Genomic DNA, 72,089 nt, shown 5'->3' with positions numbered 1-72,089 from the left:
TGCTGGTTTTTTGTTTGCTTTGTTGTTGTTGTTGTTTTTTTTTTTGTTTTCCTTTGTCTGTTTGTTCGTTTGTTTGTTTTGTTACAAATATCAAGCTTGACGCTTCGAAGGCGTCAGTATGATCCCAATGCTGATTCTTTTCTTCTTTTTTTTTGTTTTGAAACAGATGAGACTGTGACCCATGATTCCTTAGGTCTTTACAGGAATTCCGCTTTTGGTACCTGGGATAGATATCCTCATGATCGTGATGAAAAGATAGGCGGAGGCTGGTGGTATAGAGATATTGATTATCCTATTTTGTCAAATCTCAACGGGATTTACTTTGATAATAAAACTTCGCGCGCATTCTACTGGGCTCATTTGGGTGCTGCACCAGACGAAAGCTTTCCCAAATCAGCAGAAATGAAAATAAGATCAGTCGACTTCTTTTCTTCTTTTTCACGGTATATTGACTGAAAACCCTTGTCTCTCTTTCGTTTCTGAATGATATTGTAGACCATTCATAGGTCAAAAGATACCTTTCATTGGTCTAACTCAACTATTCTTCATCCATTAATAAAGAAAGTATGTTTTCAATGCAATGCTTGTGATTAGTTTTTTCACCTTAACTTAAGAAAGTACACACACCACAAGGTTGAGTAATGGAAAATGTCCATACTGGTATAAAGTAGAAAAAATATTTACCTCAGTGTTGATGAAAGTAGTGAATGTGTAATTGCACATCCACCACTAATCCCTAACTATTGATGCTTTGACTTCAACACAAGGTGCTCTTACAAGCGTCATACATTGCCGTATGTACTAGAGCAAGCGCTGTCCAATCTCCTCCCTAAAGGTGCCAGGCCTTAAGTCAAGGCCACACCTATGATTTTCTATTTGAAAACACATACCTTTTGGGACACGTCCACCTATTTTTAATGCTAAAACAACCAAAACTTCTGATAGAAATGGAGATTTTGGTTCAAAAGTGAAGCCTAAAGAAAAGGTTCTGTTTTTTGGGATTACATCAGACGGAGGCTTCTGAAGAAAAAGATTGCTTTTATCACCACTTTCGAGCGGATTTGTATAGAAAATAGACATCAAAAGCAATAAAAAACCAAACATCTAAACGCTTGTGTGCATGACGAGCTTTCTTACCCTTACCTATAGACGAAAATAAACACTCATTCAGACGTTACACTCGTTAAGTCGGGGCCTTGAGAACAGTGATATTGTTAGACATCTCTAGAATAAGCACTTCATCAAAGAATAATGCACTTTTTAGGGAATTTAAAAACATGAGTGTGGGAAAAACTTTTTCGAGAAGATCCAAGCAAATTCATTTCTAGCGTATCAACCTTTTTAAGTTCCAACTGGCCATAGTTCTCTTCTCTCGGGTAATTTTTGGACACGGATTTCAAAAATTTCAACCTCAATGGCTCTTAAGTATAGAGGAAACCCTAAGCCCCTGCAAAATACCTCCCCAAAATTAAAGGTCCAACCGAAAGAAATGCCAATGGAGAAGGCTGGGTTTGATCGAGTAATTACGGACACCAGCACATGACACTTTTACACCATAAAATGATACGTAAACCAATCAGCCACAGTGACTGAATTTTGTCTTTCACCCAAATTATCCCTTTATCTTATTATGACTGTGATTGCCTGATTAGAGATCGCGTGTTTGAATGTATTCCACCAGGGAAATATCATCATACAGTTTTTCCCTCACAACAAGACATGAAGTACAGTATTTGCGTTATCCGCGGGGGAGGGGTTGGTACATGGGCCAATTTTTGCTGGGTATGTGCCGCTGGCCTCCCACAACCCCTAGCCTATACTCCAAATTTAGTTTTCTTGCATTCATAATTAAACCAAGATATATTTTAGTCCATTTTTTTTCAATATTTTACTCGGTGATTTTTAATTATTTCATTGTTCGTTGCAGCATCTTGACCGATATAGCTCCTTTTAAATACTTTTAGTGTAAAACTGGAAGTAGTGAACGGCATCACTAGTTATTTATTTTACGCATAATATCGAAAACGAGAAAAAAGAAACAATAACAAATATATCCAAAACTAAGATAGATATTCGGAAACGGAAAAGTTATCATAAATCTCTTCATAATTTTAAGATTAAAAATAAAGAGAATTTGCGTACTCAGTTTTCCCTAGTCAGCGCAACCCTTTTAGAGCTGTCTTTATTCTCATTATTATTGTCAATTTTATTACTAATTTTCAGCACATTGTTCCTAGAATTTAGGAAGCTACTGATTTAACAAAACGAACGATGAAAAAGTCTTAAATTCCTTACTCAAAGCTACGATGATGTTTTCCTCAGTAATGAAAATTTACTTGGACTTGAGCGAAACCCTAAAATCATTTCATAGTTTGGCAAAATGAAAATTTGAAAAAAAAAAAAAACGGTTCATGTGAAACAGATATGTAACGAGGCTGGTATGGGATAAAGAAGGTTATAATGAATCGCAATATTTGGTATTCTGCTATTACTCGGGCTTTCAAATCTCAACAGTATTTTCACACGTTGTGGAAATGAAACCTGGACCGATATTTACTGGTGAGAATTGGTTCTTACCAGTGTCAAAGGTAGCGCTTCCAAAACTGATATGAAAATTCGACCACTGGACTCTCTTAGAACTTTCCGTAAGATAAGTACCACCACATAATTAAGTAAATAGGAATTTTTCGCGTGTTCTGATCAGTTCAATGTAAAATTCACCCAGAAGAGTCGAATCGTCCATATTTCCTGCTTTTACTGCATTTGTGATTGGCTGATTAGTGATCAAGTGGCCATGCTAGAATTTGCATAGAATCCGCTGGTAAAACATCATCGTAAACTGTTTCCCTCGCGACCAAACATCAACCGTTTGCTCTCGGAAGTAGCAAAACTATTTCTGAATCCAGTTTTCTCATATCTCACTCAGTGATTTATGCGCGTGGTATGAATTCTACAGAGGTGAAGTCTGCACCGGCCTAATTTGTGCTGTTTTAAACGATAGGGACGTGAAGAAAACTACAAGGTAATGGCAACGAGGAAGTCAAAATAAAGGATATCGTGGACAGAATAATAGTTCTTAATATTATTATTACCATAATAATAGTAATAATAATAGTCAGCGCATACGTTAATCCTTTGTATAGACTTTGTGCATTCTGACAAAAAAAACCCCAAATTCAAATGATTTAAGTTTTCTCTTGGAACTCGATGCCGTCTAGAAATAATGCTCCATTTACGTAGCCTTGGGTACCTGAGACAGCCTTTCTCCCGAGTTACCCCTGGGCCAGCCACCTTTTCACTTATTTCTTTACAAAATTCAGCCGACCGTTTGCAGGAAATTGTAAACTCGTCTCGGGTAGGCGAGACAACTTGAGGGGGCGAGTCGTCTCACCTCGGCAGGTAAGGTAGCCCGGGCAGGTGGGGCAGCTTTTTCTCATATAAACATCTTGTCTGGCCGACCCGAGACGAGGCAACTGGGATAGAAAATGCGTGCGCACGCCATTACCAGGATGTTTACAACAATTTTTTCCTATCGTCCGCCATTTTGTCAAATGTCAAATTCCATATAAACGTTCTGTAAAGTTGTCTTGGGCGGAGAGTGTTTTCTCGGGTACCCTAGACCATATAACTGGGCATAAGTTATGCTAAAGCAGAGTTGAAGCGCAGTAAGAGATGGTATAAACGTAAAGCCATTCGCGAAATTCTAACTTACAATAAACATTCATTTTTTTAATCGAAGTGTTCCTCGGCGTTGTTGTCCTGACTACCTAAGGTCCCTATTAAGAATTACCTTTATTACAAGAAAACACTTCTGTGCTTTTTCAATCTCTTTTAATTCCAAAGTTCAGACTTCTAGAATATGCAGATTAGAAAAAGGACTACATCAGACTCAGCCATGTAAGTAATTGGTATTAAGAATGTTTGATTTTTTTCCAAACTTTATAGCATTTGTTTAAAAATTATATTAGTAGAACGTCAAATGAAAATATAACAAACGAATCTTTTTATTGCACCAAAATTATTTCTGAAGGATTTATTTATACAATGTAGCGTTGTAAGCTGTTAGTTGAAGTTTATTTATGTTTTTCTATTTTTCTTTTTTTCTGCCTTTCTACCTATCTAATGATTTTTAAAGTTTTTGTTATCTAATGCTATTAATAAAACCATTTTGGATCATAGTACTAAAAAAAAAATTTATCTTTTAAGGAAATAAATTACGATAAAGGGGTAAGGTTCTAAAGAAGCTGTGGTGTTGCGTCTTTAGGAGAGTATAACAGAGTAATTTCGTTTTAAGAGCCATTTTCCGACAAAATCGAAAATCGCAAGACACTCGTAAAAAAATTGAATTTTTTTTCTTTTGCCAAAACATCCCTTTTAGTGACCTAAATCAAGAAAAAAAAGTTTTGGGTTCAAGCGATTCATTGTACGGGAGAAATAACAAATAGTTTGAAAAATCGTTTTATTGCTGTCTTTTCGCGCTTAAAAACAACAGAATCCGACTACAACTTCGAGAAAACGGTGAACGCATAAGAAACAATCCCTAACTTCAGCCGTTCTTAATCTTTAAAATCCTAAAAGAAAATTTGAAGAAAGAAGTTTTTAACATTTACAATCGACAAGTTTAAAAAGGTCGTATTTGTGTCTCTTGAAATGTTAGAAAATGAAAGCGAACTTTAACCGTTGTAAAAGCCCTCTGGTATATGCCGCTTCCTAGTAAAACCCATATAGAATAAAGCCTTAGCTATTGAAGTAAATTACAGGAACGTTTTAGCTCTGGAAATTAAATACAGCCCTGACACTGGCGTAAGCAATTTGAGAATTTAAGTTAATAAACTTTATGCAAATTAGACGGCCCGCTGAATGAATTCATACTAAATGCAAAGTTTAGTGTAAAAAGACTACTTACTGTTGCTTGTAATATGTTTTTACAGTGAAAATGTTATTTCTAGCTTTCGGCTGTGTTGGTAAGAGCCGTAAATAACTTTTTATATGACGACTGAAAAACGTTTGTTTAGCTACTTTGCTACCAGCGAAATCATTGAGATCGCAACTTCGAACTGAAGCTGTCATCGCTTGACGAAACTCCGTTACCACAATTTTAAAATAGTTTTCTTCACGGGGAAAAAGCAGAATTGAAATGCATTCGAGACCGTTGACTTCGATTTTGAATTCGTTTAGTTAAGATTTCAAGCCATCACAAGGTCTTATGACCTCTACTGACCCGGGAATCGGTTACATGCCAAGGTCACGTTAGCAAACTGTCACGAAATACTCAATAGCTTCTGTTTTCGGCCTTTGTTTTGGTAAAAAAAAATATATAAACTTTTCACAGAACCGACCTTTTTGCTTTATTTGATTTATATATTTGTATTGGTCTGGACACATGCATATGCTGACCGGCTGTGAAAGACATTCATCACAGTTTTTGATTCAGAGTGGTATAATATTTCCCAAAATATTTCAAACACAAATGTTTCCTTAATAAGTTCGTTATTCCCGAATTTCCCACCATGCAATAATCCCTACAGCAAAAAAAGAAAAAAAAAAGCATAAAAGTCAACTTTATAGCTTGCTTTAGTTTTGTTTTGGATTTTTTTTTAAGATTTTTCCTCCGAAACCAGGAAACCCTAGCCAGGTAACTAGAAATTCTCAGTTTCATTTAGAGCTTGTCCACAACACAACTTCAAACTTGCGTTTGCTTATCGCATCCTTAAAACCTTCCAGACCTCTTCAATATTGTTGAAAAGCCTATTGAGGCTAATAATAATCTTTGAGTTAACTATGACCAATTCACGCCGCGAGCGCGAGAAAAAGAGAACCACTCCGCAGGGCTGAATACGCGATGTGGAGTGTTATAAAATTCCACATTCTCGCGCGTAACGCTTTCTCTAGAGACCTCTAGAAGTGTTGTTTAGCGAAGATAAACAAAGTTATCTTTGGTTAACTCAAAGAACTTGCAGAAATACCTCCAGCCTGCATAAAAGGCGCTTTATGAGCCAAGCGAGGCGAAAGTGGCATTTTGCACGAAGCGCGAGAAGCGACGAGGGGAGGAGAAAAATAAAGCTTTATTTTTCTCCATCCCTCGTCTCGCGCTTCGCACTCGTTTCGTGCTTCGAGCAAATGCCGCGTTCGCCTCGCTTGGCTCATAAAGCGGCTGTTATGCAGGCTAAAATATCTCTCCACATTTATAAGATAAGGTGTCATTGATTTCTCAGAGCGGGAAGAGACATTTATAACGTGCAAATAGTCACGAGCTGAAAGGTAACTGACTGATTTGTAACAAGGATTCACCCTGGCAAACAAGAAATGATCCTCACTTTCCGAAAAGGAACGCTCTTTTAAACATAAACAAACTTCAAAAATAGGTAAAGGAAGCAAAACAATGAACAAAATATATTTTTTCTTGACTTAGTTATTCCGGCGAGAACAAATGGTGAATGATTCACTCCTGGAAGCAAGCCTCTGAGGAGAAGTGAGAACACCGTTTAGGCAAAACTCTACAATTTGTGTACTTTACTAGCCTGTTCACAGACGCTCTTCATTTTTAGATATCGTCGAGTGCACGTATAAAAAAAAAAGCGCGTTCCGCCCTCTCTCACGAGCAATCGCTTATCTTGTGCGCGCACCAAATTCCCAAAACAGAAAAACGTCTGTGAGCAGGGTAGTACTTTCTGTTTCTACTTATTTTTCCCACGGAGCTGGCAAGTGCAATTAATGAAGGCTTTTTTCAGCAGGTCAACGTAGAGCGCTTTGCGGCGAACAGGCTTGGGAGGTACTTCTAATTCTAGTTGCCGACAAATGTTTTGAAGCATTCCAAGTTTAAGTCGCTCCAGAGATCCTCCCTTGGCCATGGCACAGATATCGCACTGATCGTAAGTGATGGGGTGCTGTAGCGTGATGGATAGGATTGTTTCTCTTGCCATGGCAAAGTTTTCCTCTTCTACTACAGCTTGGATTTCAGCATCGTCGGATGTTTGCCGTCGGACCTTCGCTGCAAGACGTGAGAAATATGAAGTGCATTGCTGCGGGGTAAGAAACTCGGATACTATGAACAAACGAACACCATCAGGTCATTGTGCACGTCTCATTTCACGTGATACGATATCACCGTCCAGTTTTCTGCCGCTGGTTTGACCAATTGTAAACTTCGCATTTAGATAATCCCTCTGGTTTTGGTTAAAGCGATATGCTTTTTTGCTCGGCTTTAGCGCCCATCCTTCTTTTACCTCTACTTCGCCGGATGTAGCCTCTCTTGTATCCCTAAAAGACGCAAACGAAATAACTTGACTGGTCGTGCCCTCCTCGAACCTGGACTTGAAGTCTAGTCTGGAGACTAAAGTCTCTAAAGACTTGGTGCATTTCTCTAAAGATAGGTGTTTTTCGAGAGAAGACAGCCTTTGAAAGACCTTAACACACCCATCCTGAGGGCAGGTAAACACGGATGACGATTCATTTGTATTGTCAGTGGGATCATGAACCTGCTCCACTTCCGTCTCTTGCTTCTTCCTTGACTGAGTCGGTTTTGGGCTAAGGGGTTTAAAGTCTCCAGAAGAGAACTCAGATGAAAGCCAACTAATGCCATGCTCTGAAGTAGATAACACATAAAGAAACAAGATTTACATAAACAGCACTGTTCACCTACTTCAATACTTCACTCTGCACAGCCTGTGAAGAGTGCCCCTTTGGTCCACTTTGCTGCGCGAACAGATGAAACGTTTGCTTTTTACATCTTATGACCGGACATGTTCTTCAGAACCGCCATATTCTGCAATGTTCGTTTTAAAAATTTTATAGAACAAATCAAGGACTATACATTTATAAAGGGTCTAAGGGGCTTAAGTCTTTTACAGAGCAAAACCCCACGGGGTGGCAGACACCCACCCCAAATGGATGCCTTTCATGCGTCTGAAGGCTATAACAAACGATAAAAGTACACCTTTTTACTCAAACTATAAAAAATATATATATTTGCGCGATGAAATAATTCTAAAAAAGGAAGAATTGTGAATTTTCATTAGACTAACCTTCTGATGTTGTTTCCAATGGGATCTCTTTTCCCTTTCCCATACCATAAGCGCGCCAAGCTACGAGAATTTCGTCTTTAAACTCGAAATTGTTTAATTTGTTGATACCAATAATCTTTCTGTTGTCATCTACTACTGCTTCCTCTTCAACACTTTGCATGACAGCAACTCGAACTCCTTCTATCCCCCCATGCGAAAGAAGAGCACTCTTCAGTTGTTCGGCATTGGTCACGTCGTTTCCTTCGTTTATGAAAGTCCTGACGTGATTCTTGCAGGTTGCAGCGAGCCTGTCTGCGGCACCTTTTCCACCCTGTGGGTCAGAAAAGTCAATGCGCTTGATTTCGATGCCGGTGGAGGAGGATATCACTGGGCATGAGAATACGGTGGACGACGAATGATAACATCCTGCGTTATCTTGGCGAAAGAACCCCTTGTTAATCTCACTGTGCTCCAGCTTGATGGTATTCAGGACATCCTGCATGATTTTAACCACTGCAGCACTGTCTTGATCGACGACTGGACTATGTGCAGAAAGCCCTGCCACTGGAGTACCCCACTCACACGACGGTAGACGACAGAAACGTGCCAGGAGATATCTGGCTTACCAAACCAGTCGGTTTGGGACTCTCTGTATTTTTGTGGCAGGAACTTCATGGCCCAGTCGTTAATTATCAAGACAGTGTTGTCGTCAAGTTTCTCCAGTGCATCTATTCTCGCTTGGTCTTGGTTAGCTGATCTAAGGATGTGGCATTTCCAAGACATTATGGCCAGCTGGGCTGTCTGGAATATAAATAGCGCTTCGTCTTTCGCGTCCTGAGTCGGAAAGGTCGTCTCGCCAAGGACCCGTTCAATCTTTGCCAGAGTTTCCTGAAGACTTTGACAACGGTCACAAAGATCAGTGTGTTGGTGACTGTATTGTTGCTGGTAATCTGCATCACTCTTGTCGCTAAGAGCAAACAACACACAATGGTCTGCTACGTTAGAGGGGCTTGTGACATGAACCTGTTGATAAAACAAAACTGAGATTACTGTTTGTCTGTGCTTATACTTCAATATAATAGTTAATCAAATGATTTTTTAATCTAACATATATTATTAACGTAAGGGGGCTAATAACTTTTAACCTTAACCTTAGGGAAAAAAATAACCTCGTGCGTGCATTGTTAATCTCGAGAATTTATGTAAGCTAGTTACACGTGCACCATTTAGTGAAGAAAAAGAGTACAAAATATATATTTGTTTTACGGAATGATTTTGTTGACGAGGTAAAATAAGTACATACTTTTAGTTTTATTCAAGCTGTCTTTCTGGAGTCAGAATTCACATTACCTTATAGTCCCCCTTCAAATACTGCTTGCTTGTCATAAGAGCTTGCACAACTGTAGTCTCCCACTCCTTGCCGGAACCTAATCCCCCTATTTGGCATACGAGGGCCCCGAGATCATCAAATGCGCGAGCACCTTCAGCTGCAAAACAATCTAAGCCCTGCAGTGATTTTCTTACAGAGGCACTGCACTCAAAGAGTACCCGTCTCATAGTAGTTTCGCTGAATAGTTTGAAGTTGATCTCCAAACAGTACTGAGTGTACTGTTGTACTACTCGCTCGGGTATCATCATACGGATTACGTTAGGTACTTGAATAACCTCACCAGACGAAAGCTTGAGATGTTTTTGCCCAAATGGAAGGTCCTGAACAAGATGCGGGCTCGTGATGAAACCAAGAAAGTGGTCAAGCTGCCTCAAGTCTACTCGTATTCGTGTGGTAGGCTGTTGTGGAACTTGAGCGCCTCGGCCAAACTGTGATCGATGAAGATTAGCCATGGAGTATCGATATCTTGTCAACCCCGGGATATAACGGGAAATGTCGTTGAAAGTTCCAACCCCTGCCATAATCGAAAGCACTTGTCTACGGGTATCCCAGCTGGTTGCATTCTGGTACGCTTCTGCTAGGGCCTCTAAATACAAATGCTCTGAATGTGACAACTCGCTTACACCTAGGGCCTTGTTCATATCCGTAGAAGAGGTTAAACGTCACCAGAGTTCACCAGCATTATCAGGGGTGACGCTCTTTAGCACAGTTGCTACTATTTCTGTGGCTCTCCTTGTTTGACGTTGTCTTGTTCGCTCAGAGGAATCACTCCAAGAAAGCCATGGCTTTCCAAGCGGTTCAAGTTTGCATGCTGCCAGAAACTCACTCAGCTTTTCGCGCGGCTCATGTAAGATCACAGGTGTGGGCTCGTCACTATGAGTGGAAGCTGTGCTTATTGTGTCTGGTGACAGAAAGGTGTCATCAGCGATTGTTGGACGTCCAAGGCTTTCTGCGAACTCTTCAACAGATTGACCGGTATCACTTTGTCCTGGAGATGAGTTTGAGCTGTTCTGCAACATACAAAAAAGACGTTTAGACATCAATGTTACTTCAATATTTCTGTTTATTTTGTCTCTAGGCATTATTTTTTTTATTATAGTTCGAAACTTAAGTTATACATCATTTTAAAAAAAGAAAATATGAATTTACATGCACACCGCTATCATTATCAATACTCCCGCTCCAGCCAGACCGAAAGGAATTTAAAGAACCGAACAGTGACCTATTCGTCTTAAAATAATTTTCAGAGTCATTTTCAAAGTTTACAGTTATTCACAGTTACCCAGCCCTTTCGGAATTTTGGCATTTGTTATGTTGGAATAACTGTCTGTATCCAAGGTTACCGTTTACTTACTTACATTTGCTTCTGAAGTCTCTAGTTCTACGCATGGAGTAACTTCAATCATTGGTGCGGGTGTCACTTTCTGTTGTTGGTTTGTCTCCGCGAAATATGGAGATATGATTTTGTCTGTGTATCAGTGACAGGTGTGTGTGCGTGGGTGGCGGAGCGGGTGGGGGTGGTGAATAAAGATCTTTTTTGCTATCGTAATCGTTAATATTAGGTTTGCAAAATATTAACGCCGCGGATAAAAGCCTGCAATTTTTAAAGAGATGAACTCGTTTGCTTATTGTTCTTGCAAGCAGGATACAAAAGAGCGGTACGCAAGTACTGGGGACAATAATTTTGTCAAAAGGAAGGGGACATTTCGGTTCGACCGACCGAAATAACCTGACTGGTCAAAGTGGACCAGCTTCAAAGGCGTTCCCAAATATTCTGGTAGGAGTGACCCGAAATGGTCCATTCCATTTGATTTCTAACCGAAACTTGCGGAATTTTGGGCTGAATGGAAAGCACCCGAAGATTTTCTTAGAATAACATGACCATCGTGAGGTCTGTGATAAAGAGATGATGGAAATGTACACCACTATTAGCCGCTACGTAAGACGGTAAGACAGAACACAAGATTTACCTGCTCTTGCTAACAGCAGTTTCCATTCAGTGTCAAGTGCTGTATCTGCTTTTAATCCATACCAGCTCGCAGTGCCTCGAAATGTCCCTTGTACAATTTCTTAAAGCGAGAACTTCAACTTGGCCTGGATAATCGCTGCTTAAACCACAGGGTGTGTCGTCGTGTAATAAACCAGAAAAACTACATGAGTGAAACGTTGCCGAAGCCATGAAAAAAAACAAAGCTCTCCCAACAAACGAGACAAACTCCACTAACGCTGTTTCGGTATTCGTAATACTAGACGGGAATAATTCAATTAAAAATAATATCGTAGAGGCACGTGCAATAGTAAGTGGCGAAACAGTTCGTGACAATATATAAATTTTATTCCAGGTGCATTTGACCTGGAAATGTTTTATTAATATAAAGAGTCGAATATTTCTACACTGATGATCTATAAACAGACGTACGGTTGTACATTTTTTCATTGGGACAGCTGTAATTGCTTCTTTGTCTGTTTACATTGTGTACGAAGCATAGCACGTACCGTCATATGCGACAAGCTAGCGTGACCAATCTCTGCACTTGTGCTAAATTACACGTCATATGATCTTGTTATCCCGTCTAGTATCTGATTTGTTCGCTCAATAAGAATAATACTCACCTTGTTAACTGTGTGGTTTGAGCAGTGGTTAATTTTCATCATTGTATGTTATTTACGGACCAAAACATAATCGGGTTTCATTATTATTAAAGCGTCTGATAATGCGTAATAAGCGCTGCGTGGGAAGTGTTTAGATAGCTCAAGCGCTGAAGTTGCTGGACACATTTTGGTCAAAATCAGGTATGGATGAGTTGCCACTTCACAGGACAAACAGATTGAGAGATGGATTTAACTTCTATCGCAACAAGCAATGGTAAGTTGTTCGTTCAACAAAACTTTGCGCTAAAAATACGAATTCATTCAGCGGGCCGTCTAATTTGCATAAATTTTATTTACTCAGATACTCAAATTGCTTACTTTAGTGTGAGGACTATATTGGATTTCCAGAGCTAAACCTTTCCAGTAATTTAGTTCAATAGCCAAGGTTTTATTCTATATGGGTTTTACTAGGAAGCGGCATATACCAGTGGCCTTTTACAACAGTTAAAGTTCGCCTTCATTTATTAACATTTCCAGGGATACAAATTTGACCTTTTTGAACTTGTCGATTGTAAATGTTAAAAACTTCTTTCTTCAAATTTCTTTCAGGAAATTAAAGAGTAAGTACGAAATAATACTCGGCTGAAGTTTCGATGTTAGGGATTGTTTCTTATGCGTTCACCGTTTTCTGGAAGTTGCGGTCGGATTTTGTTCTTTTGAGGACGAAAAACCAGCAAAAAATCGAATTTTCAAACTTTTTGTAATTTCTCCCGTACAATGAATCGCTTGAACCCAAAATTATTTTTTCTTCAATAAGGTTACTAAAAGGGATGTTTTGGCGAGAGGAAAAAAATTCGTTTTTTTCAAGAGTGTCATGCGATTTTATATTTTCTCGGAAAATGGCTTTTAATAACTGAATTGATAAATTAAATTGGCAAACGTAAAAAGTTTCAAAGATGCATTTTCGAGCGCTAGCCTTTCTTCAGAGCGATAAACTGTTATAAGATAGCTTGTGCGATAACTTGGCGATTTTGTTTCAATGGCAACCCACCAGATCGTAGACCTTCTCCTAAGCTCAAATATTTTCAAGCCTACACTGGTTTTTCATTTAATTTTTTTGCCAGAAAAGCTTCTTACGCGTAATCTGACCAACATGTTAAAGTAGTGAGGTCCATTTCAATTCTGCTTCATTGTTGTACAGAACTTAAGGGGAAACGATCCTTTCAATATCTAAGAGGAGTCTCTAATTTTGTTTTACCTAAGTCAGAATCATTTCAGTTTCAGAAATGATCATTGAATTTTGAGAAAGTTTCAGGGAGTTCTTCGACTGAAAAAAGTATAATTGGATGGACGAAGCATTTCAGGTTGAATATCTGTGGACTTTTGGATGACACCATAACATTAAACAAATCACGTATACAGCTTTACATAAGGGATGGAATACTGGACTACCATTCATTGTAGACCAAAAATATTATCATTCATAGATTGCCTACTACTGCAAATGATGAGATAAAATCCCTATTTGGAAAGAGTTATAAGGGAAATAAAAGGTTTCTGCTTTTCTGTAGTTCCACTAGATTTTCATAAAGACCTTCATAACTAAGGAGATGATAACCTTTACCGCCTTCTTAATTAAGATGCAACAAAAAAAGAAGGAAGAAAGGGAGAAGTAAACGAATAAGCTGGTTAGGGAATATTTATTAATAACAGGGAAAAGGCGCCTTTTAGTTTAGAGAAAGACATCAAATTATGATATATGAAAATGATCGAATAATCATTGTCATTTAATCAGCACCATACTAATTGCCTTCTTTTAACAGTTATAGCTAAACGTATAGATACCGTTCAGGAATCGAGAAAAATCTTTAAATTCTTACTAAGCGAAGGCCCTTACTGGGTTGGCTTGAGGTCGAAGCAGCACAGACTGAGCGCAGCAACACCTAAGGTAACGACTAACGTGATTGAAAACCTCGAACAAATTCTCACAAGATCTGTGAACAAGAACTTTTATGGCGAGCACATTCAAATAAAACTCTATTCCAATTAACTAAAAAAAGAATTCACTATTGAATATCGAAGTTTATTTTCCAGATTAAAATCTCAAAACTGGTTTTGACTCATCAAAAGTAAAGTTTTAAACTTGCAAACTAGGGCACTTATAAACAGAAAACTTTGAAAAAATTTAGCAATGCCTTGTTTTCATTCTCGGTGTCAGTGCTGTTCAGCAACATGTAGAAGAGGTCTTCGCTCTTGGTCCTTATCCAAAGGAAAGAAAAAACATCGAAAAGCAGTAACGAAGTCGACTGGTAAGGAAATGTAACAACCTTACCAGCTGAGATAAAACAGCAAATGCGACCAAAAGGGACACTAACGCTGGAGCGAATGCCAAGAAGTCATTGCCACTTGGAGGTCTGAAAGGACCATGGAGTATTTCCAAAACATCGCGGTTGACGACTTGCCCTCTGGTAGACTCTTGCCTTGGCCTCTTCGTTAATTTCTTTATAAACCAATAGATAAGAAACGGCAGAGGGATTATGCAGGCTGCTATATAAACTCACCTCATGTTGTGGAAGATCTTTGGAGCTGTTAGGATCCGTAGTAAAGGACAATGATGAAGGGGATTAAAAATATTGCCATGTAAGCAAGGAGAGGATATTGCCACCATTGCATGCAAGGAACATTGGCATCGATGAACAACCACTTTCCAGATCCAATGGAGACACAATTCATTAGCTTTATAGCCGCTTCTGCAAGGCTTTCGTATCTAAGCAACAATACTTCCATGACAACGGCCATCTAATGGATAAGGGACGGCTTTTCCTTGCCCATAACGACATTAAAAACATGATCCACGCCATAAATGAGTAAAAGGTTGGCCATTGTCAAAAACACTGTACCAGAGAGGAGAAGCTCCTTGGTTACTACGATGAGTCCTACAAATGGACAGCCAAGGCTTTCATTGATCGTTTAAAATGGAAGTTATAGGCTGAAATTACAAAGTGAATGAAAGGTATCTTTCCAATAAGTTTATCCATCGCACCAACCATTACAGTCTCAGCCACTTGACAGAAATAAAATGTTATTTTTAGATAGCCACTGTCGGGATGTTCACCATCGTCGATGTTGTTTTAGTTGTATTCTTCCTGATTCTGTTTTGAGTTGATAAACCAAAATATTTGGTTTCTAAGGATGATAAGTAGCGGAGGCTTTATCAATAGATAGAGAACCAGTGTGATTGTTAGCACCATTGTCACGATCCACACAAAGTAGTTGCCACATTCTGTTGAATTGCGGCATTCAGTCGAGAAAAGGGGTTTCAGTGAAACCTTTTGCACATTGTACCCAGAGGGTGCCGATCCTGTTCCCCTGGCAACTGTTGTAATATGTTGTTGCAATTGAAGGACAGTAATCTTCCGGACTGGCTAAAAACTCTAGCGACCGTGGATGTGTGGACGTTGGATAGCCCCAAAAATTTGGCTTTGCTGCAATGTTGATTTCAATGTAGGTGGCTCTAAATGGACATCGCAGGCAGTGAATAAGATATGCCACAACTAGTCCTCGAGACGTTCCCCTTTTTAGGCCGTAATAACCAGGAGCGCAGGATCTGCAAGAATATTTCAGAGAAGTAACATTCAATATGCAAGCACTCTTATTTTTTCCGTGTATTGAAGATGTGTATTGTTCTCCAATAGAAACTGTTGTCCTTCACAGCATTTTATCTCAGAGTTCTGGTCTCTATCGACAAATCCTCCACTAACGATGTCAAAAACCGGATAGGTGCTCCTGTTCGTGACCATAGACATCATAGATGTGTTTACAAGCTTTAACGAACCTGCGCTTTCAGAATAAATGAACGTGCCTGTCTTTGATGTAGCCATGTTACTAATAGTCACGTCTTTTTTGTTCGAAAAAAGTGAGCAATTAAGTAAATCTACTCGACCAGTTCCATACGCACAGTACACGTGTCCAGCCTGTTGAATGCCAAAATTGTCACGGAAGATACATCTTCGGAATGTTGTAAAAAAAAGTGAGTATCGTGTCGTAAATATTATCAACAAAAGTGCAGTTTTCAATGAGGATATCAATCGGAAATGAGCAGTTTTTCGGTTGTGAAGATTCTATATGCAGGCCGATTTTAAACGACATTAGCGTGACGTTCACCATCTTGATGCAGTATTTGGGACTTATCAACAGGGATCTCTTTTTTTATGCATTGCTGACTATCAAGCTGTCTGAATCATTGCCATGCCTGCATTACCATTCCCGGCTAGTATTTCGACAAAGATTCCTTGTCTTGCTTCTATAGCAGTGTCCTCAAAAAATGCATCTCGAAATTGTCCCATTGGTTTTACCCTGTGTGGTAATCACGCGCAGAGCACCAGCCACAGTGATTTTCATCTTCCTCTTAAACCTGGACCGTTCTATGACGACATTTCCATTTTTAAGAAAAACTTCAACAGCCTCACATTTGTGTTCTGCTCGATGATTACATTTCTAAGGCCAAAGAATAAATTGTGTGGACCTGACCGATTATATCCGACAAATATGGTGCATCCGTTATTTGCTCTGCAGTAAGAAAAAGTAACGTTAGTGTGCTCAATTTTCAAGAATCCTTTGGGACTGTTCGCAAAAAGCGATCCTCCAATGTCGGCTTTATTTTTACGAAAGTGGGAGTTCGTAATTCTCAAAGATGCGTTTATATAAGTCATGAGCGATAGGCTTCAACCTCTGTGCCTTGTTACCTCCAGGTTACTAAGACGGGAATCTTGAATGTCTATATTAGCTCTGGAAGACTCAACTTTGATGCAACGCACATTCTTGTTGTAATAGCAATTTAACCTAATGAACTTTGCTATTGTTTCCCTCGAATGAGAAGAAAGCAAGCTGCGCTCAGGCAAAGAAACTTCTGGTTTTAGATTCAGAAAATAGTCTTTAAGATTGAAGTGGTTGTGATGTAGTTTTATATCTCTGTAAATCTCGTTCGTAACCGCAGCTGGAACGTTGACACTGATGAAAGGACCTTTATTGCTAATGAACTGGGTTCTACAGCAAGAGATAGAATTGTAAACTGGATCGAGCAACTTCTTTGCGGCGGACAATATCTTCATGACTCCTCTTTATCCTTCTGACCATGAAATCCATTTTTTTCGAATTTTGTGTCAGTGATATTAACTTCGGAAGGAAGCGATTTTGTTCTCTACAATCGTCGAACAACAAAAATTCGAAGCATTGAGAATTATAGCGAAATGATGAGTCGCTGTGAACATCTAACTGAACAGATGATATGTTCTGTGTTTCAATAATAAAAGTTCGTTCAGTATCGCGGAAAGAACAATTATGGATCACGATGCGTTTGCAATCCTTACATGTAAATGGAGTCTGCCGAAAATGGATTCCTGAGAGTTCGAACCTCGAGTTTTGTTGCTCATTAACTGTCCACTGGAAATGAAATCCTCTGACGCATAAAACGTGTGGAGGGAAGTAGATTCCCTTAATGGTCAAGCCCTTGGTAACATGAATACCATGATGACAAGCCACTGAGGAATTGGGGTTGAAACAGTCATAGGGATGTTCTAGGGTTCCTCGCCCGTCTTAATAGATGAATCCACCAAAACTAACTCTTTTAACCGCTTGAATAATGGACTTGCATGGCTGATTTTTACTACCACAACTCTCGGAGTTAATCCCGTTACGAGATACATAAACATTCGGCGGGCCTACCCCTAAATCAAAAGAATTGGAAGAACAAAGTCATCAACTACTAGCTGCTGTCAAATTAGTTGCACTTTGTATAATAAACCTCTTAAGGAGGCTCCATAGGGTGTTTTGACCGCGGGAGATCTGGTTGCAAACATAGCGGGAGCTTTAAAAGCAACAACATGAAAAACAAACATGGCGCCTCGATACAATGAAACGATTGTTATTTGGAAAGGTGTGTTCAAACAGTTTAAAACCATACAGTTTTAATGTGATGGAGTCTAGGGTTTCCAGTGATCGAACCCATAAAATTAATAGGATTTTTTTAGGGTAGAAAAAGAAGCAAACCGAAAAGAAAACACGGTGGGAAAGATTGCCAAAAGACCATAGATTCCAATTTTAAGCATGCGCAGATATAGATCTTGGCGAAGTTCTATTCCATTACGTAATTTTTTGCGACAAAGAAAATAGGGATCCCTCGAATAATATTTATTGCGTTTCCCTCGATGGAATTTCCAAAGATTTGCTGGACCGTTAAATATATTTGTTCCCTTCCTAGTGCCTGTCGATTAAAAAAAAATCATAAGACCGAATTTGATAGAAGAAGAAAACACGAAATTGCAAATAGCGGGGAAACAACCTTGCAAACTCCTGTTTTTTTCGGCTTTTAAATGATCGGCAGGAAACATTTCACAAATTGTGAAACTGTTGAGAGATTTCACTAAAGGAAATTGAAAAAAAATGGGCCCAGATGTTTATTTTTTTCCCCTTCGGGACTCTTAACTTTTCTCGCAGACTTTGTGCCAAAAAGGAAAAGACTTGAAAAGTTTTTTTAGCTTGCGACGACCAGCCAAATTTGTGAAAAGTGCCACTAAATGCGCTAGCCTTTTAAAGTTACTCAAAACCTTTTGCCGACTGCAACACGTCAAAAAAGCTGTTGTCAAGGATATTAATCACAAATTGAAAACGATACGTAACAGGAATTCTGACTTCGTAAAGCACAGTCTTTTGTTTTTGTTTTAAAGTAACGAATATGTTGAAATTTCTCTCTAAACGACATAACTAACCCGAAAATTTTGAAACTATACAATTAAGTGTTAATTATAGTAGAAATCCTATTTTAAAAGATGCTCGAGTTTAAGTCAGTCAGAACCTTTCCCAGATAGGAATGAAAACTTGCTCTGGTAATTGACTTAGTTTTATATCTCGTGTTTTTCAAGAGCGATAAGACTGAGTTATCCATTGACACTTCAAAAGTGCTTGATGGCACTGTCATCGTCCTAATTCTGTCCCTTGACCAAGCACCCCTAAATGCAGATCACACGTAGAGATTATTTCAACCAAAATAGTTCCCTTCTTCTAACCTTCTTTAATCAATTTTATCATCCATAAATTAAATCATTATCTAACTCACACAGTTATGGTGCCTATCAATGTTAAAATCATTACAACTGTAAAAGACATTTCTTGACCTTTCTATCTCAGTCCATGATGAATAATGTCAGAATTAGTTTTGTGAAGTTTACTACGAGTGTTTATAACAACTTTAAATTATTACAATCGCTTCATTTGCCCTCATTTTGATTGAAGCCGTTATCACTCTCTGTGTTATAGTACTGATCTTTTAAAGCACTGCGTATACTACAGACATCTCTGGTATGATATGGTATGAGGAAAAGCAAGTCGCTACTAATGTAAAGTGTTCTCTGGTGTTATATTCATTCAGAAGAGCTCGATGAGAACGGAAATAGAATAATTAGAATAACATGTGTAATATTATTTGGGTCACCGACGTAGAATTAAAGCTTGCAGTTCGCAGCAATATCGTACGAGAAATGATATCTCAATTCCATGTATCATTTAGCACTACGCTGTGGCCATATGGTTGGAGCCAAGTACGGTGTTGAATGGATTAAGTGGCCGGCAGTCAAAAATTATATGGCCACATTTTCATAGATGTTCTTTTGAACTTCTTTGAGGGTATCAAAGCTAAGTGATGTCGAGGGATTCCTGAAACTATGTTTATTTCTTGAGTTTACGAAATGTGCGACCTTGGATATCCTTAATTTATTTAGTTCGCATGAGATATATATAACGCGAGTTAAGGCCACAAACATGATATTCAATGGCTCTGCCCGAGTTATGTAACAAGAAGTTCAAGTTACTTCACGAGATAAACTATTTTTACCTAGTTTCGCGATGTTTCTAACTCAATAAATTTTTGTTTTTGGCTAAAGAATTCAAGTGGCTTATCACCTCCAAGCATGGCGAGAGAACAAGCGACTCCTCCTTTTTTGTTCACTTAATGTCTGTCACAAAATATTTTTGTCTGGTTCAAAAAATTTTTGACTTCCCCAAGAAACTAATTTGGAACGAAAGGAAAATAGCCAAATAGTTTCGGTACATTTTTTTCACGCCTTTGGCTACAATACAAACGATCTTTTGAATATTTCTATTTTAGATTGAAGAAAACCTATTTTTGTGTACAATACTGTGATCGGTCGGCTGATGCGTTGATAATCGTTTCATGTCAGCAACAGACTTAAGTAAAATACCGGAAGTTGTTGCTTTGAACATTGAAAATTTAACGCTCATTTGGATTGAGGCAGAGGACTTCTTGTCCCCGTTTTTTTTTTTTTTTTTTTTTTTTTTTTTTTAACAACGGAAGAACGGTTCTTCAAGTGATTCTTTCCGCTCTCCATAGTCTGAAGACTACATTATACAAAACATTAGCTCTTAATGAACGTGTCTGCATTCCAAACTAAACTTTTGAAGCCCTATCAAAATAATCAATGAGGAGCTGAAGCTTTACTTCATATTGATGATTAGTTGTAGCTCAGGCGTACCATTCATTTTACTGGGAAGATCTTTATTCGCCATGTAAGATGCAAACCCCCATTGTGAGGGTGTGCAACAATATAGGTTTTTTTTGTTTTGTTTTGTTTTGTTTTTTCTTGTAGTAAAACAACGAAGAGCGCATTTCAATCCCTGCACGACAAGTTCTACTTTGCGTGATTAATGCTGGTGTAGCACCGCCTACGTGCGCGACCTTGACAATCCCTCTTGACAACTTCTCTCGAAGAAGTAAATTATAATGAATTTGCCTTATGATCGCTCAAAGGGAGAACAGGATATTGATGGGCGATTAAGGTGAAGATAAAACGTACAGCATCATTAAAATGGCATCATGGCGACAATGGTGTACGATTTCACGCGACAACCACATGAATCGGCATTCATTGAGGTCTGGATGACACGCATTTTGGATTTATGTTCCAGTTGCTCAAAAATTGCCTTCAATGCATCTACAGGCACTCGATGGCTCGCTAGCCGTAAGAATCAGCCTTAAAAGATGTACAGTGTCATGAATAATTATGATGATTAGAAAAAGGGATGCTTTCATTCGGCTGCGATTTTTTTTTTTTTTTCACGACAGATGTTTGAGTTGGGAGAAACTACTTTGCAGCTGTTTCGAGGCATATTTTGAAAACCTATGAAAATCAGAGGCTGAGTAATGAAAGCAACCAGTCGATCGCTCAGTCACTGCAATCGGATGATTTTCCCCGAGGGGGTTTTTTAAGGCACCTGACTCTTACATTATAGGGTGTACTTCTAAATACACCAAAAAGTTGCAAAGTTATCAATGGTGAGCGGATAATTTTGTATTCAATCCATGGCCCAAAATAGGCACACACGTTATACAATCCGAAACCTTTTTCACTTGATGTTTGTCAAAATTATTCTTGCGACATTAGTTCGCGTGATCCCGTTTTATGACAACTAGTTTTCCGATATCTTCACTTTCCCTCATTTTGATTGACACGGTAATCACTCTCTTTGTTACAAAATTGAGTCATCAAGGAATCAAAAATCCTAAATACAATAAATAAATCTAATATGGGAGCTGAGGAATAGCAGTTCTCTCAAAGTTTTGTTGTTTGCATGCAAGACTGCACGATAAGAAGACAATTAAAATAACGTGAGTAATATAAATAATATTTCTTGGGTCAACAATAAGGAATAATACAGGTTTACCTCAGTAGGTTGTAACAACATCATATCTGAAGCTAAGTGACATACCAACCAGTAATAATTATATTATGAGCTCGGAAATCCGGCACATTTACTGAAACCACAAGTCTGATCAATATTCAATTTGGATAACTTACCTTATAGATCTTGGGTCAGCAATAATGTAGAAGACAGGTACAACTCTGAAGGTTGTAGCAATATCGTATGAAGACGTGCACATCAGTCGATGATCATTCCATTCCATATGAAACAATTAGCATTCCAGCACGTTCTTCGACGCCATAAATGCAATATGCAATGGATCCGTTAGGTTTATCAGTTTAGCGGATTAGCACTTTCTTTCCTTATTTCATCATGCTCCTGACTCATCCAAAATCTTAATTCAATAATTTACGCCACAAATTTGCGTGGCCTATCAAGTTTATACTTAGAGAGAGAACAGCCCACTCTTCTCTTATTCTACTCTTCCCACAAAAACTTTTCTTGAACTCCCGTTAATAATTAAACTCCCCAAAATACTCGTAAAGCTTAAAATATAAGTTATAAAAGTTGTCTAAGAGTAATTTTCAATGCGTTTCAATGGCCAAAATTTGAATGTGGATATCTTTTTAGACGCCCGATTAACTATTACGGGTACAACAAGCGCTAATCATCGTTCATCTCGGCAATTCCATGCCATCTTTGTCTTATTTCAGGGTGAATGATTACTAGCAGTAATAAAGAGTTAATTTACATAATCAACTCACTTGATAAAACTCAATTTATCCGATAGCATCCCCTACCGACGCAGCGCAACAATGTCTCCAGAAACATACCTCCTTTAACTAATTGTAGTTTCCCAATGTTATTTTTTTATTTATTTTTTTTAATTTTTTAATTTCAGCCTTTGTTAGTAATGTCGCTGGACTATCTCACTTATTTCCCATCTGTCTCAATAGAAATGGAATTAACGTCGTTGTTGTGAATAAGCCGGTTTGTGTAGACTTTCCAAGCATAGCAATGAGTAGATTTACCAGAACAATAAGAGTCCCTTTTTGAGTTTTTTATCAAAATCCAACACTAAATATATCACAGATTGGCACAATTAGCTGAACAAAATTGAATGATAGTTTGACCGCGGAGGGCATACCCATATCCATGTGGCGGAAACCGGCGTTTTGCACATCTTAATTTTATTACATGAACTTGCACTGTTGAAGGATGACAAAGAAAGGACCTTCCATTAAAAAGCTTCAGCTTCATCCTGATTAATTTTGCTTTAAAAATTGGCTTCAGTTTGAATTCATAACGTTTCTTTAATTTTTATGATAATAATCGGTTTTTCCCGACGCCAAAATGTCGATGTCTACTTTATTCGTTGGTTTTGACATGTTCGTTTATGGCTGGATTTGGTCAAATGTAGTCTTCAGACTCTTTTGTACATAGGGGCAACCTGGGGCTGATTTTATCTTCCAAACAATAGACAAGAAAAAGCAGACAAAAAGTCTTCTATTTCATCAATGTGAACTTTAATCTTTCCAAACCAATGACAGAATTTCTGGTAATTTGCTTAAGTCCTACTGTGACATCAAAGGTTGGGGAACGTTTCAGCAGTCCGTTCATAGCGCGCATGATCCAAAATAGCTTTATGCCGTTTAAGGAGATGCATTCAGAAGGTATTTTGGGTCGTGGCCAAACCAGTGAAAAATGCACGAAACTAATTGAACATTTTCTCTTGATCCAAAATAGTTTCTAGGGGAATCAGTGTATTTTTGACCCGGACAAACCTTTTTGTGGCAATCACCGGGTAGTTAAATAAAAGTAAGGTGATAAGGAACTTGAGTTCTTTGGCAAAGGTAATTATTAAATAAAGATTTTAGGTTGAGTTAGAAGCATCGCGAAACTAGAGAATATAGTTCTACCAATTTAATAACTTCAATTTTTCATAATTAATTTGGGCAGAGTCACTCAGTATTGCGTCTTTGGTTGGCCTTGATGCACGTGATATTTTTGTATTTTTTCTAATTTCTATACACGAACGTATTTGAACGTGGTTGTACAGCCCCTTGACGTTATCTGTTTAAATAAAGTATTGACTGATTGAATGATTGATATAGCGATCTTATAAATGATACCCAAGCTCACACATATTTTATCGTAGGCTGGAAAATCATTATTTTTTAATCCTTTGAAAACACAGCCTATATATTTGATGCTCTTACTAAAAAATTTGAAAAAACCTAGTGAAACCCTATGAAAAATTTCTGGCTGCAGCCTATTTATTGCATCCATGACCGTTCTAAGCTCCTACCATGTAGCTGTAGCGAAGTGTTGAATGATTACTGCAAAGTGATTTTACACTGTCGAGGTTGAATTTTCTTTCCACCGCACTCGTTACTAATATTGAGACTGAAGTATTGGAGGTGTTTCAAAAGGTGTGGCAAGATTGTATTCTGGCGAGTCTAGGTCATGGATATAATGTATATAAATGAATAAAAACCAGTGTTCGCTCCAAGCGCAATGAAGACATTTGTACTTATGTATAGTGTGATATTGAAAATGGGTTATTCTATTACTATGTCCATGTGCTTCATACATGGACATCTGGCTCAGATATAACGGATTAAGCCACTGCACGCTTCTCTAAAAATAAACAAAAAAAAATTGAGTGATTGATCCATCGATAGATTGACTGCCTGACGAACTTATTAACTGAGTGGTTGAGGCATGTGAGTGCTCAGCGTCTGACTTTAGTAATACTTCATCTACTCATGAATATGCCACAAAACAGCTACAAGGTATATTTTCCCCTACCAAAGGAAACAATAAAATGAAATGTCTTTCGAAACAACTCAGCGTTAACGTGTGTAAAACACGAGATCGACAAAGACCTAATAACGTCTGCATAACAGATGAGAAAGGTCAGGAAAGTGGCTATTGCCTTTGGCGCCACTCGGTCAGGTTGATGAATGAACGGATAATGAATAATACAGTGTTCAACTCGACATTTCACTCGTTCGTTGCGCTCACTCGTGAGCTATCGAGTTAAACACTCGAAGAGAAATTCCATATCTACGCGCGCCCATGTATTATTCTCTATGTAATAAATGTTTCAGAGTGGATTTATCAGTGCCACTTGATTTGCTCCAATAAATTGGTAGCTTTCCCTGCTTAAGTTTTTTAGAATGAAAAGATGAATCGTAAGATATATCTTGCAGAGATGCGTTCAACAACAATCTGCTATGACTGATCAACAACTGCCTAACATTGAGCATCTAAGTTATCCTGACTTTCGATAAAAACAAAGCCTTAGCTCTTCCTCTTGCGATAAAATATCTTCTATCCCACGATTTGACCGAAAAAAGAGGTTTGTTTCTTGTCATAACTGCATATTGTATATTTTTCCTTATCCATTTGATTCTGATCTTAGCGAGCTATCTTAAACGCAGGTAAAACTGATCCGCTAGAAAGAGTCAGTCCTGTTCCTTAACTGTCAAGTGAAAGATACCTCCGGACGCGAATTCATAAAATTAAATACTCTGACCTCAATAATTGATCAATATATGGATCTATTGATTGATTGATTTGTCGACGATGAGATTGCATGGCTCTCTTACTGTCCTTGCAGTTCAGTGCATTTAATTTGGGTATGCTATGACACATTCACAAGTTATGTGCCCTCGTGTTATCAAAGCTAATAATCAAATGAGGAGACAACTCTCTAGAATCGAACACGAGATCTTCAAATAACTAATGGCGTCTACTTTATGGCGGATCAGTGAAGACAAGCTGTTTAAATAATCTAGTTGTAACTTAACTTAACTTGTTGTTTTAATTGTGCGAGATAATTGAATCGGTTTAACAACAATCAGTGGCCGTCTTTCTAACGTCGCCAGATGAAATTATATTTACTTTTTCGGTAGAGTAATTTAAGAGAAGCAAAATCAATCTTCAGTTAAGGCGGGAGAAGTATAAGGTTTTTGAATATAGCATGATACTTTGCATTTCCAAGTTTAAAACTTGTAAATTCTCCTTCAATGGTACACTCAGCGATCGAATATTTTAGGAAGAAAAACTTCTCAGATGTAAAACGCGTAATCTTTCGTCTTATTTCGCGGTAGCGATGAAAAGGACAGCCTGCTGTATTTCTGTGTTTTTTGTATTTCACCGTTCCCCAAAGTGTAAATCCTCTCTCATTAGGAGATATAAATTATACACTAGGAAAGGAAGGAAGTGGATCATTCGTAAGCCAGTAACGTATTTTGCAACGACTTACTTTCGATAGTTGGAAATATTTAATAATAAGTGGCCTGCTATAGTGGCTCTTAAGGCAATATGAAACTACGCCCCATTTCATTATTTACAGTTACAGTATTTTAAAACAGGCCGAAAATATCTCGTTTTATCCCCACTCATGCTGTGATTATGTTGCGTGTGCTTTCTATGATAAAAGAAATTAGATATCCTTCCACTTTTACCGCTTGTGTATAATTGACTTCCGAAAGTTGAATCGATGCTAGCTATATCACGTCTTCCACAACACCTATGAAATTACAGGTTTAAATTCATTGTCGGAATTTTCAAATTTCCGCGAAAATAGACGACCTTGAGAGCCTGTTATATTCGATATTTACGTGGAATTTCCGGAAATTTCTATTGAATACAACTATTTTGTAATTTGTGACATCAAGAAAACCAAACCCAGATTTCATCACAACTTGCCTTTGAATTATAGCCAAAAAAGAGCGCCATTTGTTTCAATAGGCGAATTTACTTCAGATTACACGGTTGCAATTGCTCATGTTAAAAAAAAAACAAAAAACAAAAAAAAACCAAAACAAAACAAAAAACATTATCAAATACAAGTTACGGAGGAAAGAAAATGTATAGGAACCTATAACAAAATAACATCAGCGGAAAATTACAACACAAAGATGGTTACAAATTCGCGCCTTTCCTCTGATAGGGAACAAGAGAGATTTAACACCCACTATTGTCAAAGTGGAAGAACTCAGTGCGCAAACTCGCAATTTCACTTAGCTTTCTTGACCTTACACGAGTTAGAAAAGCAATTGTTCTCAGAAAATTTTCGATCTCGCGTTAGCCATTCGCTAAGCCTTTTGAAGAAATGCTTGTGAAAACACAGCCAGTGCTTGTAATCCACATTTAAGAGTTTGTAATCTATAATTGTATGATAACAAATAAGATTTGTAAGTGTCAACTTTGAGTGATGAAACGATTCGATTTCTCCCGTCCATCTCAGTAAAGTACTGTATCAGGAGAAATATTTTTGCTGTGCGATATTGAGAATTATTGGTCCAACTGACAAAATAATATTCATCACTTTTGGGTCCCTGACCAATTATGTAATGACCACTTTGTAACTTTTGCTCGAAGCCAAGTATTGGGAGCGCTCCCGACCTCTCGCTCTGTCGTTCAGTTAATAATAGGGCCCAATTAGTATCTGGAAGGCACCACTTCGAGTGGAACTTCTTTTGTGCTATTACTTTAAGTACCGCTCACCAGTGTGGATAGTCTTTTTAGTAGTATTTCAACTGCATGTCAGCACATAATTCACATTTATCAGAAAAAGATATTGACGGTTGTTAGATATTTCCTGTTGAACAGGAAATCTCCAAACAAGGTGAAATTAAGATAATTGTGTTAGACTAGCTGATTCCCTGACAATAGGCGAACCGACCCCGTGTTAGATTCCGGTAATATAATAGACGTACAAGTTCTTGTGAACTCCTCACATGACTGGCTAGAGACCAACTATAAAAACAAAGGTGCGCCTTGTTAAAACCCTGTGTCAGAAATTCGCAATATAATAGGAAATATAAGTTCTTTTTAATTAAGTGGTAACGGAAGTTCTAAGCTTTCGTGAATTGAAACAAAAGAGGGTTATCTCCCTTTGCTTCCTTTGCATATGTCTTAAATTAAAATTCGCACGCACTTTGTCAGTTCTTGAACGGAACGCCAAGAAAGAGTGCGGTAAGAAAAACTGAATAAGTGGTCTAGGTGAACTTGCTAATAAGTTAAGTCCTATCAGTCCTTGCCATCATACTTTTTATGAAAAGGTTTGATTCTTCATTTTCTTGAAGTTGTCATTATTATTATTTCATTTTCTATTTTTTATTCTTTAAATTTTTTTTGCAGCCTTTGTGAATAACATTGCAAACGAGACTTGAAGAATTAAAATGAGGAGCAAACAACAAGGAATAGGTATGTAACATCTGGATGGTCGGTATAAAATTTTCAGTGTAGAGACTTACTTACTAAGGTCTAATGCTTACTTAATTTAGTAATCAGAATGAGCTCTAAATAAAATCGACGGCAAGGAATAAATCTCAAAACGTCTATTTTCAACTACTCGTTTCAGTAGTGTTCTTAGCTGCGAGGATCTCTTAATTTCATCTCTTCACTGCAGTGCAAATATATGAATTTCATATATCTAAAATCATCATACGTCTCTAAATGTTTCACCATCTGCTTCATGCAGTAAAAAGAACAGTCAGTTCACTTTTAATGCTAATGGTAGCATATAACACTATTTGTTTATTTTTTTCTGAGTTCTGTACAATTCAATTTCAAAACTCGATCGGCTTGTTCAATCTTTTCATTGAAAATATTTCCTTGTTATGAGTACATTCAGTAAAAAGTTCGCTGGTCTCTTAGGAATAGCAAGTCAGTGTCTGGTCAATGGTATGATCGACAGCCACGTTTAGTTTTTTTTTTCAAAAAATGGCCTCCTAAAAGATCAGTTAGTGCAGAGTTTTTGGCTGGTTTATCGCCCTTAAAGTCGAGATTAAGTCTTTACTTGTCTAAAAATCAGTGCATTTTCGTGGAAATCAATATTTACGGAAACAGAATCCCCAGGCTTAACCTATAAAATCAAACAAATCGTATGACACGAAATAGCAAAAATAAAATCGAGTAGAATAATGTGTTTATGGCAGTTTGAACAACTTTCATGAGTTCATTAACTTTTTACTGAAAATGAGCACAACCTACATAGATTTGAGCAGGTTTCAATCGATTAACACGCTGAGAATCAGAATTCAAGGAGCTGAGAGATAGATCGGATACCTTTTTGTGTGCACTGTCTTCAGTCATGATTTCGAAAAGCAAAGACAAATTCGAAGACGCAGGTACTGAGTTATTGTTCTGCTCATTAAATCTTTTGTTTGCCTCGTCCTCATTGCCGTCGCCATCGTGGTTTACGAAAGGTCCCTATTTACAGTTGTAGCGAGCTGCTGTAGCGAGGTAAATAATTGATTTATTATAAACTAAAATAGTGAAATAATATACGCGCTTAAGTATGATTTTGACTCGTTTAATCTTAAAACAACTATTACATTTTCGGGCGAAAATCCTGCGCGCATTGCTCGGAGGTAAACAGCAAAGCATATTCGGAATTTGTGTAGCCAATCAGACCGCGTTTTAGACGTAATCCGCTGTTTCAGTATATACTATTTATCGTTAAAAAGTTGAGCTCCAGCTTCCCACTGTTACCCTTTGGTTTCAAAAGCTGGCTTTGGTTTTCAATACATAACGTTTCTTTTATTTTTACGGCGATAATCGGTTTTGCCCAACGTCAAAATGTCAGCGTACCATATCCGGTGGTTTCGACATGTTAATTGATAGCTGATGATTGGTCAAATGCAATCATCATACTTTGGATAGTGGAAAAAATCACTTGAATTGCTTTCAAAAGTATTGGCGATTTGAGGCTGTTTTCACTTCCGTTAAAAACACACGCACGTACAAAACATAAAAACAAATCATCTGTTTCCATCAATGTGAACTTTTAATGGCCAAAGACAGAATTTCTGGCTCCGGTTGTTCGAAGGGTGAATAACGCTATCCACTGGATAAATCTGTATCCGGTGGATAACACAGCACGTTTTGTTAACACTTAAGCGCTTAATAACGATTTATCCGTTGGATGGCATTATCTGCCCTTTGAACAAAGGGGTCCTGGTATTTTATCAAAGATTATCATTAACATAAAAGGTTGGTCAAGGGTCCAGTAATCCATTCATGACGTACATTGTATCCAAAATAGCTTTCTGCCGTCCGGAAACTTTCTTCTCCATTCGATTTTCTACTAGAATTTCCGGAAATTTTTTCTATCGAATGGAAGCATTTTGCAATTGATGACACTAAGGGATATGTTTTTCGAAGGTAAAGGTGTCTCCGTTTTGTTATCAAATGGCTATGGAAAATCTTTAATTTATCAAGCAGCGCCAGTGATCGATCGCCTCGCTTCACTTGAATAAACTGGTCACTATATTTATTGTGCCGCCCGTTAACGCTCTCTTAGAAGACCAGGTGCACTATCTTAATGGACTTGGGCCTGCGAAGCAGTTAAATTAAAGTTAGTTGTTTCTGGCAGCGATTCTTTCACAAATGCAAGAAGAAACCGCGTGTACGTTGAAATCTAGCTTCGGAATCGAACATCGTCCTCTTCTTACTCAAAAATCGCTCATAATCTTTTCCTATATAAGTAAAGCAAAGTAAAAATTTGCACTCGGACGCTGATTTGCAAATTTACTCGAAAAAAATGGAAAATGAATCCACTTCAGTGTTGTTGTTTATCTCGATAACTTTCCACGTTAACACGTGAAAGGGCAGCGCTTGTCAGATAGATAGAAAGATTGATAGACAACTTTATTTCTACACGGTAAAATTCTTCAACACAATCTAGGAGTATAAAATATAAAAAATTCTGCTTACTTACTAATGATTAATACAGCATTAAAAGTTTAAAAACCCATTATATCATGAAAGCTGTTTTTCTAGGATACTGTGTCTCATTTAAAAGATATAATGACGTAGTTTTTAATTCGCTTAAAGAAACTGTATACCAACTCATAACCTAAATTAAACTTTGACGCTAGATTTCGTCGCCTTAGCTGCTCAGAGGTGGATATTATCAGAGCACGCTAAAAAATCACTATCTACTTATGTGCTGTGTACTTATCTCTAACAAAGTTTTTAAAAGTCCGCCGGTCTAATTTTCATTTCAGTTGATGAAGGAGCGCTGCCTTTGGCACTGGTTTGATCTAACTCTGCCCAGTGAATATCTGCAGAAGTTTTCCTTCCACAACGCGGATAAATACCATTGAGATTTGACAAACCAGCACATTTAATACTGTTGCCATACCACCAGCCTCTGCCACTTCTTTGAGCACAATCAACAGATTCTCTATCCCAGGTACCAAAAACGAGATTCCTGTGGGGACCGAGGGAATCAAGGGAAACGGTGGCATCTGTTTCAAAACAAAACAAAAGAAAGTCGCATAATTCTAGGATCCTTATAACGCCTTTTTCCCGCGAATAACTTGTTGTTTTCCGCAAAAAAGGAAATAAAGGAAAAACTGAGGGTTAGTAAGAAGTGAGCTCCTTACGTGGCACAAAGACCTAACTCCAGACCGAGTAAGAACCAATCAGACAGTCAGGTTTACCTCAGGACAACCTTGCCAACTTATAATACCATTATTCGACCAAGTAGAGTAAAATATTGAGATTTAAATGAGAGTGAATTAATATATATAAATCGAATGATAAATGCCGAAAAAAAAAACCGTTAACTTACTTGTAATATTGCCAATATATAGCCGATACTTAGCTGTCTCGTTCCCAATCCCAAACCAGTCATACTCAGGGTGAACAGTTTTGCCAGTAGTTACCCCCAGATCTACCCGAAGCTTATTCTTTGTCTTGTTTCGAGTCAGGCGGTTTATCTTGTCCAGTCCGAGCCAAAACTCACCGACCAAGTTACCGAAGCCATGTTTGTATTCGTTCCAGGTGCGGTTAAAATCAACGGAGCCATCCATTCTCTTCTGGATCACTGTCCATCCCCCGTTGGCTGTAGTTTGGTCACAATATACATTAAAGGCACCTGAACCATCTGGGTCGATAGTGTAAACACCACTGATCCTTCGTCCGGATTTGTACAGCTCAGCACAGTTCCTAGCTGTTGTAGATAAAATAAAGATGCTTGACGTTTTGGGCATGCTCTCAAAGAGGGGGTTTGGTATGAACGTGCTTATATCATCTGACAAAGTATCTGTCTTGGAGAGAAGACAACGGACTTGGATTCTTCATATATCTTTTATCTTTTAAAAGCGCATCAAATCATAAGATAAGAATAAAAAAATTATTTTGAAAAAACTCGACAAATGACCAAAGATTCGAAAAAAGTTTAGAATATTTAAATTATTCTGTTGTCAATGTTCAGCTAAACAGCAGCTTGAACAAAGAGTTGCTAAAGATAAGAGCTCCAAGCATGCTGAAAATTTTGTCATCTCGATTCGCAAAAAATTATTCCTCTGAAAATAAATGGAAATCGCCCTGCATAAGACTACCTTTTTCGGGATACACTGTATAATGATAAAGATAAAATGGAATAACCAGTACAATTAAAAAAAAGTACACATACATCCCACCAATGCTCTGTTCTCGGTGAGAATTTTAACCTCAAATCGAAGTTGGGTCAGTTCCTTCATGATTTCTTCGAAGCAGACAGCAGTGTTCTTCTGGCAATCAATTGGGGCTGCACTTGTTGATGGTATAAACTGAAAATTTACAAAAAGTACCAAGAGCAGCAGAGCTGAACCTAAAGGGAAGAGGTCATAGTGCGGTGTGAAGTCATTCCAGCTTTGATATTTTATGATCAGTGCCACGCACGTTACAGAATGAATTGAACAACCGACGGAACTTAACAATCAATAGGTGCTTTTGATTGGGAAATTGCACAAAGTAAAAGGCCAAAAGTTGTGCGTTTATAACACTATAACTTGTTTTTCTTGCAAACACTCCAGATGTTCCTTTAAAGAACCGTATTTTTGGAGGCCTTCTGCTCCGCCAGTTTTCGATTCCGTCTTTTTGATGAAGTAAACAAAAGCTACTTTTTTGGCCACAGACTTGTCCATAACATCTTCAAGAATAATCAAAGAGAAAGTTACATGTCATTATCTTTTTTTAAAATAGACAGAAAGATCCAGATAAGAGCATTTAGAAATATCACACCACAAATACACCACCCACCTCAGCCGCGCTCTGATCACGTGCAAAACCTAAACATTGATCATATTCAATAAATGTATCCCGATCGGGATTTAAATTTATGCAGGGTCATATGTTTACTATCAGCCAATGACAATCGTGTGTAGAGCAAGGCAAACTTCGAGACTATAACAATTACCAGTTATTCACTTAACGCATGGTGCCTATTGACCATCTCGCATCCATCAAGCGCGAATAACTACTTCATTAAATTCTCCGCTTCTCAGTATTGCTTTGTGAGCTCATTAAATTTGTTGTACTCAAATTTTGCGCATGGTGCCTATCTACCATCTCACATCCATCATGCGCGAATAACTACTTCATTAAATTTCCGCTTCCCGGTATTGCTTTGTGAGCTCGTTAAATTTGTTGTACTCAAATTTTTCAAATGCAAACGACCAGAAGTCAATTCTACCTCCGATCTCCAAATACGTACAAAATGCAGTTATTTAGAATCTAAGAAACGTTCGAAGCCGCGAGGAATAATACCTCTCAAACTCAGTAATAATGTATGTGGTAATTAAACAATTGTGTGGCCTCAGTTGGGTCACATGCATGGATTGCCCCTTCATACCCGGTAAAGAACAGATCCCATCACGTGTGTTTCAACGATCAATGCGGGGAAACTTTAATGATTCGGAACTAACTTGCTTGGCCTAACTGAAGGGCAGAAATCCTTCGCCAATTTCCTTTAACCGGGGATGGGCATCAACTAGATTTTGTAAATTGATGAAAAACGGAATTTCTCCTGTTTCCCTGCGCCCAGGGAAAATACCATTCATACGCCCCACATACATGAAAATTTCAAGATGTATGACCGCATTTATCAACGTGACAGTTTTACGTTTCTGTTTTATCTTTTGAGCCAGATCAAAATTCAAGTTTGTTGAGAAAAACTGTCGCCACAACTTTGAGCCAGCTAGCTGGAAAGGACTTAAATCTTAGGCCGGACGAAATTCGACGAATCAACCAAATATTCACATGATATTTGTTACATTGGGAAGTCATGTTCAAAAACTGACTATAGTTTTCCATCAAGTCTTTGACTAGACATTGAATAGCCATTTTAAAGGTAAAGCAAATTTAAAACTGAAATTGCTGACTCCAAGAGGATCTTTTCGATAAAACGAATGAACGATCGAGATGGAAAATAGAATTGTGTTGAGCTCGGAAAACCAAAATTGTGGGACCGTATAGGCCACCGCGAGCGCGAAAGTTCGACTGTTCGACTGTGTCAGACAATCTGACTATTCTCTATTGAAAGCCACCATTGAAAGACATTCCAAAACGTTTAGAGTTCGACCTCTGTTTCTTTCGTTAATAATACAGAGTAGACTTCTCGAAAGTTCTTCCTATTTGCAAGATTAGTCGCATACAAACTCAGTGGGTTAGGAATTATGTTTAAATGAAATAGATGTGCAAACAATCTAATATTTTAAAAAGTAAGCATTGCATCTACGCACTAATGAGTGTTCGACGAAAGTCTCCTTAAGACGCGAATTCTTCATCAAAGAGCCAGATTTCACATACCTGTTCCTTGTTTAATACCTTTCATTGTAATTCTTTTGGTGTTGCATGCAGTAGCACTCAGAAACGCTGCCAAAAAATTGACGATGGCGAGGTTTTGCTAAAACTGATTGGGTTCAAATTTCTACTGAGTTATAAGAAGCTTGATAGAGTTGCGTGCGCACCTGTTATATGCATCAATGCCTCTCCAAGTCGTGGGAATCAAGAACTTCAGTTATCGTCAGAGACAACCCTAATTACATTAATTTGTTTTCGAGAATGATTTTCAAGAGTGACCCGTTAGTTGTGGGAGTCCAGTACCTCAGTTAAAGTCGGAGACAACACTAATTATATTAATTTTTTTGGAGAGTAAACGAGTGACCCGTAAAATTAATTGCGGTTTCGGCGAATCCTTGAAGGTCATGTTTAGAAAGTTTCCAAACGCAGTTAAAATTACAAAAAATACATACCTCAGGATTTTACCGTAAAATTTTCCACTCTTAAACGTAAGCAAGGGAAACTTATGTGTTTTTGGAAGGATTTTATACTTAACTGGATAGCAAAAATTTTTTAAGGGCCGACCTTTGTTTGAGGACGTGCGAGTTCGTGAGAATTAAACGTTAGCGGGGGTAACTGACGTTTTGTTTGAACAGACACAGTTCAAGTTATTTCACATGCTGAACTATTTTTACCTAGTTTGGCGATGTTTCTAACTCAATAACATTTTTTTGGTTAGAGAACTCAAGTGGATTATCAACCCCAAGCGTGACGAGAGAACAAGCGACTCCTCCTTTTTCGTTCACCTAATATCTGTCACAAACATTTTTGTTTAGTTCAATATTTTTTTACTTCCCTGGAAACTAATTTGGATCGAAGGGAAAATGGTCAAATAATTTCGGTACACTTTTTTACACGTTTGGCTACAATACAAACGATATTTTTAATATTTCTATTTTAGATTGAAGAAAACCTATTTATGTGTACGATACTGTGACACGCCATGATTGGTCAGCTGATACGTTGACCGTCGTTTCATATCTGCAATGAACTTGAGTAAAATACCAGAAAATTTTGTTTTGACCATTGAAAGTTTAGAGGTCACATGGACTGAAACAGAAGACTTTTTGTCCTTTTTGTCTGTAAACAACGGAAGAGACAAACAGCCAGTAATCATAACGTAATAGACACCGACATTTCGGCGTCGGGCAAAACCGATTATTATTATGAAATTAAATAATTATCAATTCAAACTAAAGCCAACTTTTGAAGCAAAATTAATTGGGAAAATGCTTCTAGAAAGATGCCCACAATAAAATTTTGGCCACTGAAACGCATTGAAAGTTACTATTAGGCAACTTTTACATGTTTATCATTACTAATACTTATGAACTGTTGATCCTCTTTGATATTCTGTGCACGTTCCATTCGACCGAAGATTCCCGTTTGGAATTTCTTAAACATTTCGTGTGTCCAATGGAACAGTATTTTGTAACAGGCAGAAAACAGGCCGAAAACATCTCGTTCCTGTGATTATGTTGCATGTACTTTCTATGATAAACGAACCTAGCTATCCTTTCGCTTTTGATGCTACTATGATAGTACTATGATACTACCACAGCACCTATGAAACGTCAGGTTAGCATTCATTGGTCCAAATTTCCGCGAAAATGGACGACCTCGAGGGCTTGTCAAGAATTTTTAAAGCGAGATTCCAGAAAATTTTTGTTCTATTCGATATTTAGGTGGAATTTCCGGAAATTTTTATTGAATATAACTATTTTGCATCTTGTGACACCTAGGAAAACAAACCCGAATTTCATTACACCTTGCCTTTGAATTAACGCCAAAAAACCGTAACTTGTTTCAACTTTTTTACTTCAGACCATAAGATTGTAATTGCTCATGCTAAAAAACACATTATCAGACACGTATTAAGAAGGAAAGAAAATGCAAAGGAATCGAAAGCAACGTAATATATGGGGAAAAATTACAAGACAAAGATGGTTACAAAATTGCGCCTTTTCCTGATAGGGAACAAGAGAGGTTTGACATCCACAAGTGTCGAACTGGAAGAACTCAGTGCACAAACTCACAACGTGACTTAGCCTTTTTGACCTTATGAGAGTTAGTAAAACAATTCTTCTTACGAAATTTTTGATCTAGCGTTAGCCATTCGCTAAGCCTTTTGAAGAAATGCTCGTGAAAACACGGCCAGCGCTTGTCGTCCACATGCAAGAGTTTGTAGTCCATAATTGCATGATAACAAATAAGATTTGTAAGTGTCATGCGTATTTCAGTAAAATACTGTATCAGAAGAAATATTTTGCCATACGATATGGAAAATTATTGGTGCAACTGACGAAATAATATTCATCACTTTTGGGGCCCGGACCAATTATATAATGACTACTCTATGATTTTTTCTCGAAGCCAGGTATTGGGAGCGCTCCCGACATCTCGCTTCCTCTTTTAGCTAGTAATAGGATTTAACTAGTATCTGGAAGGCACAAGTTCGAGTCGAACTTCTTTTGTGCAGTTGCTTTAAGTGCCGCTCACCTGTGAGGATAATCTTTTTATTTGTATTTCATCTGCATGTCAGCACATATTTCACAATTATCACATAAAGATATCGACAGTTGTTACGTATTTCCTGTTGAACAGGAAATGCCGAAACAAGGTCAAATTAAGATGATTGTGCCAGACTAGCTGATTTCCTAACACTAGGCAAACCGACCTCACATCAGATTCCGGTAATATAATAAACGTACAAGTTCTCGTGAACCCCTCACAAGACTGGCCAAAGACGAACTAAAAAAAAAAAAGGTGCGTCTGGTTAAGACCCTGTTCGGAAATTCGCGATAAAATTAGAAATATAAGTTCTTTTTTAATTAGATAGTAACGGAAGTTCTAAGCTTTCAGGGATTGAAAAAAAAGAAGATTATGACCTTTTTGTTTCCTTTGCGTATGTCATAAATTAAAATTCGCACGCACCAAGAAGGCGTGTAGTAAGAGAGACTAAATAAGTAGACTAAATGAACTTAGCAGTAAGTTAACTCCTATCACTCTTTGCCATTATACTTTTTATGAAGAGTTTTGATTCTTCATTTTCTTGAAGTTGACAAATTATTATGATTATTTTATTAATTATAATTATTTTAATGTTTTTGCAGCCTTTGTGAATGACATAGCAAACGACACCCGAAGAATAACAATGAGGGACTTACGTGCCGTGATCTAATGCTTACTTTTTTTAAATATAGGTCTGTAAGTGTGGCTTACATGCGGCTCTTAATTTAATTACCAGAATGAACTCTCAAAAAATCGACGGCAAGGAAAAAAATCTCAAAACGTTTCAAAATGTTTTACCATCTGGTTCATGCAGGAAAAAGTATAGTCAATTCAACTTTTATGCTCATGGTAACACATGACACTTTTTGTTTATCTTTTTCTGAGTTCTCTACAATTCAATTTCCAAACTTGATCGGCTTGATCAATCTTTTCAATGCAAAGATTTCCTTGTGATGAGCACATTAAGTTTAAGGTTTGCTTCTGCTTTAGGAATTGCAAGGTAGTGTCCGGTCAATGGCATGATCAACACATATATTTAGGTTTTTTTGAAAATGGTCTCCTGACAAATCAGTACCTGCAGAGATTTTCGCTGAGTTAAGGCCGTAAGCGTCGAAATTAATTCTTTATTTGCCTAAAAATCGATTTATTCTGGTAGAAATCGATATTTACAGAAACAGAATCGTTCCATGAAATCTACCAAATCGTAAGACGCAAAACAGGTTTCAATCGATTAACACGCTAACAATCAGAATTTAGGGAGCCGAACGATAGATCCTTCTGTGTGTTGTCTTCAGTCATGATTTCGAAAAGCAACGACAATTCTTTTTAAGCCTGATCCTGAAAAACTCCTTTTCTGAAAACATATTTGCGTTAGCAAGACCGGTAACAAATCGATCTTATTAATTGATTGAAGCTTAGGACTCCTTCGAACGGTCCTCAAGAGGGGTAAGGAAGGGGTGGGAGGGGTAGGGGTGGTTTAGTTAAGTTACGATAATACTTCCCTGATCCCCCAAAAAAGCTCTGTAATATTCTTACGACCCTCCCCCCGCTCTTCGTTGGGTTCACTAGCAGAAAACTATCTTCGAAAACCATGATATACTTTCCCCCTCCCCCACCCCCTCCCCCAGTCGCCACTAATCCTAAATTGTTGCGGCCTTTTGTTGTTATTATTTCATCGCATCATGTGTATAGTTTTTTCCCCAAATCTCTTGTTTATTTAAGTCTGTAACTTAGCATTATAACATATCATAGGTGGAATGACTTCACACCGCATAATGATTTCTTTCCTTCAGGTTCAGCTCTGCTGTTTCTGGCACTTTCTTTGACTTTTGATATTCTACCATCAACGCGTGCTGCCCCAATAAATTTCCAAAAGAACACTAGTATTCTTGTCCACTTGAAAGAAGCAGAGGAAGAAGAGACACCAAAAGAAGGGACATATAACAGGACGTCGGAGACGTGTAAGTAAGATTGTCTATCATTATTATCGTTATTATTTTTAACAACTAGAAACTGTGCTCAGTTGTACAAATCCGATCAAAGGACCAGCGGTTTTCCGACCACGTGTAACATAACAATAATGGTTTGTTTCTCTAGTTGTTTGATTTTTCTCCTCACGCAGAGTTGAGTCTAAGGTCCTCTGTTGAGTCCAAGCTCCTCCTCCTCAAACTTTCAAATGAAGCGATTGAACAGGCCGAACAAATGTGGAAATAAAATTGTACAGTTATCGATTACCATGCACGTGACAGTTCGACCGAGTACGATAACTCGACTGTATTTTAATTCTGAACCAGCATCGAAAGACATTCCGAGACGTCTGGAGTGCGACATATTTTCTTTGCATATTTTTTTACATATTTTCCGCAGCAGCGAAAGACGGCATTCTTCACTGAATAACTACAAATTTTAACGGTTAACCTCTGATTGAAGATGCACGAGTCCGTGAGAATTGGTGGTGAATTGTGGTTAATATTCCACAAATTAGAATCTAAAATGTTCAATAACTGAGAAGTAGTCTTGAAATTCTCGTTCTTGAATGTTTTGAAAGTCATTGCATGTTAAAAGTGATAAATGCCATTTTTTCAGTTGTATGAAAAACTATGCATGTCGCCATGGAAACATATTCCTTCGATTAAGGGATATAACCGTCTCTTTAATTAAAGTTGACAATAACTGAAGAAATCCTGTTTTTTATCTTACAAATAAGGATTAACAACTCTTAAATACGGATGACAAACACAAGCCGCCTTTTCACGGGCGTTGTTTCAATTGGTTTAACGAATGACAACTGGAAATCTCCTGAAAACATTTCTTTTAATTGCCAACTCACTTAAAGGCAAGTGAGTCAGCAATATAGTTGCAGAGATGCCATCCCTAATAAGTTTCATGGCAGCAAGTGGTTTCAAATTTGAATTGCAAAACTGCAATTTTCATTGATTTTAAGTCACCAAAGCAGATAAATGTATATAGCTTAAGAGTGTCATCTAGCAGTTTCCACTTATGACAGAGAACTTGCTGGTGAGACTGTCGAATCGAAAACTGTTCAAAGGATCTCAGTGGAGTTGACCGTTGGCTGTAAAACGGCTAAAAAAGTCACCCATTAGGCGTATTGTTCTTTATCAACTCAACAGCAGCTCGATCTGGATTATTCTTGACGATTGACTCTAATAGTAAAAGCAGACAAGTAAATGTTTTACACTAATGGCCTTTAGCTGTAAAAAGGTCAAAATTTTAAGCTTTAGCAATGAAAGCCACCATCCCATTGAGATTCTCTTCTGTAATCCCTCCAAAGGAAAAAAATATATTAATTCTGCGTTTCACGATCTCGAAACTTTTCACCTTAAACTTATCCAACGGCCTGTCGTTCTAAAAGAGTGTCCTTACTATTAACCATGCAAATGTATTTGCATCTCTCGTCATAACTACAAATTGTTTTATTTGCGTACGTGCTCCTCTAAAATTATCCAACATAACTAAGTTTAATTTATCCGGAGTCGTAAAGTCACGACCAGAGATCTTTTCACACAATTCATTTTGACTCACCCAATTGTAAAATGCAATTGTCAGTTATTACGATTTACAATCTGTAAATTACTTAAACAGAACGTCTTCACCAATCCGCCATTAAGCAGATGCCAAAAGCTCTTTGAGGATCTCGTATTTGGTTTTAAAGAAACCTTAAAGAAACTTTAAGCTTCGTCATTCGATTTTAAATCAGATTTGATAAAGCAAGAAGGAACATCTTGTCACTATATATGCCGTAAATAATCATATTGTTATTGAGCAGGGAATGAAATGCAATTGACTGCAGTGACAGTCTGATGGCCAAGCAATCACACCATCAATCATTTAATTGATCGATCTATAGATGTGTCATCTACGTCCAACATCACATTTGTGGCCTTAGTGAACGTGCCACATTTTTAACGCATATCATCGGAAACGAGTACGCTTTCTGATACGATACAGCTACTGAGATATACCTTTCGTATACATTATTGCATTATTGCTGACCCAAGAAATGTTATTATACTATATACATTATTCTAATTACTTTCTTATCGTGCATGCAGTCTTTAATGCGGATAAAAACCACTATTAGAAAAATGATGTTCCTCGACTATCGGACTAGACATATCTGTTGTATACGCACTTCTTAAAGAGACAAATGCTACGGAATAGAGAATGATAACAGTGTCAAATTGAAAATGACAACTTTTTTAAAAGCGGTCCAATTTGTTCTCGTTTTCAAATGTGAATCAAAGTGCTCTGTGAGCAAACTCGTGAATTGACACATTGAATTGATTATGTTTAATGTTATCTTGTTTAGGGAATTTTGTGGTTGATTGTCATATTTAGAGCACGAGCAGTAGTTCAGTGTTCGCTAATGTAGCAAAGAAACAAAGTAACGTTGGGATAAGAAGGCATTACAATTGAAATGATCATGCTATTACATTTGACAAGGTGGATGATGTCATGTGTTTTAAACATCTATCATTTTTGTTTCTGGTTCAAAAGAAAAGGTTGGAAGTAAATGTAGGTGAAAAGCGAAATTTACTGTCTTTCGTTGTAAATATTAGAAAATCAAGGCAATACTGTCTTAATGAAAACATTAACGATCCCCTCTTTATCAAATGAGACAAACGGGAACGAGTTTTGAGTGATATAACTAAGCCAAGCCTGCCACCGTCATTTTGGATCTCCGCCTGGGTAGATTTAAGTCACGTGCTAGGCAACGTATAATCAATAACAAGATAGAATTTCATTTCAGGCCTATTTGTCAGTTTTTGTGGTGTGTAACTTTCGCATTTTAGTACGTTGTATGTATGTTGAATCTTCAAATTGTCTTGAAACTTAAAAGAAAATTGTTCTTTAAAAATTCACTGAAAATCGGTAGCTAAAATTGTTTGTTTAGGTGTTATTTGATTTTCGTGTTAACTTGTTATTTCGTCAGTCGCCGGCATCTTTTGTTGCTTCACACAGGAAAAACACACGCGACGAAACGTAATGATCAATTTTGTTCGTAATCTCACGCTATAACAGAAAAAGCTTTTGAACATCTGTAAACTCCGAGCGCTTCGCAGTAGGTGATCTTTTCAATGAATCTTCGGATTGTTTTCAAGTTCAAGGACTGTAAATTACAATTTTATGAAAAAACGAAGGTTGTTCTGTTATTTCAGTGTGAATCCTTGCATGCCTGCCAGTCGCTGGCGCCGCTTGTTGAAACTAAAACGGAAAAAAAAAAACTCTTTTAAGATTATCATTGGCTTCTTTTTCACCCCACCACTATTCTTAGCAACAAAGGTCGCCATTTCGTATGTTTATTGCTCGCCAAAAACTATCAAATGCACTCAAAAGCCTAAAATCTAAAAAAAGTTTACAGGAATCGACCAATCGAGCGAGCGAATGCCATTCCCCACATCGTATCTATAACTCGCTCTTGCGCATGCGCGCAATTCACGAGTTAAAAAGGGGAAAAGGGAAATGTCTTAAAAATTGCAACGATTATTCTGGTCCATTACCAAGATTTATTCAAGCTAAAAATCATCTTACGATTGCACTGATACAGAGTACAATGAACGTGTGCACATACAAACAATTGATGAGATAAAGAAAAATGTTAATTCATTGGTAAACCTGATGGAGAATTTTACATCATATATACTTGACTTTTCCTGTGCTGGGCGACCTTCATTTTCAAAAAGTTATATATCCTAACCATTTTAGGCGTGGAGAACGAGGGGCCTTACCGGTAAAAGCAATGTCGGTAGAGCTAGCAGGACTTACTATCAATGGCAATTAAAATTTCGTTGTCTACTATATCCAGTGGTCTCAACATGCTCATAAATAGCTTCTATTTAATCAAATGCAGTATTTAATTTTAGGTGAGTAAAAAGAACCGCCTGAACCGCTCTCTAAAGTTTGAAGTCGTTCACATGGCGGCGATCTGGTATTTTATTGAAGTCCATCATTGACATACGGAATGGTGCAGATTTCAGCTGACCGTTCATGGTGTGCATCCTACCCAAAGATAGCTTTAATTTCTGTTCTGAAAGAAAGATACTTTCAAAAGGTCGCTTGGATTGTGGCCAAACGCTTGAAAAATGCACTTTGTGTTTTGCTCCCAAAATGTCTCCAGGGGAGACAGAGTATTTCTTAATCCGGGAAAAAATGTTTGCAGCGGATATCGGGTGAAAGAAAAAAGGAAGAGGGTGAAGCCTTTGAATATCGTGTTTGTAGCGTCAATGCACGTACTATACTTCTATAGTGATCTGATAAAGGACACCCAAGATCGCACATTCCTTAGCTTCAAAAATCAAAAGGATTTTTTATTTGGTACCCTCAGAATATTTGAAAGAACGTCTTGCTGAAAATTCTGCGAACAGTTTCTAACTACCACGTATTTAGTCAGGGGCAAGATAATCTCCTGGCGTGGCGCGAGTTGTTTATAAAACTTTATAAGCTGAAACCTTGCCTTTCATTTTGACAAGAATACATCCACTTTTAGCGAATTTATAGGGAATTTATATTCGATCGATTTTCGTCAAATTTCACCAAAACATTCCAGTAATAATGATAAACGAAATCGTTTCGGGAAATTTTGATTGCCCATTTACGCAACACGCTTCGACGCTCCAACTTTACATGTCGATATCTAGACAACCAGTCAGAATATTAAAAAGCCCTAAACAATTTTGTTGATTGATACCTTGTGATTACGGCTGTGCTGCCATTTTTCTTGTGCTGCGGCGTCAGATAAACCATAAATTCAATAGAAGAACCCTTGGTCGTTTCAGGCCTCACAGGCTCCTGACACTTCCTAAAAGGAAAAGTCGCTTATTTTATAATTTTATCGTTAACTAAATTTATCAAGCTTTCTTCTGATGTATAGTTTCCTGAGATTTAGCGAACTAGCGCGCGTACGAATTTTTTCCCGAAAGACATCCACGTTCCGTTCTCAAGTTCCATGAAAGTTGATTCAGTAATTGAGAAGAAAGATGCAATTTCTTTTAACTCTGAAAGGACTACTGTTGAAGTCGCGTGCGCTTGTGTACTATGCAAGCTCTTTGAAGTGACGGCTTAGTGTTGCTTATTCAACCCGATTGTTTCAGCTGAAAAATTCGATTACATCGGACTGGAAATTTCCACAAAAATTGTTTGGTCGTGCCTTTGGAGAGAAATACATATCGGCTCCTGATAATTCGTATTCTTGATGGACTGCATGATGATGGACTAATTTAATTACGTTAGAAGTTTGTCTCAGAAATTTTCCGACCTACGCAAGCTGTGTCTTCAAACCTGGATATATCAATCTCGTTGTAATTAGCGGTTTTACTTTTAAGGAAAGTTTTCATTACATTTCCAAACATTGTTAATCTTGAGTTCATCTTATTTTTTTCGATGAAAATGAACAGTTGGTTCATATGTCAGCATACGTTCATCGAAGAAGCACGCGAGAAGTTAGGAGAGCACGAAAGATTAGGGACCTTAAGCAGTCAGGACGGCAACGCCAAGGAAGACTTCGATTAAAAAATTAATTTCTGCCTTTAATTAGAATTTAAAAAATGACTGCATGTGTTTACCGTCTCATACGTCGCCACACCTCAACTTGAGCATAACGTATAAAAGAAGCGTTGAATTCCAAATGGAAATTAAAAATAATTTGCCGTCGCGGTTTCGGTTCGCAGACGGCGCAAATTGTGATGATTTCACGTTGTTGTTTTGCATAGGATGGCTGAGAAATGTAAAAAGTTTTAAAACGCACGTGCTGAGCTATTTCTCTGCCAATTAGATCTTTTGTTTTTGTATGTTCTCGTCTCCGTCACCGTCGTGGTTTGCTTAAGGTCCGTAATGGCAAGAGCTGCTTTTGATACCCGATCAATTCGACGGGATGGCATTTGGTCATGTTTCTGTTTACCGACTTTCTTCGCCTTGAAAGAAGGAAGATCAAAAATATCTTTGCAATCAAAATATGCATTTTATAACCTTTTACTGACATCCAGTTTGTGGTGTTTTCCTAAAATCCGTAACCGAGTGCAACTTTAGCTTCTTGAGGTCTCTCCAACCTTTCCCACGGCCTGTGCTTCATATCTCGATGAATGAATAGCCAACGTATGCAATACTTGTGTTATAACATTGTCATCACAGTTGTCTGGATGTTCCTTTCTCACAATTTCAAACTTCGGAGAAAGACAGCGCACAATACATTCAAAATGAATCATCTACAAGATATATTAAACTGGGAGCAGTTCAACAACCTATGCCCAACCCGAAAAGATGATAATTTTAAGCAAAATGAATTCAGACATGAAAATTTTAGATAAAAATCACAGAGCGATCGGATTTCAAAGTAGACGTATTCACATGTCAGATTCACGAAATAACGGCGTGCTAACCGAAAATTACAACTACAAAGAAGGGCAAAAATGACAAAGAAATATTTCGAAACAAAAGCTAAAAAATACTAGAAATGCTGTTTAGAAGCGAAAAAAAGTCAGAATTCCGTGCATATGAGGAACTGCGCATAGATTCAATATGCTTGAATCGATGCCTGCTAGATTTCACGGCCATAAATCACATTGCGTTATGTTGAAAACTCTGAGAGTCGTAAGTAAAATCTTCTGTTGCCCAATACCACAAAAACATATCAACAATCGAAAAGTAATATTACCTGGCCAAAGAATGGTCTGATAGTGCGAAGCCCCAATTAAGTCAGCAAATTCAGTTTCACTTTACAGCCTCAATTCGTAACGCGTTTGGGAATCGTTGAAGTGTTCACTCGAAAGTTATTTTCGTCGCTTTCTATAGCTTTAAAAATCGAGTATCTTTCCGTTAATTTGCTTTTCGTTTAGAGCTCTTAGAGGTCCATCTCAATCGGGATGAAACGGAAAAAAGACATCTTAAAAATCTTCCAAACACGAGGCATTTGTTTCTTGACGCATCATACATGTGCACAATAGGATTATGACGCACGCTCGCGCAATTGAAATCATTAGCTGTGTCGTAATATTCCTTGTTATTACTGGGATACCTGTGGTAGCCCAGTCATAAAATGCCTTTGTTTTTTTGTCGTCTTTTTTTTTTTTTCTTTTTTTTCCTCCGCCACAAAATGGAAAAATTGCGCAATAGTACCCAGAGGTCATTGAGCCCTCAACACCATGACAACTAACTGTGATCCAATGAGGTGTTCACATGCTGATCACGCGTGTTATCCCTCAACACCATGACAACTAACTGTGATCCAATGATGTGTTCACATGCTGATTACGCGTGTTATCTTGATGATGATTGACGTTGTCATGCACAGACAGGGCCTGGTCACATGACGAATCACGAGCTTTTGCTTATAAAACTCTTTGGTCAGTTATTTTGTATTTCAACGTAATTAGATTGCGATTTCCTGGAGAATTCTGACGCAAACGCTCAAAATACTTACAGACGGATATACAAGTCGTATTAATCGCGGCTAATCCACACTGAAAGATGTTATTGAGCGGTAATTTTGGAACGGATTGAGTCGCGAAAGCTTGAAAGCCATGAAAGCCTTGAATGCCTTGTATGCTAAGTATGCCAATGTCTTAGTTGAAAAACGTTCAATTGTTGTAAAAAGCAAAATCTGAAATCTGAAACCAAACTGCATATACTCTATGCAATCTATTGAACAACACTACTTCCGTGAGACTGAAGAACATAACTATAATGGATGCAAACTGCATGTGAAGAAAGACGACATATTGGATTCACTTGATGGCAAGGAACGTAGCTACGATAACAGTACGAATGGTATTAATTTCACGATCAGAAAGGTGAATCTTATGTTTGTTTTCATTGTAGTTGTATGGATATTCTTTTTTAATAAATACGTGATCCAAAACCCTGTGTTTTTTGTGTATAATGTTATTATGTTAAATATTGTTTACGCAGTTGTCTTGTCACAGGCGGCCCAAGCTCACGTCTCGAGAAAAAGCCAACGATTAATTCATGAACGCGTCACGCGCTGTGTGAGTCGGTGTTAAGTTACGAGAGGAACTGCACGTGATAAGGAATAGTATAGGGAACGAAGTATGGTCGATTAACAACGATACATATTTCGAAATATGAACATTTTTCTCGTAAAATCAATAAAACTTACTCATAACCTGTGTATCCGTTGTATTTTCTGGCGATTTCTGCCGTTTTAAGCTTGCTTTACCATCACTGATATTCACGTCATCTACTTTTATTACGTTGGTAAAATCTGTACAGACATTACACCAACCAACTCGCGCGCAAAGTAAGAAGACTATATGGAAGGAAATAATATTGCGATCGATTTTCATCAAGAAATGGGCCAGGAATATTCCACAATAGTGCAAATAATCGTGAAGGCGGATCGCAGAAAAGCGATTGCGTGACGCTCGGTAAGCTGTAAGATGACATGTTATTATATATCAGACGTAAAAACTCTTCAGATTCTTAGTCTGCATTTTGTACCTAGTCTGCAGTCTATATTTTGTATCCGGTCTGCAGCCTGCTTTCTGCATTTTGTACTAACAGGTATCCGTGGCTCCAATACAGTTTATTTTTGGTTACATTTATTCGCAAAACACACATCTACCACAAAATACCTGTGAGTGAGGTAATTCGACATTTTTGTTCTTTCCCACATTAATATTCTTCTCTCCTTTTGTAAGAATGTAGACATCACTCACAATGTTTCAAGTAATCCACCCACCCTACAAAAAAGTAACTCTTGCATGCATAGCATGTCTATGTTTTGAAATAGGTGTATGTCCTTGACCAGACTTGAGCGCACTATTTCAGTATGCTAGTCCGACACCCGTAGTATCACTACACTTAATTCCAAGGACCCAGTACCATCCAGGTATCCCAGTTACCCTGCTCACAGGGTCTAGTTTTTTTTTTTCAGAGGGCACGGTAACGGTAACAAATCCTGCAATCTGATTGGTTCTTTACCCGGTCAGTATTTTCCTAACTCTACCCACGGGTCACGGAAACACTTTCGTGAGTCGCCGAGTACATCCCTACTTTCGTTGCCATTTTTCATAAATATATCTCGTTTTCCCGGCTGGGCAGTATTTTTAAGCAAAGATGTTAGTCACAACCTCAAGCCGATAAATAACCTATTAATCCTCTCTTTTCGCTCTCTAAAATCACTTTGGTTGACAGAAAAATATTGGTTTCAGAATGTATTTGTATTAGCAATAGTGTCATTACGTCACAAGCGGCCTAAAAACCATCTATAATTAATTTTAATCGTTCACAAAAAGTACCTCGAAAGTTAAAACATGAGGTATTTAGTTAAAGTTGAACTAATCGATGGAACTTTCATTCCTTTAATATCTGAATTTTCTCAAACAGTCTGTTCGTAGTGAAAGAGCAAGCGAAGTTTTTTAGTTTTACAACAAATGTATGCTCTTGGTGAGTCTTTCCAAGTCCGTTCAATTTGGACATTTGTACCGCAAATTGCATAACAGAAACTGGAAGAATTCAATGAAAAAAGGCTGAATTGAATCTTCTTGTGTCTCGTTGGAGTGTATCATTCGAATTTAGCTTTTGTGGAGGAAAGACCAGATCTACACACGCCTTTGCAGCAAACAAACGAGCAAACTCTCACAACTTTAAAATAAAAAAGTTGAATTTAATTACAATTACTTTCCTCGCCGTTTACTTGACAGTCCTTGCCAAACTACTTTCGTTGTTTTTCAAAAGTGTACATGCGCTTCTTTTTTTCCTTAAGCGCTCTCTAATTGACGGCTGTCAGACGGTGACAGATGCTTTTAAAGATTTTAAAAGTTTGTTTGGAAGCCTTTTGAATCACCTCTATCATTACGCAAATGAAAATGTTTCGGTGAAGCATCTCTCTTTAATTTGCATCATCTCTATTGTAACTACCATTTACTTGCTCAAAGACTTTTCTTTTTATAGAAGATATTGCCGCATTTACAGCCCTAGATCATTCGGGTTCTTTCGGAAAGAATTTCGCTAAATTAGAAATAATAAATATTGATACATGTGCATTTACATCTGCGTCAAACATCACATTTGTGGCCTCAGTGAACGTGCCAGATTTTTAAAGCATATAATCGGAAACGAGATGCTAACTTATTTGAAAATGTACGCTTTCTGATACGATACTGCTACGAGCTACCTGTCGTATACATTATTGCATTGTTGCTGACCCAAGAAATGTTATGTATATTATCCACACTATTCTAATTACTTTCTTATCGTGCATCCAGTCTTTAATGCAGATAACACTTTTATTAGGAAAATGATGTTCCTCGACTATCGGACTAGACATATCTGTTGTATACGCACTTCTTAAATAGACAAATGCTACAGAATAGAGAATGATAACAGTATCAAATTGAAAATGACAACTTTTTTAAAAGCGGTCCAATTTGTTCTCGTTTTCAAATGTGAAAAAGGGGAAAAGGGAAATGTATCAAAAATTGCAACGATAATTCTGGCCCATTACCAAGATTTATTCAAGCTAAAAATCATCTTACGATTGCACTGATACAGAATACAATGAACGTGTGCACATACAAACAATTGATAAGATAAAGAAAAATCTTAATTCATTGGTAGACCTGATGGAGAATTTTACATCATATATACTTGACTTTTCCTGTGCTGGGCGACCTTCATTTTCAAAAAGTTATATATCCTAACCATTTTAGGCGTGGAGAACGAGGGGCCTTACCGGTAAAAGCAATGTCGGTAGAGCTAGCAGGACTCATCATTATTTTGGTGCATACTTTGCCAAACACGATTTGAAAATGCTGCAATTCCAAAATTATTCCGCTTGCTGTCGGAAGTACCAAAATATTTCTAAATCCAATTTTCTAACTGGACTACTTACTATCTTATTTAATAATATCGTATGAATTATACGGAGATGAAACCTGCATCGGCCTAATTTATTCTGTTTTTAAACAATAGGGACGTGAAGAAAACTACAAGGTAATGGCAACGAGGAAGTCAAAATAAAGGATATCGTGGACAGAACAATAGTTCAGCGCATGCGTTAAAACTTTGTACATTTTTTTGCCGTCATCTACAAAACAACAACATGAAATCACCAGACTTTGCGCGTTCTGACAAAAACATCCGTAGTGCAAATGATTAAAGCTTCCTTTTGGAACTCACTGATAAGCTTGTCGGTGCCTTACACTCAAAACTCTTCCCCTGGATGGTATTTACGTTTGACGTAAGGCGAGCGAAGCGATGACAAGATTTCCGATTTTTAGTCCAAAATTGCAAGAAAACAAATGAGATTTGTTCAGAGAGAGTGTATCGCTCGTGTTTACTGCAATAACGTACCGTACTGGAAGGGACAATTTATCAATATGTTGCATGACATTATTCGTGCTGACTTATCATGTAATGACTGCTGTAAAATATTTGCTATGCAGTCAAGTGCTGGTCTCTCCCAACATCTGGCTTCTTAGCTTGGATCTTAGTACCGAGTCTGAATTCCGTCGAGTTCTGTAATCGCAATCCACGTGCAAGAATCATTTCTCAATGAGCATTTCATTCGCTGGTCATAATATCATTTATGATATTTAACATCAGGAAATATCTATTATAACTTTGTTTTGCTGCTTTGAACAGAGTCATGAGACGACGCCTTAATCATTAACCATGACTGATTCCGTGCGAGTTTGCACAAACTCTGAGCAAGACCAACCAAAACCAAAGACAAGGCAGAGGATAGGATGGTCATAGCGCGTAAAGCATTTTCCGCAAAATTAGTAAGTCTTTAATCATTGCGAAGTCTAAAGTCCCACGTAGGACTTAAAATAAAAGAAATTTGTCTGGTTATTTTTTTTTTTTTTCTTTGGCAAATATTTAAAAGACCGTCATTACGCACAAAATGTTATCAGTTCTTGCAGGGAGCACACAGTAGACGGAAAAGCAATCAAATTGGAGAGGCAAGTGCACTTAACAGTACTTAGAGGTTCTTTTAGTCTATTTGCTAACTGGTTGTTTGTAAATAGTTGTTCTTTTGAAGCCTTTCTGACTAACGTTTCGGACAACACTCGAAGATTTACAATGAGTGGCAATCGCCAAGGAATAGGTATGTAACATCTAACGGCTAAAAGGGGAGCTTAGACCCAATGCTTACTTTTTCAAACGTAAAAATTCTCGTAGCAAATAGAGTAACCTCCTCTTATAAAGGTTTATTTTCAAGTTGGCTTCCCTGGAGACGGCTTGTTAATGTCGAGTCAACTGCACCGTCGAAAGCTACGTTTAGTTTTTGAAAATGTTTCCCTAGCAGAATTATCATTAATTATCATCCTGTCAGAATTATGCCTGAGCTTTTGGCTGATTCATCGTCGTTCGTACCAAAATTCGTTTTTCCAAGAATTGAAAACGAATTTGTTATACATTCGGTGGTAACAACTTAAACATCCATTTCTTTCGTATTCGGCTATTAGAAAGACCTTAATGAGAGACAGACTATTGCATTCTTTGTTTGCCTCAGAATCGATGCATTTTTAAGGAAATATGTATCAACGGAATGTGGGGGGCAAAATTTCGAGCCATTCTTGTAGCTTCACACAACAAACAGAAACATCCTTAGCCAATAAATGTAAAACCTAAAGAATCGTTATAAACAACAAAAAAGAAGTGTCTTGAGCAGTTTGAACAGCTTTCATGGGATCATCACCATCGGTTGCCACAGTTATGATGTTTACGATGGTCCATAAAAACGCAAAAATGTTTAAAACAACAACAACAACAACAACAAAACCCAAGCTAATATCTTGCTGTCTTGACCGAATAAGTTTGGTAAAAAGGAATAAATTTTTGTTATCCAGTATAAATCTTTGGCTTTAATATTAATCGAGAGTAACTATCTTTATCTCCGCTGGGAGAGAAAGCCAACTGTGAAGGCGTTTTCTCGTTTTGACAAATTGAACTATAACATGTTTTGATGGATTTTTAACAATCTCCATTTGAGATTAACTTAAATCGGATGACTATAAACTCACTCGTTGGTTTGTACACACGATAAGCTAAATATTTACGCAAAGAAAGAAAAATCGTGTGATAGGCACTTAAATTATACAGTTCTCTGGATCCAGTACACAATTATACCAACATTCAAGCTTGTTTCATTTTGTGTATCTCTTTTGTTAATCTTTATGGCTCTCACACTTTGATTCTCACTTCTTCTTTAACTACGAAAGTTTGACTCTACTCTTCTGCACACTGTCTACATTCTTCTAGTCTGCTTTCCTCTCTCTTCTCTCTTGACTCTCCTGAGTAAGCTATAAAGAAGCTTTAATAGTCACTACTGACAGATATGGGTGGGCATGCCAGTTAGCTGACCCTGGGAGATTGAAATTTTTTTTTTTTTTATTAGAACACTAAACCAAACAATTTAACGAGATTTTTGAAATGAATAACGAAGTATTTAATCACAATGCTTGCGTTCAACAGAGTCAACCTCTGATTGCGTCAGCCAAAACAAGAACTTTCGTGTGGGTCCAAACCAACGTCAGTACACAAAGTAAGCACGTCCACCTAAAGAAGTTAGACCAGGCTGTCACAAGTCGGAAACTCATCCCGTCAGTTTAGACCTAAGTAACATCATAATTCAAATTCATACATAAAATCATATAACTAAATTATACTAAACTAACTAACTAACTAACTGACGAGCTAATTATCATCTAGCCAAACACTTCATATCAAATTTATTTGAATAAGATGCCAGATATTTTTTGTGTGTGTGTCGCCATTAGAGTTATAGAGAGACACACGTCAGCAATTTTTCTGCATTATAGTATTATATTGAATACCTCAATCCAAATCACGTTGCAGTAATCATTACAAAATAGGCCGCGGTGACCTCCTCAGTCCAAGAGCGGACTTAAATGGAGTAAATGCCTTGTGGTCAGAATTTTTTCGCAGAAGTTCTTTCAAGCATCCTGAGAGTATCAAATATAAACCGTAGTGATTTAGAGGGTTCCCAAGAATATGGTGATTTTCTAGCTAAAGAAAAATGCGCGAGCGTAGGTATCCTTTATGGTGATGTTCAAGGCTCCGCCCAGGTTTTTTTGCGATAATTTCAAGTTATTCACCGAGTAGAACTGTTTTCCCTACTTTCGCGATGTTTCTAGATCAACGAAATATTTTATCTAATAAATACCTTTGCTTAAGAACTTAAGTGGCTTATCATCTTTATGTGTGCCGAGACAATAGGCGGTTCCTCTTTTTTTTTTTTTCTTGGTCTGGATTAGTAAATACCCGGACTCCCCTGGAGGCTATTTCGATCAAAACAAAATTATTTAAATAGTCTTAGTAAATTTTTCCATGCGTTTGGCCACAATTTAAACGACCCTTTGAACTGTCAGCTGAAATCTTCATAGATCTATATTAAGGTCCCTGAATAATGGATTTCAATAAAATACCACAAATTTTGTCTTTGGTCACGAGAAGTTTAAATTCACAAAACAGAAGATTCTTCTGCTTTTTTTTTTTTTTTTTTTACTTTTGATGGTTTATTTGTCTTTCTTTTTATAGCGGAAGTAGAATTCAGCCACTTGACCGCTTAGTAAATATACAGCTGTTTTCGCTTTCCAAAGTCTGAAGACTGTGTTTGATTAATCATCAGCTAATAATGAACATGTGCAAACTACTGGACAGAGAAGACATCGAAATGTAAGCGTCTGATAAAATGATAAAACAAAAAAAATTATACACTCAAAACTAAAGGTAGCGTTTGAAGTAAATCTCAGCTCTGAAGGAGAAATGGATGCTAATTTTGTGAATAATATATATCTGATATTTTTTTGGGTCAACAATGTTGTATAAGGCAGGTATATCTCGGAAGCTTGCGGCAGTATTGAATCAGAAGGAATGTATTAATAAGTAATCATTGTATTCCCGATAATACGCACACAAATCCGCCGGCCAATTTCCTTGCGGTCACAAATTTGATATTTAATGTGTGTAAGGTATCTATGAATCCATCCATTGATTGATTGACTGATCGATTGATTGATTGAGTGAGTGAGTGAGTGAGTGTGCGAGTAGGCGAGTGAGTAGTGATTTATGATGTGACTGCTTAGCCGTCTGACTATCAATGAAGTCAAAGTCATTTTGCAAGCTGTTCCATAAGAATCTGAGTAAGCCATGACATATCGTCACAAGATATCCACTCTCGCTTCATCAAAGCTGATTCATAATCGAGCAAAAAGGTAGAAGGTTTCTTGTAAAACAAATCAACAAAGGACATCTCTTTAAAACCAAAAAGATCACCAAAGAGCTTACAGCATTTGCTTAATGGCGAATACGTGAAGACATGCTGTTTAAGTAATTTACAGATTGTAAAGTGTTCTGAATGACAGTTCTGTCTCACCATAGTACGAGTTCATTGAATGATGTAAACGAATCTGTAGTCGTGTTTCCATGACGCCGGATAAAATTACAGTCAGGTACGTCATTTTAGGAAAACACGTGCGCAATTAAAACAATTCGTTTTTAGGGCTGGCCACTGGCAAAAGATGGTCGCATGCATGTAGCAGAACAAGGTTGAAAGTAAAGAAATTCTGAACTATTCACTATTTGTTAACTCATTCCACGTGCAAAAAGGAGAAACCACCCGTAAGGGGATTTGGTCTCTTTGGGACCAGAGCCAAATATCTTGGTTTTCGGTGCCGGTATGGAATACAGTCGTAACCGCATCGGCCATAAGGCAAGACAAATGACAGTCTAAGAGTTGAAACTTTCCAATCGTTTATTTTTCCTGCCGTTAAACAGCTAACGGTTAAACCCTTTGGGACGTTCTTAAAAATAGTGCGAGCGGACTGTTTCCATTCATAAGCCTTGTCAGGAAATTCTCCCTTACTGGGGGAAACTGTTGCGTGATTCGCTTAAACTATCTAATTTTGGTGACTTAAAGTAAAGTATACTTGCACTTTTCCAATTCAAATCATAGAACCCCTTCGTGGGGTGGGTCAAATCAGACTGGTTCGAAAGTGGTTAAATGCCCATACAGAGATGCCAACCTCTTGAGATTCATAAATCTCACTAGCCCCAATAAATTACCTGTTTTCAGAAGATTTCAGGTTGTCATTCGCTTAACCGCTTGAAATATCGCCAATGAATCGAAAGCGCGGCCGATACTTTTCATCCGTACTTAAGAGTTTTTGATTCACGATTGTTTGATAACGAACAGGATTTAATATATAGATTTAGCCAAGCCTAAAAGCGGAGCTCTTGTTAGTTCATTTTCCAGCCCCTCGTTATACTGAATAAAAACTGTGATTAAAGTCTTCAGCACTGGCTGTAGAAGAGTTTCTTCAATGGATTGAAAGACCAGTTCTGGGGCTGGGGAGGTGGGGAAGAATTTACGAAGTCTAGATCTGGGGACGATGTTCTCACAACTACACACATAGTAAAGTAAATGGTTTGAACCCAGGAGTATCAGTAGTTCGTGTAGTGTGATCGTCCGGGTGTGTGTAGTTCTGAAAAGAACTGTTGTTGGTGACTGACGTTTCGACTATCTGTGCGATAGTCATCTTCAGAGTCAAGTGAGGAGTAGTTGTCAGTCGATGATGTTATGAAGTCTGGTCTGTTGAGCGTGATTGGTCTGTTTAGCCGTGATGTGATTGGCTGGAAGACTCGTGTAGAGTTTGTTAACAGTCATTGGTCGGTTTCGATCCGTCTGTTGTTTGTCGGTCTGTTTGTCGGTTTGTTCACGTCGTTAATGAGTCGTTTGTAAGGTGCTGGTAATTGTTGACATCTGTTGAGAGGCGTCTGTTCTAAGTTAGTGAACCAGCTTTCCAGAGTCAGTCGTTGAAAATAGTTTGTACTGTACGTTAAGCATTTAGCAGAGTCCCAGTCGATTCTGTGATTAGTTTGTCGGTGATGTTCAGAAATGTGATTGTTTGCATCGCCATTTCTAGTTGCTCGTTTGTGTTCAGTTAGTCGCGTGTTAAGGTTTCTACCAGTCTCACCAATGTAGGAGGCCTGGCAGTCGGAGCATTCGATCTTATAAATCGCTCCCTGTCTGTTGTTGGGTTCGTCTTTGTCTTTAACGTTGGTCAGCAAATGTCGTAAAGTAGTAATAAACCTGTGAGCTACGCGAATGTTGTAAGGTTGTAGGATCCGCCCGATAGCCTCAGAAGTGCCTTTGATGTAGGGTATAGCAGCTGTAGTCGTGATAGATGTGGAGTCCCTGTTAGTTTCTGTAGTGTCGGTAACTCTGTGAGTGTTTCGTCTAATGAAGTCAGTGTTGTAGTTGTTTTTGTCAAAAACGCGGTCAAGGTACTTGTTTTCGTCAGATAAACTGTCCGGTGTGTTGCAAACAAGTTGCGCTCGTCTTGTCAATGTTTTGATAGTCGTAGCTTTGTGGGAAGTCGGGTTGTAGGATGATTCGTCAAGAAGTCTGTCGGTATGCGTCGGTTTTCTGTATATTGTTGTTCGTAGTTCGTTGTTGTTTCGGCTTACCAAACAGTCGAGAAAAGGAAGCTTGCCGTCTTCTTCGATCTCCCTGGTAAACTGAATGTCGGTGTTTTGTTCGTTAAGGTGATTGTGAAAAGCGTCAATTTCGTCTTTGTGTACGGCGGTAAATGTGTCGTCAACGTAGCGTAACCAAAGCGGTATGGTTTGTCGGCAAGTTGCAAGGGCGCGTTCCTCGATGTTTTGCATCACAATTTCTGCGACAACAACGGAGACCGGCGACCCCATAGCTGTTCCGTGCAACTGCTTGTAGTGTTTCCCGTTGTACTGAAAGTAAGTCGATGTAAGGCAGAGGTTAAGTAGGTCCATAATGTCTTCTGTCGGTAATGGTAGTGCATCAGTAGACTGTTGGATGGCGGTTTCAGTACACTGTAGAGCCAATTGAAGTGGAATACTGGTGAACAGTGATTTCACATCAAAAGACACAAGTTTGTAGTCGTCAGGTATCTGTACGTCTTTGATAGCGTCAATAAAGTTCTCAGTTGATTGTAGTTTACGTCTCGATTTGTCAGTCAGTGGTTGCAGTATCGTCGTAAGGTATTTCGACAGTTGGTACGTCGGGGACCCACAGAATGAGACTATAGGTCGCATAGGTATCCCAGGTTTGTGTAGTTTCGGTAGTCCGTAAAGTTAAGGTGGTTGTGGTACAGAGCACCTCAGCCGGTAGTAGCGTTGAGTGTCAAAGGCTTTAGTCTTTTTGAGCGTAAGTAGTTTGTTGTTGAGTTTGCGTTGTAGTGCTGGCGTCGGGTCACGTTTAAGTAATTCGTAAGTTTGTTTGTCGTTAACAAGTGCGTCAATTTTGTCATAGTAGTCAGTCTTGTCCATAACAACAGTAACACGTCCTTTGTCGGCTGGTAGTATAACAATGTTCTTGTCGTTTTTTAGTCGTTTCAGTGCTTGTTGTTCGTCTTTGGTTAAGTTGCTATCAGTTATAGAGGCTGATTGTATCGTGGAAGCAATTCTACTTCTGATGTTGTCCTTGGCAGGTTCTGATAAGTCTCGTTGACGAGAAAGAGCCGCCTCAACACTAGATACAATAGACTCGGTCGGTATACGTTTAGGCGTCACTGAGTGTTTCAGTCCGTAAGATAGTACTTGAGTCTCAGTCTTGTCTAAGGGACGGGAAGAGATGTTCCTGACCCAGTTGTCGTCGGTTCTTTGTCGTCTTTTGTCTTTGTTATGTTGAAGTCGCGTCAGTTTTTGTTGATGTTTGTCACGAGCTTGGTAACTCGTTTTGTCGGCTCCTCTGTCGGCTGTGACTGTGTCGAGTAAGGTAGTCGGTAACTGCTGTTTCAGTTTGTCAAGTAGTTGTTGTAATTTGTTATTGTAGTGGTTGAGTCTTCTGTGACAGTCGTTAATCCGCGCTTTGACCAGTCGTTAAAGACAAAGTTAAAGACAACGTTAAAGACAAAGACGAACCCAACAACAGACAGGGAGCGATTTATAAGATCGAATGCTCCGACTGCCAGGCCTCCTACATTGGTGAGACTGGTAGAAACCTTAACACGCGACTAACTGAACACAAACGAGCAACTAGAAATGGCGATGCAAACAATCACATTTCTGAACATCACCGACAAACTAATCACAGAATCGACTGGGACTCTGCTAAATGCTTAACGTACAGTACAAACTATTTTCAACGACTGACTCTGGAAAGCTGGTTCACTAACTTAGAACAGACGCCTCTCAACAGATGTCAACAATTACCAGCACCTTACAAACGACTCATTAACGACGTGAACAAACCGACAAACAGACCGACAAACAACAGACGGATCGAAACCGACCAATGACTGTTAACAAACTCTACACGAGTCTTCCAGCCAATCACATCACGGCTAAACAGACCAATCACGCTCAACAGACCAGACTTCATAACATCATCGACTGACAACTACTCCTCACTTGACTCTGAAGATGACTATCGCACAGATAGTCGAAACGTCAGTCACCAACAACAGTTCTTTTCAGAACTACACACACCCGGACGATCACACTACACGAACAACTACACACATGCTAGTCAGCGGTATCTTCAGACAGCTTACGACTTTCGTCGTTGTTCCTGATGTTGTGACCAGATTTTCGAAGATAGGGAGTGTTTTCTTCTTCAGATGAAGTGCATGCTGTCAGAATCAGTTGAAATTATATCCTATTGTGTGTGACTTATGATTTCGGTTTGGGAAAATGAGCCAAACTTGAAAGAAAAGACAGTAAACAACTTTACGTTAAGACATTTAAGACATTACTGGTGGATTGAGGTGTATACGCGCAGTGAGCACGGTAAGTCAGTAAAACAGTACGCCAGAATCGTATTGGCTTCTCTTATTTCTTCTCTTGAAGTTGCCAGGTATGATTGCTTACCCCACCGTTTTTCCCCAACGTTTCAACCTCCTCTGTCTAGCTTAGAAATCTAAAAAAAAAAAAGCAATTTTCAACTCGTGTTTGAACCGGTGTAATTTTTGAAAACTTTTTCGCTTTGGCTACTCTTGTTTCATGTTTCATGATTGTCCTTTGGCGGGAAATAAACGACGTCTTTTTGAGATTTTTTCTGTTATTTAATTCGATGACCTCTGCTGTAACAGCATGTAATGTGGGTGTCCTTTAAAAAACTTGAGCTGATTCCTGGATTTCATTTTTACATCACAAAAATCAATTCCAAACATCAATCGAGTTTTCTCTTAAGTTTAGTTGATGTTGTTATTGGCTATATTAAATAGTTTTTGGCACCAATTTTGGGGCTGAATTGACCCCGTTGTAGAGGCCAAATTGGACCATGTAAAGGGTGAATTTGAAAAATACAGGGGCCACTTTGAAATTTATAGAGGCCAAAACAGCCCCCGAAATTTCAGCCCTCTCACAAATGGCTCCTTTAAAAAGAGCCAATTCAGCTCCAATGTGGGCCACTTCAGAAGTAGAGGGCTCTTTCCTCTCCATGCTGATTTCCCCCCTTACATTCAAATAATGAAAATACACCACATACTTTATCTTTCAAACACTCATTTATTAGGTTCTAGATGTTGTTTATGTAAAAACCTTTTATGCTACCTGATTTTACAGTTATTAAGAATCTTAATTGTGGTATAAAACAGACAAACTTTTAAACATCATGTGAAAGAATATAACATACATACATATTTAACATTAATTCAACCATTTTCTAAAATATATCTCTTCCCTAAATCAGTATACTTCTTAACAGTGCAAGCATTGCAAGAAATTACACCCAAGAGACACTTGTGAGTAAAGCTTCCCTTTTCAATGACTTAGCAAATGTGGTAATGTAAAGCAGCTTATAATTAAGACTGATTTAAAGTACAGAAATTTATCAAAATAAGACAGAGGCAACAAATGGTCCAGTTCCTGCACAAGAATATAGATCTTGTTTGATTTGTGCATATGAAAAACAAAGAGCCTTAGAGCAGCAAAGAGTATTCTTCCAGTGGATGTGAGAATACATGCACTCATATTGCTACTTTAGATATTATCAAAATATAAACTATCAGCAAGTACTACCGCAGGCATTTGCCAAGTCATTGAAAATAGAGGAAACAGTGACAATAGTCTGCCTGTGCTCAATTTCAAGCAATGCTTGCTCTAAAAAAAGTCAAAATTGCCTTTGACCGATTGCAAGAAAATATAAATGAGCCAAGTAACCCAATGAGAGCATCAAGAATCTTTTCTTGTGAGAAGTGACAAATTACACTTCCCTCTGTTACTATATTCAGGTGATTGATGTATTGAAGATCTCCAACAATTTAAATTTGTGCTGGACATAATCTCTGATTGCTGAATCAACATCAGCTACTCTATGCAATAAAAACAAGTTTTACAACCACATTAAAATCAAGCCAAAGTGCAAAAAGTGCCTGTAGCCAGAAAAAAAAAAGAATATATATACACACTTAAGTTAAAGAATTAAAGAGGACGCATCAATTCTCTGTGACTGAGTTTTGTGCCTAAGCGCTTGTCAGACAGAAAAGTCCTGTCTGACAAGCACTTAGGTGCGAAATTCAGAGTCACAGAGAATTGATGTGTCCTCTTTAATTCTTTAAGTTATGTATACTTAGCTCTGCTACCACAGCATTGAGCACTTTATGCCAAGGTAGACTCTACCCCCACATTTACACATATATATATATATATATATATATATATATATATATATATATATATATATATATATAGTTTTTCTAAAACTATAAGCTCAAACACCAGAAATGGAAGTGGAAGTTTAGCTCAATGTGTGTAATTTATCTCCCATTCAAGACTTGAAAAACTAATGTATGACTCCCAAAATATCTGAAAAAAATCAGCTATTCTATGTCTTTGTGTACGGCGGTAAATGTGTCGTCAACGTAGCGTAACCAAAGCGGTATGGTTTGTCGGCAAGTTGCAAGGGCGCGTTCCTCGATGTTTTGCATCACAATTTCTGCGACAACAACGGAGACCGGCGACCCCATAGCTGTTCCGTGCAACTGCTTGTAGTGTTTCCCGTTGTACTGAAAGTAAGTCGATGTAAGGCAGAGGTTAAGTAGGTCCATAATGTCTTCTGTCGGTAATGGTAGTGCATCAGTAGACTGTTGGATGGCGGTTTCAGTACACTGTAGAGCCAATTGAAGTGGAATACTGGTGAACAGTGATTTCACATCAAAAGACACAAGTTTGTAGTCGTCAGGTATCTGTACGTCTTTGATAGCGTCAATAAAGTTCTCAGTTGATTGTAGTTTACGTCTCGATTTGTCAGTCAGTGGTTGCAGTATCGTCGTAAGGTATTTCGACAGTTGGTACGTCGGGGACCCACAGAATGAGACTATAGGTCGCATAGGTATCCCAGGTTTGTGTAGTTTCGGTAGTCCGTAAAGTTAAGGTGGTTGTGGTACAGAGCACCTCAGCCGGTAGTAGCGTTGAGTGTCAAAGGCTTTAGTCTTTTTGAGCGTAAGTAGTTTGTTGTTGAGTTTGCGTTGTAGTGCTGGCGTCGGGTCACGTTTAAGTAATTCGTAAGTTTGTTTGTCGTTAACAAGTGCGTCAATTTTGTCATAGTAGTCAGTCTTGTCCATAACAACAGTAACACGTCCTTTGTCGGCTGGTAGTATAACAATGTTCTTGTCGTTTTTTAGTCGTTTCAGTGCTTGTTGTTCGTCTTTGGTTAAGTTGCTATCAGTTATAGAGGCTGATTGTATCGTGGAAGCAATTCTACTTCTGATGTTGTCCTTGGCAGGTTCTGATAAGTCTCGTTGACGAGAAAGAGCCGCCTCAACACTAGATACAATAGACTCGGTCGGTATACGTTTAGGCGTCACTGAGTGTTTCAGTCCGTAAGATAGTACTTGAGTCTCAGTCTTGTCTAAGGGACGGGAAGAGATGTTCCTGACCCAGTTGTCGTCGGTTCTTTGTCGTCTTTTGTCTTTGTTATGTTGAAGTCGCGTCAGTTTTTGTTGATGTTTGTCACGAGCTTGGTAACTCGTTTTGTCGGCTCCTCTGTCGGCTGTGACTGTGTCGAGTAAGGTAGTCGGTAACTGCTGTTTCAGTTTGTCAAGTAGTTGTTGTAATTTGTTATTGTAGTGGTTGAGTCTTCTGTGACAGTCGTTAATCCGCGCTTTGACCAGTCGTTAAAGACAAAGTTAAAGACAACGTTAAAGACAAAGACGAACCCAACAACAGACAGGGAGCGATTTATAAGATCGAATGCTCCGACTGCCAGGCCTCCTACATTGGTGAGACTGGTAGAAACCTTAACACGCGACTAACTGAACACAAACGAGCAACTAGAAATGGCGATGCAAACAATCACATTTCTGAACATCACCGACAAACTAATCACAGAATCGACTGGGACTCTGCTAAATGCTTAACGTACAGTACAAACTATTTTCAACGACTGACTCTGGAAAGCTGGTTCACTAACTTAGAACAGACGCCTCTCAACAGATGTCAACAATTACCAGCACCTTACAAACGACTCATTAACGACGTGAACAAACCGACAAACAGACCGACAAACAACAGACGGATCGAAACCGACCAATGACTGTTAACAAACTCTACACGAGTCTTCCAGCCAATCACATCACGGCTAAACAGACCAATCACGCTCAACAGACCAGACTTCATAACATCATCGACTGACAACTACTCCTCACTTGACTCTGAAGATGACTATCGCACAGATAGTCGAAACGTCAGTCACCAACAACAGTTCTTTTCAGAACTACACACACCCGGACGATCACACTACACGAACAACTACACACATGCTAGTCAGCGGTATCTTCAGACAGCTTACGACTTTCGTCGTTGTTCCTGATGTTGTGACCAGATTTTCGAAGATAGGGAGTGTTTTCTTCTTCAGATGAAGTGCATGCTGTCAGAATCAGTTGAAATTATATCCTATTGTGTGTGACTTATGATTTCGGTTTGGGAAAATGAGCCAAACTTGAAAGAAAAGACAGTAAACAACTTTACGTTAAGACATTTAAGACATTACTGGTGGATTGAGGTGTATACGCGCAGTGAGCACGGTAAGTCAGTAAAACAGTACGCCAGAATCGTATTGGCTTCTCTTATTTCTTCTCTTGAAGTTGCCAGGTATGATTGCTTACCCCACCGTTTTTCCCCAACGTTTCAACCTCCTCTGTCTAGCTTAGAAATCTAAAAAAAAAAAAGCAATTTTCAACTCGTGTTTGAACCGGTGTAATTTTTGAAAACTTTTTCGCTTTGGCTACTCTTGTTTCATGTTTCATGATTGTCCTTTGGCGGGAAATAAACGACGTCTTTTTGAGATTTTTTCTGTTATTTAATTCGATGACCTCTGCTGTAACAGCATGTAATGTGGGTGTCCTTTAAAAAACTTGAGCTGATTCCTGGATTTCATTTTTACATCACAAAAATCAATTCCAAACATCAATCGAGTTTTCTCTTAAGTTTAGTTGATGTTGTTATTGGCTATATTAAATAGATTGAAAATTTTTAGATGGTATTTTCTTATGTTTGCAAATAATTGAATTTACTGGGAGATGGAGTTGTTACAACATGTTAACATGAAAGGCAACAATATATTATATTGATATGTAAAAAGTTTCCATCAGACTATCCACTGGCAAGTCTTTATGATATACTTCAACCCAACCATTTTCCTCAACATATAAACACTATTACAAAATAATTAATCAGGGAAATGGAGAACTTGTGGCATATACACCATGTTTGAAATGCCATGTCCATAGTAAGCTAACAGGATTGAGGAGGATGTATGTAGGAATAGGCCCTCTTGTCTGTATCAATAATTTGCTAATCACTCCTGTTGGCAATGTTTTGATGAGGTTGGGCTGTCAGGGCAAAGGAACTGAGGATTTTAGTAGGCAGTGACTTTTTTTCAAACCTGGAAACTATCTGGTCTCGAAGGCTATACTTGTGCCCAGTAACTCATTCTTATTCTGATAAACTAGTTTTAAGAAGGATACAATATTTTATAACAAAAATTTGATGCATAGTTTGTGCAAAAAACTTTAATTTGACTATACTTTTATAGCCAATACCAGTCCCTTCACACGGTAAAATTTTAGGAGGATCAGGGAAAAAATAATGTGCCATACATCTGCAAAATTCGACGTAATTATTTTAATTACAAGAACATTAAACGATACTAGGAGATCTAAAACTATTAAAAAGATAACAAATTTTGGTTGAAAAATTAGAATTCAGCACAGGTGGGATAAACAGAATTCTTAGAAAAAGAAATGTGTACTGATGAAAAAGCTTAGCAAACTTTTTTTACAACACCTGCCTGTACCTATATGGCATGTAGTAAAATCTTTTGAAGCAGTCATTATCCCAGTTTCATATATGGAAAACACATGCACGTGCAGATTTCCTGTAAACCTATAGTTTAAGCCTGTGATGACTTTGAAATTTTGATGCCCCCCTCAAAAGGAGAACATATAAATTTCATGTTTCTATATATTCAGTTTGGGTTGGTGAGGTAAAATTGAGTCAAACATTCAAGACGTAAAACGACAGGTTCAATAAATTTTTACAACTAATTTTTTAGATTAGTCTTCTTGGAACAATCACCTTTATGTAAAAATTAGACCACGTTTGTACTGATGATGCCCAACAGAACTATCTGTGGTAAGAGGACAGGCTTTCCTTTCTTCATTTAAAGAAATAATGTTATCATCTTTCCACAAGCTCAGTGGAAAGTGAGAGTGAATGAGACTGATAGTGACTATGTTATTTGAATAAATAACCAGAGCCAGGATAAAAAGTCAGACATGGTCTGCAAAACTCTCTTATTTTAATTTTTTAACCTATTAAGCTAAAGCTTTACATTCTTGCTTTGCGCTTATGTGGATGCCAATTATTGGTAATATAACCCTCATGTATCAAAATACAAAAAAAAACGTTCTCTTCATCTATGTGCCCTAAACATTACAGGGGAGGAGGCAGGTCAAATTAAAATTACTTAAAAAAAGAATATCCAAGCAGGTTACAGAAATGGTTCGCGAATTGTAAACTGTTAATCTGTTGACAAAATTTTCCTATATTATGGTGCAGATACAAATCTATCATTCATGATCGCCTATGAAATTCCAAGACTGAACCTCAACGAATTTAACAGAAAATATCCAGGAAGGTTACAGAAACAGACTCTCAAAAACTGCTCTAAAATTCGAAAACTGTAAACAACAATTATTTACGCTAAACACGTGCTTTCCAGCACGCTTGTGAGGTCAAATTGCCGGAACCCCGTTTAATTGCTTGATCACAGCTCGGACGCCTCTTGCAAAATGGGATGACTACCAATTTTAGAGATAAATTCTTCAGTTTCCAGGATAAGGAAAAAAATATCGTATCGCAAGCATGTCTATCCTAAAGCCTCGAGATGTTAAGCGAAGAGAAAGTGGCTCCATGTTTTGTGAGACAAACCATTTCCTGAAGTTCGAACGAATCGAGTAGAAAGCATGAAAACAAAGCGCTGAAAAGTACGACAGCCAAACAATTAAATTCACTCATTCTGCTGTAAAACCAACTCCATTTTACCCGTGAGTTTGTTTGCACCACACATTTGCGGTTCGTAATTTGATTCTCAGATGTTTGACGGGTTCTCAAATGACAATATTGTCAAAATCAAATTACCGCGTCAGACTTAACGTAAACATGGACATCGCTGACTCAATCTCAATCTATTTCAATTTTGGGAAAGGCCAATACTTCGTTCTTAAGGTAAAACAACACCTCTTCGGCAAAGCATGAATTTTTCAAATGAATAGAATGAATCCTGCGGTAATTAGCTGAAGAGAAAAAAATGTAGAAACTTGCGCTCGCCGTTCGCCTTCATTTGAAAACTTTCTGGGCAAAACAACATACGTCATAATATCCACAAAATACGTCACGCTAAGTGTTAGCGTAAGAGAAAACCCAGATAAGACACAACTTACCTCCTCTTCTTTCGCGGATCATTTGTAGTTCTCTTCTCTTTGTCGGTGACCTCTTTCAGTCTGTTTTCAGGAGCGACTTCGTATTTCCTTCTCGCGTTGTTCTTCGCTGGGTACTCGCCTTTTTACTTATGCTCTTTATTGTTCTCTTTCTTGTTCCTCTTGCCGTATTCTGCCTATTTTGGCGTCCTTTCTAACTTTCTTGCGCGATTTTCTGGACTCGCTTCGATCGCGCCATTACCTTCTCCCTCGCCCTTCCATTACGTAATGGCTAAGAGAGTGCCCGTGGTACAGTTGGCCGCGCATGCTAAAAGTAGCACCTTGTACGGTCGTACGATCTTACGGTCGTACAACCAAATTTTTTCGGCTTGATGGTTTACTACTTTTTCGTATAATTATGGGGCTACGCTGGAGCTCCGCTATAAAAATTCTGCTTACTACCTAATGATTCATACAGTATTAAAAGAGTAAAAACCCATTGTATCATGAAAGCTGTTTTTCTAGGATACCGTGTCTCACTTAGAGCTATAATGACGCACTTTACTCTTAAATTCGCCTGAAGAAACTGTTGATCAGAGATCTTGCAAAAGGCTGTTCCACAGCATAGCACCCCTAAAAGAAACACTCTCCTTCAAATAGCGGATCTGGGGTTGTGGAGCAGCCAATTTGTACGCAGAATTCCTTAGTTGATACGAAGTAATATCATTTCGGGATATAAAGGTTGTAGGTATTCAGGAGCCATGTTGTTCGCTAATCACTTCCAAAATAAACAATTACTGCACGCAAAAAAGCACCGTCACTACCTGGCATATAATGAAAACATTTATTCTCCTGGTTGATGTGAGTCTTATATTGCTGATTTCCTCCCAGGCAACTAATCAAAACACGAGAAATATCACTATTTACTTATGCGCTGTGTACTTATCCCTAATAAAGTTTTAAAAAAAGTCCACTGGTCTAATTTTAATTTCAGTTGATGAAGGAGCGCTGCCCTCGGCACTGGAAGGAACTAAATTTGCCTAGTAAATATCGGCAGAGGTTTTACTTCCACAACGCGGATAAATAACATTTAGATTTGATCAAACAGCACAAGTACTACCGTTGTCGTACAACCAGCCTCCACCTCTTTTCTGTGCACAATCAACAGGATCTCTATCCAGGTACCAAAAACGAGATTCTTGTGGACACCGAGAGAATTAATGGGAACAGTGGCATCTGTTTCAAAACAGAACAAAAGAAATCCGTATAATTCTAGGATCAGTATAACGCCTTTGTAGCTCTAACTTGTTGTTTTCCGCAAAAAAAAATAAAATAAAGTCAAAAGATAAGGTTAGTAAGAACTGAGTTCATTAAGTGGCACTAGGACCTAGCTCCCGACCGAGTAAGAAACAATCAGATGTTCAGATTTACCTCAGGACTACCCTGCTTGCATGCCCAAAAATTCAAGTATTAACCCGCGGCTTTTTATAGCTGATTGCATATGAGAAGTTTTGTAATGCATTGAAGATGTATATGTATAATCAATCTCATAACTGTTTTTTGAAAACCTCTTAATTTTATAGCCTCAAAATTGTGTGTACATGTACTTGCCATAAAACTGAGAATTTAGTTTGATTCTTGTTGATTTGAGATTTTCTTTGGGCAGAAAATATTGTTTCTTCTCACTTGCTTTACAGTGCTGACAGCATTTCAATGAACTTCTTAAAACATCCAAGTCCATAATTCTACTTCCATGAGGAAAGCAATTTTCCTTCTTTGTTTGTTTCTCGTTAAAATTCAAAACTTGTACGTTTTAATGGTAATTATATTATTAGGTTTTAACTGTAACCAAATTTTTGGAATTTTAAAATGAAATGTCAAAATATTCGGGTATAATCTTGTTGACAAAAGAATTTGCTATGAACTACTTGTGGTAAAAGCAAATTGAGAACAATTTCAGAGCAAAGAAAGTCTTGATGAAGCACTTGTCTTAAAACTTTCTTCTAAGCAATGTGATTTGGATTGAGGTATTCTTTCTAACACGATTTTTCAACAAACTGCACTGTAAAATTAAAAGAGTTGATTTGGCCCCAAAAATGGGGGTCCAGTTTGGCACTCGCTTAGGGTCAATTCAGCCCCATTGAAATGGGGCTGTTTTTGGCACCAATTTTGGGGCTGAATTGACCCCGTTGTAGAGGCCAAATTGGACCATGTAAAGGGTGAATTTGAAAAATACAGGGGCCACTTTGAAATTTATAGAGGCCAAAACAGCCCCCGAAATTTCAGCCCTCTCACAAATGGCTCCTTTAAAAAGAGCCAATTCAGCTCCAATGTGGGCCACTTCAGAAGTAGAGGGCTCTTTCCTCTCCATGCTGATTTCCCCCCTTACATTCAAATAATGAAAATACACCACATACTTTATCTTTCAAACACTCATTTATTAGGTTCTAGATGTTGTTTATGTAAAAACCTTTTATGCTACCTGATTTTACAGTTATTAAGAATCTTAATTGTGGTATAAAACAGACAAACTTTTAAACATCATGTGAAAGAATATAACATACATACATATTTAACATTAATTCAACCATTTTCTAAAATATATCTCTTCCCTAAATCAGTATACTTCTTAACAGTGCAAGCATTGCAAGAAATTACACCCAAGAGACACTTGTGAGTAAAGCTTCCCTTTTCAATGACTTAGCAAATGTGGTAATGTAAAGCAGCTTATAATTAAGACTGATTTAAAGTACAGAAATTTATCAAAATAAGACAGAGGCAACAAATGGTCCAGTTCCTGCACAAGAATATAGATCTTGTTTGATTTGTGCATATGAAAAACAAAGAGCCTTAGAGCAGCAAAGAGTATTCTTCCAGTGGATGTGAGAATACATGCACTCATATTGCTACTTTAGATATTATCAAAATATAAACTATCAGCAAGTACTACCGCAGGCATTTGCCAAGTCATTGAAAATAGAGGAAACAGTGACAATAGTCTGCCTGTGCTCAATTTCAAGCAATGCTTGCTCTAAAAAAAGTCAAAATTGCCTTTGACCGATTGCAAGAAAATATAAATGAGCCAAGTAACCCAATGAGAGCATCAAGAATCTTTTCTTGTGAGAAGTGACAAATTACACTTCCCTCTGTTACTATATTCAGGTGATTGATGTATTGAAGATCTCCAACAATTTAAATTTGTGCTGGACATAATCTCTGATTGCTGAATCAACATCAGCTACTCTATGCAATAAAAACAAGTTTTACAACCACATTAAAATCAAGCCAAAGTGCAAAAAGTGCCTGTAGCCAGAAAAAAAAAAGAATATATATACACACTTAAGTTAAAGAATTAAAGAGGACGCATCAATTCTCTGTGACTGAGTTTTGTGCCTAAGCGCTTGTCAGACAGAAAAGTCCTGTCTGACAAGCACTTAGGTGCGAAATTCAGAGTCACAGAGAATTGATGTGTCCTCTTTAATTCTTTAAGTTATGTATACTTAGCTCTGCTACCACAGCATTGAGCACTTTATGCCAAGGTAGACTCTACCCCCACATTTACACATATATATATATATATATATATATATATATATATATATATATATATATATATATATAGTTTTTCTAAAACTATAAGCTCAAACACCAGAAATGGAAGTGGAAGTTTAGCTCAATGTGTGTAATTTATCTCCCATTCAAGACTTGAAAAACTAATGTATGACTCCCAAAATATCTGAAAAAAATCAGCTATTCTATGTCCAATATTTATCTAATGGTTTGACAACAGGAATATTTTAAAAAATTGCAAAATCAAAAAAACTAAACAAAAAGGCAAATTAATACAACCCCAAAGTACTTGAACCTTTGTATCTGGACTTCATTGGCGAATGGGCTCAAAAATTTTAGCTGTTCATCTTAGTACCAAAGTAGCAGTTTTTTGGACTTGTACCTCCAAAATGGTCACAACTTCATTAAATGCATGTGATGACAAACACATAAGAACAAAGGTCATGAACTTAAAAGGTGAGTGATTATTTTGCAACTTTTTAGTTTAAGGCAAGAGATTCAGCACCACAAAATTCTCTCTCTTCACTGCAAGCAGAAGAGGTGAAGCAATAGATTTTTAGACCATACCAATCCATTCAGTTTCAAAGTCAACTTAGTCTAGTATCCTGTTAACTGTACAAGGATACTCTGCAATAATTTTTTTTTGCAATCCACTGTTGCTCAGAGTACTTTAGGCTGCTGATGAGATATCCCTTCTGGGTATCCAACTTTACTGAGGCAGAGAACTGTACAAAAAAACAAACAAATGAGCAAATTAATTTGTTGTTGGAGAACAGTAAATTTTTGCAACTACAAAGTTGCAAAATATTTGTAAGCAAACTGTGCATAAGAAGTAAAAACACAATAATGGTGATTATCCATGATGTTTTTTCACCAAACTGTATATGTACTTATCAAGAAAAGAAATCATACCTCTATGCACTTCAGTTTTAGTTCAGTATTCATGAATAAATAAGGATTGCTTGTAGACTTAAAAAACAAAACAAAGAAAAGTTTCTTACCCTCGATAGTAGTTGGAATTTTGAAAGCCATTCAGGAGGAACCTGTAGGTAAATATTTGTTTTCAAAAAAGTTAAACTGTCTGATAACATCCTATCAATTCACTAATTTTTTAATTTACCAGATTTAAAAATTGGGTTTACTTTGTTTTATGCATGGTGCAAGTAAATACATATCTAATATATTTCAATAAAAATAAAGCAAATCTCGCCATTTTTGTAGGTGCAATCCCCGAGATTTGTCATCTTTAACTGACCAACGGGCACCTTGTGTGTTTTCCTTTAGGATATAATCGAAAGAAAGTAATCGATAATGTACTCTTCACCATCCTGCTAAATTTAATATACAAGAACTTACTTAGACAGTGCTCAGTTCTGTCGCCTCGTCCGTAAAACAGAGATCCTTGGGCGATTTACCCTTTTCTTTCGGTGCCAGTGTCACCTCTACATTTTCATAATCGTTGATGTTATCTGAATCATCAATCGACGTTTGAACCGTCGTACTCGAAGGACTTGATTCTGCACGCTGAAAGAGTGAGAGCCAAAAAATCAGCGTAAGTGGATGCAAACAAAGACATAGACATAAGTGGATGCAAACAAAGACATAGACATAAAAATATCAGTTCATCTTTTCAAGAAAAAGATTAAGAATTCAGAGTGAGAGATCCTAAAATCAGAGAACTTTGAAATAATTTAAATCCATCTTGTGAAAATGCAGTATTCGAACTGTAACCGTCTCTATCTCTCGGCGCCAAAATCTGATCACGTGACTTTAGTTGCGAAACCGCTGAGACTCAACAAGACTCGGGAGAAGAGGCGAACCATTCATGCGTCAAATTCTCTGATGGGAAAATTAATTATCGTACCGACGAAGAACTCGTGTCATCTCTAGGTTCAGCGTTCATTGCAATCAATTTCTTGAGCTTTAGACGCTCTTTTATAATAGGGATGTAGTGCCTTGGTAGGTCTGCATCTTGGGCGATGGCAAGGAGATCTTGGCCATCGCAACCTTCTTTTTCTGCAAGATAAGATACGAACAAAGATCAATGGATCGGTCAAGTTTGTGAATGTAAAGTTGCGGTAAAATACGTTGTTAAGAAATTTCTTTTGCCTACCTTTCCTTTCTTAAGTCTCATTCCATGCGACTGTAGCCAAGAAACAGCCTCTTCAGTGACGAATTCGCTGCTATAATTCATAATTGTTTCCGACGCACGTGGTCTAGGTTCGACTAATGCCATCACAGGCAGCTCACGCTCACGTCTCGAGAAAAAGCCAACGATTAATTCGTTGTGTGACTCGGTGTTCAGTTACGAGAGGAACCGTTGAAAATTTGAACACTTTATAAGGAATAGTATAGGGAACGAAATATGGTCGAAAAAAGAAAATTATTTTTATATTTTCTTTTTTTTTCAAAAATTGCACCTCGTTGGGGCCAAATTGGTCAATCCTACTTGGCTCTTGGAAGGGCCAAATTGAGAAAAAGTTCCAAAGTAGAATTCATAGGGGCCAATTCAGATTTTGGAGGGGTCGAAATGGTACCTGTCCCGCCCGTTTTGGCTCAACTAGTCCAAAACGAACCTTGATGGGCCAAACTGGCCCTCGAGAAATTGGGGCCAATTTGGCTTTTGGGGTCAATTTGGCTCTTTTCATTTTACAGTGTGCTAACGTGTGTCCGTCACATTCTTCGAAGGTGACCCAGAAAGGTTAGGCTTTTCATTCTAATTCATTCGTATTCAGCAAGTTTGACTGCAGATAAGACCAGATAACACTTAGT

General features: G+C 37.9%; 2 protein-coding genes, 2 long non-coding RNA genes and 4 pseudogenes across 10 annotated transcripts in view; 2 read left to right on the top strand and 6 right to left on the bottom strand.

The window, feature by feature from the left end:
- The window catches only part of LOC149037304 (angiopoietin-related protein 7-like), a 3,803-nt gene extending 3,222 nt beyond the window's left edge, over positions 1-581 (top strand). For both annotated transcript variants that reach the window (XM_089187591.1, XM_089187592.1), the window contains one exon: positions 167-581. In XM_089187591.1, the coding sequence (XP_089043717.1) occupies positions 167-456 (290 nt within the window). In that variant the 3' untranslated portion in view covers positions 457-581. The remainder of the gene's footprint in view (positions 1-166) is intronic.
- Positions 582-6,677: 6,096 nt separating this feature from the next.
- On the bottom strand, positions 6,678-10,799 carry LOC149037303 (uncharacterized; annotated as a pseudogene). The gene is made up of 4 exons (XR_016181378.1): positions 10,752-10,799; positions 9,354-10,403; positions 8,025-9,026; positions 6,678-7,585 (listed from the first exon to the last, which is right to left on the bottom strand). The product of XR_016181378.1 is annotated as an uncharacterized LOC149037303 (transcript).
- Positions 10,800-13,672: 2,873 nt separating this feature from the next.
- LOC149037302 (uncharacterized) lies at positions 13,673-18,306 on the bottom strand (annotated as a pseudogene). Its single transcript, XR_016181134.1, has one exon. The product of XR_016181134.1 is annotated as an uncharacterized LOC149037302 (transcript).
- Positions 18,307-27,524: 9,218 nt separating this feature from the next.
- Positions 27,525-28,527, top strand: LOC149037301 (uncharacterized). The gene is made up of 2 exons (XR_016181138.1): positions 27,525-27,776; positions 27,856-28,527. It is a non-coding gene; the product is annotated as an uncharacterized LOC149037301 (long non-coding RNA).
- Positions 28,528-30,350: 1,823 nt separating this feature from the next.
- On the bottom strand, positions 30,351-45,823 carry LOC149037300 (angiopoietin-related protein 7-like). 3 transcript variants are annotated; one of them, XM_089187583.1, is made up of 5 exons: positions 45,515-45,821; positions 43,553-43,663; positions 32,144-32,320; positions 31,298-31,678; positions 30,351-30,971 (listed from the first exon to the last, which is right to left on the bottom strand). In XM_089187583.1, the coding sequence occupies exons 3-5, from the start codon at positions 32,208-32,210 to the stop codon at positions 30,697-30,699; spliced, it is 723 nt and encodes a 240-aa protein (XP_089043709.1). In that variant the 5' UTR covers positions 32,211-32,320; positions 43,553-43,663; positions 45,515-45,821; the 3' UTR covers positions 30,351-30,696. The 3 variants fall into 3 exon arrangements, with proteins under 3 accessions (XP_089043709.1, XP_089043710.1, XP_089043708.1); XM_089187584.1 differs by lacking the exon at positions 43,553-43,663 and having other exon boundaries at positions 45,515-45,823; XM_089187582.1 differs by lacking the exons at positions 43,553-43,663; positions 45,515-45,821 and adding an exon at positions 34,300-38,262.
- A 9,441-nt stretch (positions 45,824-55,264) lies between these two features.
- Positions 55,265-58,349, bottom strand: LOC149037299 (uncharacterized; annotated as a pseudogene). Its single transcript, XR_016181355.1, has 2 exons — positions 58,346-58,349; positions 55,265-57,692 (listed from the first exon to the last, which is right to left on the bottom strand). The product of XR_016181355.1 is annotated as an uncharacterized LOC149037299 (transcript).
- Positions 58,350-60,652: 2,303 nt separating this feature from the next.
- Positions 60,653-61,811, bottom strand: LOC149037298 (uncharacterized; annotated as a pseudogene).
- Positions 61,812-67,989: 6,178 nt separating this feature from the next.
- Positions 67,990-71,562, bottom strand: LOC149037297 (uncharacterized). Its single transcript, XR_016181002.1, has 3 exons — positions 70,674-71,562; positions 70,319-70,360; positions 67,990-70,042 (listed from the first exon to the last, which is right to left on the bottom strand). It is a non-coding gene; the product is annotated as an uncharacterized LOC149037297 (long non-coding RNA).
- Between the last annotated feature and the right edge of the window lie 527 nt (positions 71,563-72,089).

This window comes from Pocillopora damicornis, chromosome 11 (assembly GCF_964200805.1).
Source record: "Pocillopora damicornis chromosome 11, jaPocDami1.2, whole genome shotgun sequence".
In the NCBI taxonomy this organism is placed as follows: domain Eukaryota; kingdom Metazoa; phylum Cnidaria; class Anthozoa; order Scleractinia; family Pocilloporidae; genus Pocillopora; species Pocillopora damicornis.
This window is presented reverse-complemented; position numbering and strand designations above follow the sequence as displayed.

Excerpts from the sequence above, each read along its gene's own strand:
- LOC149037300 (XM_089187582.1), bottom strand. The coding sequence starts at position 34,324 with ATGAAAGGTATTAAACAAGGAACAG. Across the intron at positions 31,679-32,143 it reads GAACAGAGCATTGGTGGGAT|CTAGGAACTGTGCTGAGCTG; the intron begins GTATGTGTACTT and ends TATCTACAACAG. Across the intron at positions 30,972-31,297 it reads ATATATTGGCAATATTACAA|ATGCCACCGTTTCCCTTGAT; the intron begins GTAAGTTAACGG and ends GTTTTGAAACAG.